Source organism: Hordeum vulgare, chromosome 2H (genome assembly GCF_904849725.1).
Source record: "Hordeum vulgare subsp. vulgare chromosome 2H, MorexV3_pseudomolecules_assembly, whole genome shotgun sequence".
Taxonomy (NCBI): domain Eukaryota; kingdom Viridiplantae; phylum Streptophyta; class Magnoliopsida; order Poales; family Poaceae; genus Hordeum; species Hordeum vulgare.
The window spans coordinates 11,746,068-11,817,614 of NC_058519.1; the positions used below are offsets into that span (position 1 = coordinate 11,746,068).

General features: G+C 46.5%; 4 protein-coding genes, 1 long non-coding RNA gene and 1 pseudogene across 6 annotated transcripts in view; 4 read left to right on the forward strand and 2 right to left on the reverse strand.

Annotated features, from left to right (window-relative positions):
* Positions 1-19,704: 19,704 nt before the first annotated feature.
* On the reverse strand, positions 19,705-20,607 carry LOC123429154 (plasmodesmata-located protein 3-like). The gene has a single exon (XM_045113214.1). It carries the CDS (start codon positions 20,605-20,607, stop codon positions 19,840-19,842), a length of 768 nt encoding a protein of 255 aa, XP_044969149.1. The 3' UTR covers positions 19,705-19,839.
* A 2,146-nt stretch (positions 20,608-22,753) lies between these two features.
* Positions 22,754-23,292, forward strand: LOC123429155. The gene is made up of 3 exons (XR_006622625.1): positions 22,754-22,771; positions 22,847-23,013; positions 23,224-23,292. It is a non-coding gene; the product is annotated as an uncharacterized LOC123429155 (long non-coding RNA).
* A 2,723-nt stretch (positions 23,293-26,015) lies between these two features.
* On the forward strand, positions 26,016-26,731 carry LOC123429156. Its single transcript, XM_045113216.1, has one exon. It carries the CDS (start codon positions 26,042-26,044, stop codon positions 26,471-26,473), a length of 432 nt encoding a protein of 143 aa, XP_044969151.1. The 5' UTR covers positions 26,016-26,041; the 3' UTR covers positions 26,474-26,731.
* Positions 26,732-48,310: 21,579 nt separating this feature from the next.
* LOC123429157 lies at positions 48,311-49,297 on the forward strand. Its single transcript, XM_045113217.1, has 2 exons — positions 48,311-48,587; positions 48,798-49,297. The coding sequence occupies exons 1-2, from the start codon at positions 48,428-48,430 to the stop codon at positions 49,070-49,072; spliced, it is 435 nt and encodes a 144-aa protein (XP_044969152.1). The 5' UTR covers positions 48,311-48,427; the 3' UTR covers positions 49,073-49,297.
* A 1,165-nt stretch (positions 49,298-50,462) lies between these two features.
* On the forward strand, positions 50,463-50,546 carry LOC123433773 (annotated as a pseudogene).
* A 15,573-nt stretch (positions 50,547-66,119) lies between these two features.
* Positions 66,120-71,547, reverse strand: part of LOC123424420 (probable histone acetyltransferase HAC-like 3) — an 8,225-nt gene continuing 2,797 nt past the window's right edge. For both annotated transcript variants that reach the window (XM_045108031.1, XM_045108030.1), the window contains exons 6-17: positions 71,000-71,547; positions 70,465-70,737; positions 70,106-70,381; positions 69,468-69,596; positions 69,153-69,353; positions 68,925-69,067; positions 68,552-68,837; positions 68,333-68,472; positions 67,924-68,002; positions 67,456-67,800; positions 66,813-67,030; positions 66,120-66,688 (exon numbers count right to left, since the gene is read on the reverse strand). The exon at positions 71,000-71,547 is cut by the window's right edge and continues 210 nt beyond it. In XM_045108031.1, coding sequence (XP_044963966.1) covers positions 66,622-66,688; positions 66,813-67,030; positions 67,456-67,800; positions 67,924-68,002; positions 68,333-68,472; positions 68,552-68,837; positions 68,925-69,067; positions 69,153-69,353; positions 69,468-69,596; positions 70,106-70,381; positions 70,465-70,737; positions 71,000-71,547 — 2,705 coding nt within the window. In that variant the 3' untranslated portion in view covers positions 66,120-66,621. The remainder of the gene's footprint in view (positions 66,689-66,812; positions 67,031-67,455; positions 67,801-67,923; positions 68,003-68,332; positions 68,473-68,551; positions 68,838-68,924; positions 69,068-69,152; positions 69,354-69,467; positions 69,597-70,105; positions 70,382-70,464; positions 70,738-70,999) is intronic.

Genomic DNA, 71,547 nt, shown 5'->3' on the forward strand with positions numbered 1-71,547 from the left:
GGAGGAGGAGAAGGGAGGGAGCAATCAACTTTGCATAGCAGCGCTCCTTTCCGAGGCCATCACGGGAGTAGCGTGTTAATTACCATCTTTTCATAACAGACAGAGGCGTGTTGTCTTGGCTCGGCTGGAAATCTCTGACGTCCAAGTACATAGGGATGCTATGTCATGTTTCTAATGACTTCTAGTCCAAGGAAGCTTGGGTGGAGCGCTTCAAACTAAGCTGATACATCTACTTCTTTCATTCATAAATACTTATTGTTAAAGAAAACTAGACTAGTTTTTTTCAACAAGAAATATTATGATACAGAGGAAATACAATATTTTTGTATATCCAACCATGCAGAGCTCAAACGGACGGTGGCGCTACGGTCAACGGATGCACGTCATTACTAGGATGAAATCGCGAGTAAACCGACGCTTCTAGCCACAGTTAGTCCATTCATATACAATAATCTTAGGGCATCTATAACCGGATCCCTCGTATCCGTCTCAAGCCCAGGATCGACCATTCAGTGACTAGTTACAAAAATGTGATTCAATCGGATCCTTTATATCCATTTCAAACATCCGGATTGATCGATGCACCTTAATTTAATTTAAATATGAAGGCTCACGAAAGCGCCTGGAAACGCCCAATCATTTCACCGCGTACGTAGGACACGACCCCATCTCAAATCATTATTTTTCTTTATTCATTCTTTTCTTTCACTTTTTTCTTCTTCATCAATCACATCCAAATTATTATACATATGAAAAAGAATATAAAAAATGCGGCTGCATGGACAAAAATAAAAGGCTCAAAACGAACATGTGTAATTAACCAAACGCGTCAAGAGCGGCGAATTTGCCATGTCCGATTATAGACGCTTTTATACTAGTAGAATCTACTGTTAGGTTAATCTCTTCCGTGTGGGCCCAACGGCACACCAGGCCCTTGATCCATGCGCCCTGATCGGGGGCGCCCAACCCGTTATGGTTGGTGGGCCCCTGTGACCTGCGCTATAAATAAAGTGGTGGGGGCCGGGGCGCAAGGTACGAGGTTCACCGCGCCGCCAGACTCCCCACCGAAATCCCCTTCCGATCTAGGGTTTAGCGCAGTGCTCACGGGAAGCACCACCTTCGTCTACATCCTTCTCTCGCGTCACCGACGACTCCACCGCACCGATGGCCAGCACTGGGAGTTCATCAGGCTCGGGACTAGGTAAGTCCAAGATTGACCTGGATACATCTATGCCTAGTAGATCCACGGCTTCAACATTGGTATCATGAGCCACTAGGCAAAGATTCATTCGGTTGAAAGACACAAAGCAAACCCCTTCCCCATGAACCCAAAAGGGTAAAAGCTTCACCGGAGCCCTCTCTGGCAAAGAGCGCCGCTTCGGCCGCGCCTGTTCCTCTCGATCCCCACACGCATCGGCAAGCCGAGGTGTGGGGAAGAAGAACTTACCTCTTCGGAGGCAAAGATCGGATCTCATCAGATCCAAAAGACAAACAAAAGGCAAAAGAAAGATGAAAATGAGATCGGATCTCATCAGATCCAAAAAGACAAACAAAAGGCAAAGGGCACCACCACCGAACCGTTTGACGACGGCGCATTCACCCTAGAGGTGCTCGCGCGGCCGGCAAAGGGGACAGAGGTGGCGCCGTAGAGTCACCCATCCTTCCTTCTCGGTTGTGGTGGTAAAGGGTAAGCAAAAAAATCGGCCACAGAGAACCACCGCGAGGCGTGGGACCCTTCGGTCATCACCGCCAGCGGCAAGAACCTCCACGGGAAGGGGGAAAAGCAACGCGAGACATGCGACACGGGGCTCAGGGACCTCCTCGGCGGGGCATACCACCGACGCGAGGGAATGCCACGGGCGCCGCAGAGCGCAAAGGGAAGGGAACGGCTGCAGGCCACGAAGAGGAGCGGCACCAGCTGCTCCCCTCCAAAGCACCTCGCGGAGGTAGGATAGAGGGTGCGCTCGGCAGGAGAGATGGACCTCACCGCCGGTGGCCGGCTCCATTCCTGGCCACGGGATGCTTGGGAGTGAAGGGGCCGGCGCCGAGAGGAGAGCCGCCGCTCGAAAGAAACGAGAGGGAAGGGAGAGCTGCGGCACTGGGGGGAATGATTAGGGTTTCCTCCGCCCACTCGGCTGGCACCCCTTTTTGGCTCACCGAGGAGCGCGGTGGACCGCTCGATCACGATGGGCGGCTGGGATCGCCCCAGGTCGAAACCCTAGCGCCAGGAGGGGCGGCTGGGCCTAACAGGCCGCCAGCTGCGCCAGGCCAAGGCCCACCCAAGGCCGAGGCAATGCCTCTAGCCAGCGGGAGCACGCCGACCCAACACCAGGCCGGCCCAAGCAGACTTTCTGATAAAGAGGGTTTTTTTAAGTTTTCTGTCCTTTAAGGCAGATTCAAAAGTTCTTTCTATGCATTTTTCTTACAAGAATATGTTTAGAAAAATAGAAATTAAAAATGTTCAAAGTTTCTGTAATTTTATACAGAACTGTTATATTATTTTTCTGTAAAGAAAAGTAAAAGGTTTTTTGAGAATAAAATAGCTTTCTCACAAAAGGAAAACTTCATGAATTTTATAAAAGCATTAATAAAGTTCATGAATTTTATTTTAAATGTCAGAATTATTTTCTGAAAAGTTAAGAGGCATATGAAATTTCATTTCACGTTTTCCGCTGCTAAACGAAATATGGAATATGGTCATGTTATTATTGTGACCAACGTTGTTTAGTAACATGATCATGTTGCATATTGCAAAAATGATGCATTTATTTCTATCATTTGCCCAACGGTAATGTAGATTAATATGCATAGACAATTGTATGATTATTTTAACCAACGTTATTTAATGCATATGATTGTCGTACTGACTTCGCTTATTTGGTGATTTGAGGAGGTTTCCATCTGATGAGCTGCCTCAAGGAAATTCCGACACTCAGAGGGGACAACTACTCTGAGTGGAGGAAAAATGTGGACATGGCTCTCTGCATTGCAGAGGTGGACTGGGTTCTGGAGGAACTACAGCCAGCTGCACATGCAGAACCAGTCAGAGAGGCTGATGAGGATGATGAGAGCTAGGACAAAAAGCAATCAAATTATGAAAAAGAGGTGATGTCCCACTCCATCCGCAACAGGCTAGCTATGGTTAAATGCCAACAAGAAATGTTTGGCGTTTATAAAGAACACCATTGAGACCACCATCGTGGGCTCAATTGCTGAATGCCCTACGGCACAAGAAATGCTTAACAAGATAAAGAGTCAGCTTACTGGCTCTTCTAAGACGTATGCCACCCAGTTGAGCAAACAACTGGTGACACAGAGCTACCATGGTGGTGGCCATGGCATAAGGGAGCACATCCTTCGGATGAGCCACACGGCAGCTAAGCTTAAACCTATGGGTGCGGATCTGGAGATCAAACCAGCTCTCCTTGTCCACCTAGTCATGGCTTCGTTGCCTAAGGAGTTCGAGACCTTTGTAGTCAACTACAACATGCAGCCCGAGACTTGGGATATTGAAAAGGTCATCGCAATGTGCTCACAAGAGGAGGAGAGGATTAAGGCTTCACATGGTGGGTCTCTTAACTATGTGAAGGAAAAGAAGAAGGGCTTTCCGCCCAACAAAGGTTCTCCCTCCAAGCCACAGGGCAATGGCAATGGCAATGGTAAAGCTCCTATCCATTATCAGCATAAGCCCATTCCAGTAGACAGGGAAACTTGCGTATACTGTAAGGAGAAAGGGCACTACAAAAAGGATTGCCCTGTTTTTCTAAAGACCTTCATGGCTAAGAGAGGTAAAGATATAGTTTCTTTTGTTAATGAATCCTTGTATACAAAGTTTACGAAATCTACTTGGTGGACTGACTCAGGAGCAACTGTTCATGTTGCAAATTCTTTACAGGGATTTAGTTCGATGATAACTATGCCAAGAAATTCAAGAAGAATTGAAGTCGCGAACGGTGTCCAAGCCGAAGTTGAAGCTGTAGGTGACGTCTCCTTGGAGCTAGCCGGTGGTTTCAAACTTCTGGTTAGGGATGTGCTTTTCGTACCTTCATGTAATAGGAACTTAATAAGTGTTTCGTGTTTAGACAAAGACGATTATCAATGTTTCTTTGGACATGGCAAATGTGCCATTTGGTCTCATAATGATTATGTTGGGAATGCATTTCTCCATGACGAGCTTTATCTATTATCACTATGTGAAAAAGCGCCCTATGTATTGAATGTGAATGAACAAAGTACTTCGTCGAACAACGATCAAAAGAAAAGAAAGAGAACTCACGACTCCTCGAAACTATGGAGCTGTCGATTAGGCCATATTTCCAGGGGGAGAATAGAAAGATTAATCAAAAACGAGATTCTTCCAAAGTTGGAGTTCTCTGACTTAGAACAATGCGTGGATTGCATTAAAGGAAAATATGTAAAACAGATAAAGAAAGGAGCAAACCGAAGCACAGGAACACTGGAAATATCCACACTGATATTTGTGGACCGTTTCCAGTGAAAAGTGTGGATGGTTATGATTCATTCATAACGTTCACAGATGATTACTCCCGCTTCGGTTACATTTATCCAATCAAAGACCGACATGAAGCATTGGATAAATTCAAAATATTCAAAGCTGAAGTTGAAAATCAGCTTGATAAAAAGATTAAGATAGTGAGGTCTGACTGTGGGGGGAGTACTACGGTCGACACACTCCATATGGCCAAGTCCCTGGACCTTTTGCAAAATTCTTGCAAGAGACTGGCATTGTTGCCCAGTAATCGATGTTGGGCGAGCCTCAGCAAAATGGAGTAGCTGAAAGGCGTAACCGTACTCTCATGGATATGGTACGCAGCATGATGAGCTACTCAGACCTACCATTGGGATTGTGGATGGAGGCGCTTAAAACCGCCATTCACATTCTCAACAAAGTTCCAAGCAAGTCGGTGCCCAAAACACCGCACGAGCTCTGGACAGGAAGAGTGCCATCCCTACAACACTTAAGAGTGTGGGGGTGCCCTGCTGAGGCCAAAATGTTTAATCCAAATCTTGGAAAGTTAGACCCGAAGACAGTGAGTTGCCATTTCATTGGCTACCCTGATAGGTCAAAAGGTTTTCGTTTCTACTGTCCAGACAGATACACAAAGTTTGTGGAAACGAGGCATGCTGTCTTCTTAGAGGACGAGATGATGAGGGGGAGCCTGGTAGCTCGGAAAATTGATCTTGAGGAGAAAAGGGTGTATGCACCCATTCCGATGATTCAAGAGCCATTTTTCTCACTACCCGCTGTAACTCCAACCATGACAACTGCGGGAGAAGACCCGGAACCTGTCCTTCAGGAGCCGACTGAACCCGTTGTTGATCATGAATTGGAAGTAAAGCAAGAAATAGTAGAAAGTGTGCCTGACAATGAGGCACTTAGAAGGTCTAATAGAACAAGAAGACCTGCTTCTACTGATTATAAAGTATACAACACGGAAATGGCTCATATGGAAGGTGATCTCACCACATATGAGGAGGCCATTAAAAGCCCTCACTCATCAAAATGGATAGAGGCAATGGAAGATGAGATGAAATCGATGAGTTCCAATCATGTTTGGGACTTAGAGATTATTCCTAAAGGAGCAAAGACAGTAGGTTGCAAATGGGCTACAAAACAAAGTATGACTCTAATGGGAATGTAGATAAGTACAAAGCCCGACTTGTGGCAAAAGGATTTACACAAAGAGAAGGGATAGATTACGATGAGACCTTTTCTCCGGTCTCTTGTAAGGATTCCTTCAGAATCATAATGGCACTAGTTGCTGATTTTGATTTAGAGATGCATCAAATGGATGTAAAGACGGTGTTTCTAAACGGTGATTTGGATGTCTACATGAAACAACCCAAGGGTTTCATCATGGAAGGCAAGGAAGATCTAGGTTGTCGTCTAAAGAAATCCATTTATGGCTAGGGCAAGCCTCTAGATAGTGGTACATCAAGTTCAATGATACCATTAAAAGATTTGGATTCCAAGAAAATGTTGAGGATAATTGCATTTATGCTAAGTTTAAACATGGGAAATATATTTTCCTAATCTTGTATGTGGATGATATCTTGCTTGCAAGCAATGGTATTGGTCTACTACAAGAAACAAAGAAGTTTTTATATTCACACTTTGACATGAAAGACCTTGGTGATGCTTCATATGTTTTGGGCATTGAAATTCACCGAGACAGGAAAAATGGAGTCTTAGGACTCTCACAGAAAGCATATTTAGAGAAAGTTTTCCAAAAGTATAATATGCATAAGAGCAAAGCCACACCTGCTCCCATAGTCAAGGTCGATAGTTTTGGGAAATATCAATGTCCCAAGAATTAGTACGAGCTCAATGAAATGAAAACAGTACCGTATACTTCGGCTGTTGGAAGTTTACAGTATGCACAAGTGTGCACACGCCCTGACTTAGCTTTTATCACCGGGGTACTCGGTAGATACCAAGCAAATCCAGGCCAAGAGCACTGGAAGATGGCAAAGAAAGCTTTGCGTTATGTGCAAGGCACAAAGGAAATCATACTAACATACAGGCGATCTGATTCCCTAGAGATAAAAGGGTACTCAGGCGCCGATTTTGCGGGATATGGAGATGATAGAAAATCCACGTCTGGGTACGTGTTCACTCTCGCAGGGGGGGCTATTTCATGGAAAAGCTCTAATCAGACCATAGTTGCATCGTCTACGATGCAAGCAGAGTTCATAGCATGTTTTGAAGACACCGGGCAGGTGATATGGGTAAAGAAATTTATACCTGACTTGAAAGTGGTAGATTGTATCCACAAGCCACTAAAGATATACTGCGACAACCAGCCCGCAGTATTCTATGCTCACAACAACAAGTCCAGCAATGCTGCTAAGACAATAGATATAAAGTATTATGTTGTGAAAGATAAAATCCAGGATCAAACTATAAGTCTCGAGCATATAAGTACGAAGTATATGCTTGCGGATCCGCTAACGAAAGGCTTACCACCCAGTGTGTTCAAGGAACACTTAGCCGGCATGGGTTTGATGGAAAGCCTATGATTCCTGGATAATAAGAGGCCCAGAAGTAAATGAATTTGTTTCAAAACAAAAGGTGTGTTGTAGATGTATGATTCTATCGGCAATTAAGCTGTGACGATGAGACATGCTCTACACGCCTATATGTGATGGAACAAATAAAAGGTATAAAGTCAAAGTGAAAGTTGAGATTAAGGAGGAGAATGTTAGGTTGATCTCTTCCGTGTGGGCCCAACGGCCCACCGGGCCCTTGATCCATGCGCCCTGATCGGGGGCGCCCAACCCGTTATGGTTGGTGGGCCCGTGTGACCTGCGCTATAAATAAAGTGGTGGGGGTCGGAGCGCACGGTACGAGGTTCACCGCGCCGCCAGACTCATCACTGAAATCCCCTTCCGATCTAGGGCTTAGCACAGTGCTCACGGGAAGCACCACCTTCGTCTACATCCTTCTCTCGCGTCACCGACGACTCCACCGCACCGATGGCCAGCGCTGGGAGTTCATCAGGCTCGGGACTAGGTAAGTCCAAGATTGAACCGGATACATCTATGCCTAGTAGATCCATGGCTTCAACATCTACACCTCAGTTTTTTAGGTGCATGTCACTACCTACGTACGTACTCCAGCTTTCCCAGCTCAGCCCGGAGTGAGTTGTAGGCAAAATTGACAAAAATGACCCTTGGGGGGAAAGAACTCACGGAGTGACCCCTCGGGGGAAATATTTCATCGGCCTGACCCTTTTGTGTGGCGCCGGACACCTAGGCGCCACACTACACTGTGTGACACCTAGCCGTTCGGCGCCACACCCCCCGACCACCTGGCAGGGAGGGCCGACCCCCCAAGGCCGTGTGACGCCTAAGCCTCAGGCGTCACACATTGTAATGTGTGGCGCCGAACGCTTAGGCGCCACACATTGACTTAACTGGCCACAGGCCAGCCCCCCACCCCACCCCCTCCTCATTCCCCTCCCCCAACCCCCTCTCCCAGCCACTGCCCCCTCCCTCAAATCCTTCTCTAAATCACCAAATCTGAAGGTTTGGACCGGGCATTTGTTGTCCAATCACTCCCGTAAGGTAATCCCCACCTCTCCCCTCATTCTCATCCAAAGGAAAATCTTTTGTGTTCTTTTTTCCGCAAATTTGAGGAAACCCTAGTTTTTCATGAAATGTGGGATGTATATGATATTGTTTTATTTGTTTGTATGTTAGGATAAGGGGTATGATGGGGTTAGGATTAGGGTTGTTTGGATGTGTGCATTATGGTTGTTTTAGGGTTAGGCTAGGGTTAGGCTATGGTTAGGCTAGGGTAAGGGATGTTTGGTTGTGTTAGGGTTATGATGGGGTTAGGGTTATTTGGAAGTTAGGCTAGGGTTATTGTAATTGTATGATTGCTTATAAAAAAGGTTCTATGTTTTGTTGTTTAGGTATGGGAAGAACATGTGTTTATGTTCATCACGTGGACAAGGATGCCTTTTTAAAAGGCAATATTGATCCGGACCCGGATGAGCTTGACATGGTGTTCGATTTGTGTCCTAGCTATGGTGAATTGTTGGAACAAGTCCGAAAGGATTTGAATTGGATGGACCCTAGTGATGTAGTTGAGTTTGATGGTAGGCATAATGTGGGATACGGAATGCACATTCGTTGGAAGACCATGCGTGTCAACTCCGAGCAACGTTGGCTTGCATACAAGGATACGGTGGCTAAATCACTAGACAAGGCTCTAGAGTTATTTGCCATCAAAACAAATGTTCCTAACTTGTTGGATTTGAACCGGGTTGCCTCTTTGATTGTTGAAGCTATTCCTGCACCCATCAACGAAGAGGCCAACATTGAACCTCTTTCTTTTGTCGATGAGGCCAACGAAGAGGTCAACATTGAACATGAACCATTGGTAGAGGCTAATGATGAGCACGATGATGATGAGAATGACGGTAATGTTCTTCATGACAACAATCTTGGTGATTTGGAAAAATATAATTTGCAAGAGACAATGGACCATTCCATTCCGTACTCACGTGGCTATGCCTCTGAGTCTGACGATGAGGGTCCCGATGAAGAAGTGGATGAGGAAGGGTTCACGGCAAAGGAGGCTGAATCTTTCACGAAGGTATTAAAGCGTGATCACCGAACACCATTGTTCGAGGATCTTAGCCTTGCGGATGAAGCCGTGGTTGACGGAGGCGAAGGCATATTGTTTGGAGTTAGGCCACCTTCTCATCGGGACACACATGGGAAGAATATTATTTTGCCGGGGTCAAAGTTCGAAACATTCTTTGAACTGAAGATGTGGTTGGATGAAAATTCTTTTACGCATTATAGGCCACACAAAGTTGTTCATTCAAACATGAAGCTACGTTACACGGTTGCATGTGAGGATAGAGGGTGTCCTTGGATTGTCCGTGCAAGACCATGGAAAGGAGGGTGAGGATGGAACATTGTAAGTTGTATGCCTCACATGTGTCGAGGCAAGAGGATTGATGGTGCCCTTTCGTCGCAAAGCCATAGACAACTCACCTCCGAGTTCATCGCTTATAGGCTTTCCAACTCCATCTCCTCTCTTCCTACAATGAGCATAAAAAGCGTACAAGACCTTGTGAAAGCCCTCTTTCACTACGAGGTGAAATATGGTAAGGCATGGAAAGCAAAGCAAGCCGCATTCAAGATGTTGTATGGTGATTGGGAGGAAGCATACAACCGCATACCTAGGTTGTTGGGAGCTATTGCCCACACTAACCCGGGCATGGTTCATGTGGTCGAGCCGTATGGGGAGAAAACAAGGATTCTCAATGGAAATAGGGTCCGCGTATTTGGCCGTGCATTTTGGGCATTTGAGCAATGTGTGAGGGCTTTCCAGCACTGTCGTCCTGTCATCTCCATTGATGGCACGTTTTTGACCGGACAATTCAAGGGCACTTTGTTGGTTGCAATACCAAGTGATGCCAATAACCGGTTGATGCCTTTGGCTTTTGCTTTGGTTGAGGCAGAGAACAATGTTAACTGGGAATGGTTCTTGCATATTTTTAGAACCAAAGTATTACCGTTTGAGAGGGAAATATGTGTGATATCGGATCGCCATCAAGGCATACTTAACGCGGTTGACATTGTCATTCCCGGCCATGCTCCTTTGCATCATCGATGGTGCATGAGGCATTTCTGTGCAAACTTCTACCGGGCATGTGGTAGCAAGGAGTTGGCGGATGATCTTCAAGATTGTTGTCAAGCATTTTCGGACAAACGATTTGCAAGATTGTACAATGCTTTGCTTGTAAACAAAAAACTTGATGCAGGTGGGCTTGAGTTTCTTAACAGGCACACTGAACTTCGGGCCAAGTGGGCACGAGCTTATGACGAAGATGGCCGAACATATGGTCAAATGACAAGTAACATGGCAGAATGCTTCAACCGGGTGTTGAAGGGTGTCCGTGCGTTGCCGGTGACGGCAATAGTTCAATACACATTCGACAAGTTGAGAGCATACTTTCTAAAGTACTCGCAAGAAACAGATGATCAGATTGCGGGAGAGAACAAGAAAAAGTATAAGTACTAGTTTCCACCAAAGGTTGACAAATGGATGGTATTTCAATCACGGAAGGCTGACTCCCAAACGCCTACCCTGTACAACAACGAGGATTGGACATACGAAGTGAATGAGCCCGGAGGAACGACAAACGATGGCCAGCAACACGGAAACAGGGCGTTCAAGGTATCTTTATCCTTGTGTGATTGCTCTTGTGGGAGGCCAAGGTTGCTTCATCTCGCATGCTCGCATTTGTACACGGCAGCTCGCAGTAGGAATGTGGACGTCAACCATCCACTAACCGTGAGGGAGTCCGAGTTCTCGATCATGACCACGAAGCATACATGGGCTCCTAGATTTGAACCATACTTTGACCAATCACAATGGTCGGAGTATCATGGAGTACAACTATGGCCTGACCCAGAGTGGAAGGTTGTGAAACTGGGAAGACGAAAGACAAAGCGTTTTAGAGGAGACATGGATGGATGGGGCCATGGTGGTGCCAGAGAAATGGGGAACAACCAATTCCAAGAGCCTACTGAGAGATCACGTTGTGCAGATTGCGGTGTAACAGGGCACAACACAAGAAGGTGTACGACGCGAAAGAAGAAGTCCAAAAACAATGATTCCAGGTCAAGCCAACCAAGTCCTAGCCAACCAAGTTCAAGCCAACAAGGGACGGGTCAAGCAAGCACAACCCAACAAGTTCCTACTCAACATGTTCCTAGCCGACTTGGGCTTACTAGAGGACGTGGTGCTAGAGGAAGTGGTGGTGATAGAGGCAGGGGTGCTGCTAGAGGCAGGGGTGGGATAGGTCGTGGTGGTGCTAGAGGCAGGGGTGGGATAGGTGGTGGTGCTGCTAGAGGCAGTGGTGGGATAGGTGGTGGACTTACTAGGATTGGTATGCGTGGATACCTACGAGGACCATTTCCGTATGTCACTGGCTTCACTTATCTTTATCATGTTGTTTTTCATGCTCCTTTGTGTGTTATTTTACTAACTATGAGCTTTGATGCCTGTTTTGTAGGTATGGCCGCTTCTCAACCCAACAAGGCAAAAGCGGAGTGGGGGGAGGAGAAGGATGCAGCCAGTGAGGAGCAGCGGTTGATGGAGAGGGCTGCAAAGAAGTTGAGAGAGGAGGATGCAGCGGAAGCGCGAAAGAAGAAGGATGAGGAGCATAAGGCAAAGATGGATGAGGAGTGGCAAATGTTCCTTGAGCATAAGCGATATGAGGCTAGGATAAAGGAGAATGACAGGAAGACGCTAGAGAAACGTAAAAAAGAATATGAAGCTAACTTTAAGAAGATGTGGGCAGAGGCCGCAGCAAAGAGAGAGCGGGAGCATCAACGCTTCACGGAGAGGGTTAAGGAAGAGGCTTCAAAAATGCGCAAAAGGGAAGAGGAAGAGGAAGAAGAGAGGAAGAAGAAGAAGGGAAAGGGGCCTTGCTCGACCCAATAGAGTCGGATTCTTCTATTCTATGTGTTGTTGAACCCTATGTGTTGTTGAACCCTATGTGTTGTTGAAACTTGTTCGCTTCCGCGCTTTCTTACTATGAAACTCCACTATGTATGCACTTTTGGACGTATGTTACTTCAAGAACCCTATGTATGTTTGAACTCCACCCTCTTTGTGTTGTATGTTTTAACGTATGTATTATTGTGTTGTATATTTTAACGTATGTATTATTGTGTTGTATATTTGTGCATATTTGTGATGTATATTTGAACTCCTCCACCACTATGTGCTGCAGTTTTCAGCATGACAGAATGTGTGGCGCCTAAGCCTTGGGCGTTGCACATGTGTGGCGCCTAAGGCTTAGGCGCCACACATGTGAAATAGAGTAACAGAAAGTGTACATTTGGGATGCCAGTAGGTTTTCAATTGTGTGGCGCCTAAGGCTTAGGCGCCACACAATTGAAAACCTACTGGCATCCCAAATGTAGACTTTCTGTTACTCTATTTCATATGTGTGGCACATGTGAAACAGAGTAACTTGGCTACTCTTTTGATGAGTAATGCTCATCCTTGATCCTTATCCTTTTGTTGGTCTTAGTTTCACTATGTTCCCATTTTGTTCTCATTTTGGTCTTAGTTTCACTATGTTGGTCTTAGTTTCACTTTGTTCTCATTTTGGTCTTAGTTTCACTTTGTTCTCTGTTTCATCAAGACTATGTTTCTCATTTCATCAAGACTCTGTTGATCCTTATCCTTATCTTAGTCTTCTCAAGTGTTGCTACAACTTGCTGATACAACTTGCTGAAATTAAGATACAACTTGCTCATACAACTTCGTGAAATCTACTGAGTCCAACATGGATATTTTCCTTTTCCATCACTGGCTTCTTCTGCTGCCTTGGCCGCACGAGCCCTTTCTCTCTTTCTCTCCCTCTCAGCTTCACAGGCTTGTTCCCGCTGTCTGTAAACCTCCTCCAGCCGTAGTTTCTCTTCTTGGTTTTTCCTTATCATCTCATCAAGAAAAGCCCTCTGCTCCACACAGTACTCTTCCCACTCTTTCTTCTGCGCTGCTTTCTCCTCTGCTTCAGCCTTCTCGCGGCGCTCTTCCAAGTCCCAGCTAGCCCATGCACGGTGACCTCTTTCACGAATCTCGGTCACCGCCCAGTCCGGCATTTCCGTGTCAATCCAACGATAGTACATGCAGAGAGGAGGAGGAGACTACCAGGAGGATCAGATTCAAGTAAACAATAATATCAAGTAAACAATAATCTGGATGACTTGAGCATACCGGAGGCCTGATGTACGCAGAAATACATTCGGGTGGATCAGATTCATAATTGGCGCACATGAAACACTTCATGCCCAACCAATCTGAAAAATCCTCCACCTCCTTCACCTTGCAGAGATCACCGCACCAACATCGAACTGCTTCCACACCCCGAGGTAAACTCGCACTCTTCATTTTCTTAGGCCTGATGCTTTGATCCGAGCAAGGCAAACTCATATTGACTAAAGCGGTGGTAGTGTTCTCAAGTGAGGCTGGATGACGGAGGAAGGCAGTCCAATGCCTCCTTTTATAGACCGGAGGAGGGAAAGGTGGCGGGAACGGAGGAGGGAAAGGTGGCGGGAAAGGAAACGTGGAAATTTAGGCGGGAACGGAGGAGGGAAAGGTGGCGGGAAAGAAGACGTGGAAATTTTGGCGGGAACGGAGGAGGGAAAGGTGGCGGGAAATAGTGTGCTTTGAGATTCCAGCAGGTTTTCACATGTGTGGCGCCTAAACCTTGGGCGTTGCACATGTGTGGCGCCTAAGGTTTAGGCGTTGCACATGTGTGGCGCCTAAGCCTTGGGCGCCACACATGTGAAAACCTGCTGGAAGCTTAATTTTGACAGCAATACAGCATTTTTGACAACAACTAAATGGTTCACAACAAGTGCAACAGCATCATCATATATTTAGACAACATTTTTGACAGCATCATCATCATATATTTAGACAGCAACTAAATGGTTCACAACAAGTGCAACAGCAACTAAATGGTTCACAACTCGAAATAGTTCACAACAAAAGTAAATAGTCCACAACAAAAGTAAATGGTTCACAACACAAGTGCAACACCAACTCCAAATGGCTCTGGTTCACATCTTGGGGCCTCGTCCCCTCTTAGAAACTAGCTTCTTTCTTCTGGCAACCACAAATTGCTCCGTGTCATCCGACTCATCGTCATCGTCATCCTCATCCTCATCGTCCATGTTTCTCATCCTTGACAAGCGAGAGCCCCCGGCGACCGGGTTCTTTCCTTTCGCATAATCATCCGGTGAGTACCGCCTAAATTCCTTCCTAGGCTTCAACATGTAAGCGGAGCGTTGGAAAGCCTTCAACGTCATCCCATCCGCAACCTAATACATATGAAGGTTCAAAGTTCAAAGTTGAAGGTTGAAAGTTGAAGGTTGAAAGTGCAAAATGTTTTATGGCTATGTCATACCTCAGTAGTGTCAACATCATCCTCTACAGTATTTCTTTGGGTATTAGCTGCCGAGGTAATGTCACCATCGTCCATACGAGCGCCCGAAGAAGCTGAATCGTCTAGAGTATTTCTTTCGGATGAACCGGATCTCGAAGGTGAAACATATTCAGGGTCACGGCAACCTAAAATGTTGGATAGGCGCCGTAACTTCTAGCCCTGTTCCTGTTAGATTCAAATATAAATGACATATATTAGGTAACCTATAATGTTGCATTCGTGGGCAAAATAATAATAATGACACAACACCTTTATGAATAGACGAAGTGCAGATTCTCCCTTTTTTTCCTCCAGGTGTGTTATCTAGAATATCTTCGGACTCATCAGCTTGTTTCATGACCTCTTTGCGCTATGATCACAAGACAATGACATGCAAGTGAATAGGTGCACTAGAATTCATATGATACATAGGTGAGCACACTTACCACAAAGTTCAGGACAAGGGCGAAGGAAGTTTGGTACCCTTCGCGAATTAACTTGTTGTAACGGCTTTGGGCAAGTGCATCGTACTCAGTGGGTTCTTCCAATATGTCCTCCTCGTAAGCCGGCGGACAAATCTCGACATGAGTACTCGCCTGAAACCATCTTAAGTAGTTGCTGAACGCAAGCGGACAATGCTGGCGGTACTGGGTTCGTCGTATGCTCGAAGCTGCCTGCACACTTTGCTCGAACATAACGACATAGCTCTTATGATGCTTCTGCCAATCCTTGATCTTTCGCTGCCTCCTCCTATCCAACCTGCTTTCAACAAAACACATCAGTAGCTCGCTCAACACTAAGAACAAAACTAATCAGTACTTCTTTTTTGTTACCTGTGAAGCTGTGTGTCCGTGTCCACCCACTCCGGCGGGTGTGGCTGAAAGTACCCAAATTGACGCATCACACGATGCGGGAGATGAAACTCAACCGCCTAATTGCATATAAGGGGACAACGCATTAGCCAAAGATGTCTTTCCTGCACGCATAGTGGATTGAGATCGAACGTGTGTGCATCACCCAAGTTTGGCCCGACACCATATGGCTCCCATTCAACCTACAACACAAAATGAAAGGCACAATTCATTTTACTCACAACATAGAAGCTGGAAGTCAACTCTGAAACCATCTTACCTGCTCGGGGGTAAGCGAATCCATCTCGTTGGTGTATTGCTTGTACAATAGGTTCACTTCGCTTGCCACCTCCGATACCAAGTCCGACTTGTAAGCCCATGTAGGTTGTCGTACAGGGTTGCCGTGCTCATCCCAGGTATTCCACTGTGAGCTTTTAGGGCGTCCAACAGGTAGGTGTTCCCAGCTCCATACTGAAAGTAGGAGCATACAACCACCAACTCCACCGTCCTTTGTCGTCCTGCGAAAAGCATCGTCCAACTACAAATAACAACAAACATGCATCAGTTTAGCATACAAATAACAACTACTTAATACTAGCAATTTATTACCTGCCGATACAAGTAAGCCAGTGCGGCCGAGCCCCAGCTGAACTTGTTGTCGAAAACAGTCAACGCCTTCAGCCACATCCATGGAGCATTCTTGCCTATGCCGTCAGCAAAGATAGTCCTAGAGATGACGTACCACATGTACACGCGAGCATACCTCTGGATCACCTCGTCATCTGCGTCCTCAGGACAATGAGCAAAGTTCGCGGCAATCCAAGTGAAAGGAGCGTCGGCCGGGACTCTATCTTTCTTCCCTCCATCTTCTACCTCCGGCTCCTGCGGCGACATACCAATAAGAGCCTCCATTTGTTGCCGCCATCCCTCAGAATCAGTGCTAGTAAAAGAGGCTTCCCCTCGATCGGAAGTGCGGTGATCATGGAAACATCTTGAAGAGTAACTGTCATCTCTCCGGTCCGGAGGTGAAAACTATGTGTCTCCGGCCTCCAACGATCAATAAGTGTTGTGACTGCCGCAGCGTTCAGATTGGGAGTTGACCGACTCACAAGCTGCACGAATGGAAGGAGTCCTGTCATCTCGATGTACGGGGTGTACCGCTCATCGTACTGCATTACAGAGGATGCCCCATGAGACCGGATCTTCAAGGTCGTAAGCTCCTGCAAACATATAGGAGAAGAAGATATCAAGTGCTTATTACATTTTCAAAAAATTACTCATCTACTAATCATTTTCTACTTACCATCTTCTTCTCCGACATGAAATAGGCCCGGTGTTCAACGTCATAAACATTATTCAGAAGCCACACCATCCTAAAAATCACAAAAAAAATTACTCATCTACTCATATACTAACTAATATTCAAAAAATTACTCATCTACTCATATACTAACTAATATTCAAAAAATTACACCATCCTACAATCCTAAGAACTCAAATCCTAACTACTCAAATCCTAAGAACTCAAATTACTCATCTACTCATATACTAACTCATATTCACCATATCCTAACTACTCAAATCCTAAGAACTCATATGAACTACTACTACTCATATACTCATATACTAACTACAAATATGAACTACTACTACTAATATACTAACATACTAACTACTACTACTAACTACTAATACTAACTATTAATACTAACTACAAATATGAACTACTACTACTAATATACTCATATACTAACTACTAATACTAACTACAAATATGAACTACTACTACTCATCTACTCATATACTAACTCATATCCTAACTAGTCAAATCCTAAGAACCTACTCAAATCAATCTACTCAACAAAAACCTAATACACTTGGATAGAAGGATGGGAAACGGAAGGGATGGGGGAGGAGATTACCTTGGGGGGTCAATCCAAGGAAGAAATCACCAGATCTGAAGGAGATGGGGGAGGGGATTAGGGAGGGGGTGAGAGCCAGCCGCCGTTGCAGTTTCTGTTTGAATGAGGGAGGGGGTGGGGAGGGGGGCTGGCCCGTGGCCAGTTAAGTCAATGTGTGGCGCCTAAACGTTCGGCGCCACACATTACAATGTGTGATTCCTGAGGCTTAGGCGTCACACGGCCTTGGGGGGTGGGCCCTCCCTGCCAGGTGGTCGGGGGTGTGGCGCCGAACGGCTAGGCGTCACACAGTGTAGTGTGGCGCCTAGGTGTCGGGCGCCACACAAAAGGGTCAGGCCGATGAAATATTTCCCCCGAGGGGTCACTCCGTGAGTTCTTTCCCCCAGGGGTTATTTTTGTCAATTTTGCCTGAGTTGTATTCATGCTACTGACTTAACCGCGTCGCTACAAATCGCCACCCATGGACACATATGTGACAATAGTAAATTCATTATTTGACCTGGCACTTGTATTTCTATATGTTTTGTTACCAAGATGGAAGGTTCTAGTACACGTCATCCCAACCATGTAGAGCTCAAACAGACGGCAGTGCTGCGGTGAGCGCATGCACGTCATCTGTACTATAAAAAGCACGAGAGGGCAGATCCAACTCACCATCTCAGCCGTCTAATCACGCAATCAAGGGCTTAAAATCTCTGTTAACGAATCTAACAGCACTTACGAAACGCTAATCCCTTCCCGCACGGCCCTGTAAAAAAAAGAACCTCTGTATTATAAAAAGCACGAGAGGACAGATTCAACTCACCATCTCAGCCGTCTAATCACGCAATCAAGGGCTTAAAATCTCTGTTAACGAATCTAACCGCACTTACGAAATGCTAATCCCTTCCCGCACGGCCCCGTAGAAAAAAGAACCTCTCTATTATAAAAAGCACGAGAGGGCAGATCCAACTCACCATCTCAGCCGTCTAATCACGCAATCAAGGGCTTAAAATCTCTGTTAACGAATCTAACCGCACTTACGAAACGCTAATCCCTTCCCGCACGGCCCCGTAGAAAAAAGAACCTCTGTATTATAAAAAGCACGAGAGGGCAGATCCAACTCACCATCTCAGCCGTCTAATCACGCAATCAAGGGCTTAAAATCTCTGTTAACAAATCTAACAGCACTTACGAAACGCTAATCCATTCCCGCGCGGCCCTGTAGAAAAAAGAACATCTGTATTATAAAAAGCACGAGAGGGCAGATTCAACTCACCATCTCAGTCGTCTAATCACGCAATCAAGGGCTTAAAATCTCTGTTAACGAATCTAACCGCACTTACGAAATGCTAATCCCTTCCCGCACGGCCCCGTAGAAAAAAGAACCTCTGTATTATAAAAAGCACGAGAGGGCAGATCCAACTCACCATCTCAGTCGTCTAATCACGCAATCAAGGGCTTAAAATCTCTGTTAACGAATCTAACCGCACTTACGAAACGCTAATCCCTTCCCGCACGGCCCCGTAGAAAAAAGAACCTCTGTATTATAAAAAGCATGAGAGGGCAGATCCAACTCACCATCTCAGCCGTCTAATCACGCAATCAAGGGCTTAAAATCTCTCTTAACGAATCTAACCGCACTTACGAAACGCTAATCCCTTCCCGCACGGCCCCGTAGAAAAAAGAACCTCTGTATTATAAAAAGCACGAGAGGGCAAATCCAACTCACCATCTCAGCCGTCTAATCACGCAATTAAGGGCTAAAATCTTTGTTAACGAATCTAACCGCACTTACGAAACGCTAATCCCTTTCCGCACGGCCCCGTAGAAAAAAGAAGCACGTAAGAAAGGAGAGAATAGCCAGAATATCACTAGTGGAAACCATAAGTGCCAAAATACCACTATGAAAAACCGAAGTGCCAAAATAGCACTCAAGTTCAGTTTTTTCATACCTAAATAGCATTGCCTTCTATTGTGAAACATATTCTGTTAGTCAATGATGGATGGAGCTATCAATTTTTTCTACCTTGCCAAAAATACCCTTCATCTTTTCTCTGAGCATGTGTGTTGCTGCCCGTTGACATGAGGCTAGCTTGTACCGGTCAAAGTGGTTGGTGATTGTTTCGCCAACCCAAGCTTTAGTCACGGCTGTTGTACGCTGCAAGCCAGCCGCTCCACCATTGTATTCGTGTCGTTTCCAGCGACATGGAGACACCGCTCTGCAGCAGCTGTGTGTCGCCATGCCCACCCAGCTCCTCCCTGCATTCAACCCATCGCCGCCCCAACCTTTATGTGGAGCACGGCCCCGTTCATGTCGCCTCCCATCCTCCAGAACCACATGGGGAGCATGGCCCATTTGTGTGTTGCTTGTTGTTGCTTACCATAATACTGTAGCTAGCACCTGCTACTGCACCATGTGGCTGCACGACGCCGTCGCCGCTTGCTAGTTGCTGATGGTGTGAGGCACAACGGCCAACATGGCTGAGGCAGCGCAATAGCGGTCGTGGCGGCTGACTGAGCTAGAGGTGGATGGTTGCGCTGACCCCTTTCCCTTGTCCAGCGGCGAGCATACAGTAAAGGGCAAAGTAGTATTTTTACTCATCGGCTAGTCTCATTTAGCTCATAATGATATCTTGGCATGAATTTTTTTAAGTGAATGCTATTTTGGCATATTGGCTTTTCATAATGGTATTTTGGCACTTGTGGTTTTTCATACGCGAGCCCACGACTAGACACGCCCGTCCCCCGCCCTCGCTCCTCCCTAATTCGATCTCCCACCCAGCCCAAACCACCGCAAGGCTCTGCCGCCCGGAGGAGCCTTGTTGCCGGTGAAGCAGAGCACTCGGGGCGGGCGCGCCGAGGCGGAGAGGTCCGGGCATGGCCCGGGCGCGTCTCGAAGTCCGTGGCGGCGCCGGAGCCGCAGGTCTTGAAGAGCATCTGGACGCCGGAGACCTGGGGTAAGCCGGAGATCTCGTAGAGCGCGAGGCAGCCGTTGAGCTGGACCCGCGCGGCGACGGCGGTGCCGCAGAGGTCGCGCCAGGAGGACATGGCCCGGGCGACGCAGGAGGAGCAGTCCGGGCCGGACAGGTCGTCGCGGCACTGGAAGAGGCCGAAGACGGAGGCGGAGGACGAGGAGGCGGAGGACGAGGAGGTCTTGTAGAACTTGGCGGAGGCCGACTGCGCGGCGAGCGCCGAGGAGAGCGCCGCGACGGTGGGCGGCGGGCTTCCCGCCGGGAAGGTCTGGTTGGCGCGGCCCTTGTAGACCACCGCGTACAGGTCGGCGCACGACGCCGGGCGCGGCGCCGTGGACAGGATGAGCGCGAGCACGGCGGCGGCGGCGAGGAGGAGGAGGCCGCCGGCGCCCATCTGGCCGGCCGCGCTCTGGGTGTTGCGCCGGAGGCAGAGCTCCTCCGCTGCTCACTATCAATCACTGTCCCCTATAACAATTCGTGATACATGGGCTGTAGGGCAGCAGTTGTATGCGTTTGGGACAGATGTTTTGCCTCTGCTCCACGTATTTTGAAGCTGGTTCGGTGCGGCGAGGTAAATAGGAGAGGTAGTGCTAGATGAAAAGTGTTGACTTGACAAGACGATACTTTGTTTATGCAGTACATGCCCGATTCTAAACAGTATATGCACGTTGTGGCCTGACAAAGGAGTACTGGTAGCTTCATCTCTCCCTAATAATAAAGCAAATACGGTTTCTGGTCGTCCGTCGCGGCATTTTTGCAAAAACACTCCTCTATTTTCGGTATTCAACCCGCGGTACGTTTTTAAGTGATACAAAGAGAAAAACGTTTCGTTTTTGTACAAACGCCCCTGTAGAAAAGAAAAAAACCTACCTTCCACAGATCCCGATCCACATCCCCCGCACCCAACTTGCCACCCGCCCACCGCCCCGCGTCAGCCGACCGCTCGCCGTCGGCACCGTCTCCATGCTCCATCAATGAAGCTCCGCCCCCAACCGCCTTCATCTCCCGCACCCACGAGCAGCCCCTGATCCGCTCCCCGCGCCGCCGCCCCGATCCACGCCGGATACCGCCGCCGGCGAGCTGCCGAAGCTGTCGCCCCCAGCCATGCCTCCTCCGGAGCTCTGCCCAGATCCGGAGCGCCGCCCTCGCGAGCAGTCGCGCCGCCCTGCCTCCTGCGCCTCCCCGCTCTCCCTGCCTTTCCTTGCGCCGCAGCCTCGCGCCGCCGCAGCTACATAGGATAAAAAATAAAAAGCGGCCCTCCGATTACATTTTCCTGGAAAATGGAAATACTCTGCATGATGTGTTGAGGGCGTGCACAGATGCTACGGTAGACACACTGGAATTTGTAATACTGGGAGCAACAGGCCCAGTGCCTACGAAGAAGACATCGAAATGCCAGGACTGCAAAAGTGAGCCCCGCCCCCCTCCACATCGCTCATCCACGCCAACCTTTGTTTCATTTGATGCTATAATTTGGCCAATGTTTTGCCTTTTAGGTTCGTTCAAAACTTCCCGTGCTGGAAAATTTGCTTCGTTGTGTGATACATGCCTGGAGTCTAAGGTTGCTCAGAATATGACGAGGTAATGTCTGTTATATAAAGTTTGTTGGCCATGTGATCATTCTAGCTTGTGTTTTTCTTCTTCTCTCATAGAGAATTGTTTCTGTTGTTGGTATTTAGGCCGAGAATCGGACGGCCACCTAAGAATCTCTCCCCGGGGACGAAACCACTACTGCAGCAAGCCCAACTTCATCATATGGTAGGGCACCTAAAAATTTCTACCCAGTTGGAAAGACTGCAAGTGTACCAAGTCCAACTTCATCTCGCATGGTATCTAAGAATTTCTCTCCAGGAGGGAAGACCACATGTGCAGGAAGCCCAACTTCATACGGCAGGGTGCCTAGGAATTTCTACCCAGTAGCAAAGACTCCAAGTGTAGCAAGTCCAACCTCATCTGGCACGGTGTCTAAGAATTTCTCCCCAGGATCGAAGCCTACAAGTGCAGGAAGAATTACAAGAAAGTAGGCTCTCCTGCTTATTAAACTTTAGCTCTGTTTCTCTGACGGGTTCATCTCATCTTATTGCTCTATCTGTATATGTTGTTGCTGCAGGGACAATGGCTTGCACAAGTTGGGTTTCATGAGTGGCATTCTGCCAGAGGGCACAGATGTCGGCTATTATGTCGGGGGAAAGGTTTTACTTCTTGGCTTCCTGCTCTTTGTTTATGCAGCTTCTTTCTTCAGCCAGTCCGAATGAATATTGTTGTTATTAATACTGTTATTGACTAACATTCTAGAGGTTGCTGGATGGCTTCATAAGGAACTTGGAATCTATTGTAATTGCTGCAATACAGTGGTAAAAAATTACCGTCCCGTCCTTCCATTAGCTTTGATACATAAGAAAACTCAGTCGAGTAGTCAGCCTGGACTTTTAGTTACTATATACATGTTAGCGCCATATATTACTACTGAACCTGATCAGAAAGGTCCTTATGCTGGATGAACAGGTTAGCCCTTCACAGTTTGAAGGTCATGCTGGCCAAGCTGCTCGGCGCAAACCGTGAGTTTATATTCTTGTAATGTATTTCGTTGGGCCTTGTTCAAACTCTCGTTCCCTGTGCTAACACTACTGCAGTTACCACAACATATACATGTCCAATGGCGTTTCACTACACGAGTTGTCGGTTTCTCTTTCAAAAGGCAGAAAACCTTCAGAAAGGCAGAACGATGACTTATGCAGCATCTGTTCAGATGGCGGGGAGCTTCTTCTTTGTGACTCCTGTCCGAGAGCTTTTCACAGAGGTAATATTATTATGCACCTATGCCTACTTGCCTAGCCAGTAGGGGTTGTTTCCCAATTAAGCCAACTTCCATTCTTCTTGGGTATTCGGGCATGCGACCATCCTGATATTTGTTTGATGGTTGAATCACTGTCTTTACCATGTAGTTACATAATGTTTTAGAGTGTCAAAAGACCCCTCACTGCTGGTTGTCTATGATTATTTATTGCAGAATGTGTTGGCTTGTCTTCTGTACCAAAAGGAGCTTGGTGTTGCCGGTATTGTGAAAGCAGGCAACAGAGAGAATGTTGTTTGGCATACAACAACAACGCAATAGCTGCTGGGAGGGTTGATGGAGTTGATTCCATTGGACAAATATTTACACGGTCGATACGTATTGCTACAGCGCCTCAGGGTGCATTTGGTGGATGTGCATTGTGCAAGTAAGTGTTCCTCAGGGTGAAATGCATGTTGTAGATCTGTTGATTTTAAGTTTAGAATATTGATATATGTTCAGATGAGGACTGAAGTTAGTGGCTAGAAAGCCAGCAGACAGTACCAAAGTTTGTTGGTTTTACTCAACTTGGTGTTGCTCTTCATCGATACTCAATCAAGATGAGGGTGACCATGATAGCTGGTGTTGAGTATAGGTATATGCACTGAATTTTCCGTTGTGCGAAAACAACAAATGGGAGTCTTTCTATTTTGTGCTACCATATTTCAATGTAAGAACATGATGATGCAAATGAACCTCATTATGTAGCCATATGTAATGTCAGTTTTTTACTATGTAAACTGTGATAGGAGTAGGCCCACATAAATGTGTATCCATTTTGCCTTCTATTGATCCATGACAAAAGGGATGTGATAGACTGAGTGGCCGTTGCTATTGAAACAAAGGAGTGGAACTGGTAATATTTGAATCAATAGAGGTTATCTTTCATATGGATTTTTATTATTAGATACTTGCATATGTGTGTCACTTCCTTAGGTCATGATTGATTCATATAACCATCAATTATATTTATGCCACTGGCAGTCCCTGTACATTCTTTTTTATCTACTGTAAAAAATATTTCGGTTATAAGCATCATACATTTCAGTCTATAAGTAAGATTATGAGTTTATCCAGTGCCGAAAACAAATCTGTTGAACATGTTTGTTCTAGCAGTTTTATACAATAATTAATGTGCATATGAAGTTCCATTCCATGTGAAGTGAAAGATTGATTTCTTATGGAATTCTTCAGGTTTGATTGGTGAACCTACATTGAGCAAAGAAGATATGCTTATTTATGTTGAATATTTTGTAGGTAATATCCATCCAGCCATACATAACACTGATATTCCCATTCTTTATCAATGTGTACTTGGCCTCTACTCTGTCGTGCATTGACAATAGGCTGGGACATCTATTGTTGTTTGAATAATCTTACACTGTAAAATAATTTATGGTAGGAAACATATTAACCAGGGCACAAATTTTGTTTAATTAAATAATTTTAGAAGTACTATCAACTTTTTGGCTGATTTCCCGAACTAAATAATGGCTAATTTTTTTGAACCAATTATTTGTGAGCTACGGAGTAGAACAATTATTATTCACAGTATATTGTAATTAAGAAACAAGAGTGATTTAATGCTAGAAAATTACAAGATAAGTATTGCACCACTACAATATCTATGTCACCAAGCCTGATGTCCGTACCTTTTATTCTCCCGTTGCAACACACGGGCATTTTTACTAGTAATTAATTCATTCGTGGACCCAAAACCCGGTCTATCTTGTGCAGACTACAGACTTCGTGTACCATCCATATGGTTCTGTTATGTGCTTAAGTATAATCAAAAAAGAATAGTGTTGTAAACGACCAAATGCCTTGGATAGAAGGGGAAAAAAAGTCAATTCCTAATTGTTGGTCAATGTTCAGTAGTATTGATTGGCTATTCTTAAGTCATATACTCCTCGAGTTTCAAAATAATTAAAGTTGTCAGTTTATCTTAAGCATAATTTTATTAAGTTTGATCAAGTCTATAAAAATATATGAATAACTACACTATCAAATTGGCTTCATTAGATATATTATGAAAAATATATTTTCATATTGCCTATATTGGATATTGTAGTTCATAGCAAAACTATAGACTGGCTCAAACTTTTTAAACTTATTACTACTCCCTCCGATTTCTAAATGTAAGACCTTTTAGAGATTTCAATATAGATTACATACGGAGTAAAATAAGTGAATGTACACTCTAAAATATGTCTATATACATCTGTATGTAGTCCATATTGAAATCTTTAAAAGGTCTTATATTTAGGAACGGATGAAGTATTTTAGAACTTCAATTATTATGAAACGATTGAAATATGCTTTTTGATGTAAATTAAATCTTATTGGTAATAAGCTCTCTTCCTGGGAAAGCACATTTGGCAAGTTGAACGTCAGCTAATGGGCCACGTTACACGGACCGGACAGGACACTGATCTTGTGGCTAATGGTTCTACCATGTGATTAAATATTAGTGAGAAATGTTACTAGCATAGTAATCGAGCGAAAAGTCTTTGTTTGAAATGTATGCTAACTTTGCGTGCTAATATATGATTAGTATTTAACAGCGAGCGCATGAAAAATTCCATATCAGGTTGGGAAAATCTGCTTGTGCATATCTTGGTCTGTATTAAGCATTAATTAAATTGTTATACAAAATGCGCTTAATATTTAAGTTGGCTGGTTGACGTATATGTAGTGGCCTCAAACTATATTGCTGTCCCAAAAGGCCCAAACTATATAACGGAGATCACATGCAGGTAGAGTTCCAAACTGCCTGGTAGTACTGCACCTGGCGCATGGCAAGATTCTGTAACTGATTCCTACTTAAGCCTGCCGCGATACAAGGGGAAAGAGGAAGGATACAGGGGGCAGGGTCCGGGAATACCGGGACAACACAGATCCCGAGCGACTTTGAACAGCCAAGATGCCGTGCACTGAGGTGCTCGGTCACTAAAACAAATTTTCGGTCTGTGAAGAGGTGTCTTGCGGCAGAACAATGGAGGTACTTGGCAAATCTGTGATTGCTGAGCCCAACAATGTGATTTTCTTGTCCACTATTCTTAACACAGAAGGGCAAATCCCCAGTCACAAGTGTGACAAGAGGTGCCAGAATGAGCACATCTTTGGAAACATGTACCGCTGCAAACTGACTGGATTGACACACATCTGTGACAAAAACTGTAACCAGAGGATCCTCTATGACAACCACAACTCGCTCTGCCGAGTGAGTGGGCAGTTGTTCCCGTTCTCGCCACTGGAGCTGCAGGCCGTGAGGGGGATTCGGAGGAAGCATGAAGCTGACAGCCATGAAGGGTGCTCCTTTAAGCGCAGGCGTGGTGCACAACTTCATCCTTCTCCTTTTGAGAGCTCCTACTCCGCCGTGTCTCCGATACCGAGCCAACTTGGAGATGGCATGGACCTGAGCTAGAGCTAACGAGACTTCCATCTTTTCTTTCCCCGGCTACCTTATGCGGATCTCTACTCCATTTCCCCTTCTTTGACAGGATGGAAACTATAAGAGCTTCCTTCTTTGTAGACTTATGAAGGGATATGAGACTCCTTTAGAGGCACTAAATAATGTCTATGTAGTATAAATTCAGTTTCATGGGACCTTGTTGTAATCGTAACTTCGATTGAACAGCCTATTCTGAATTACTTAGTGTTAATCATTTGCTATTACCGTTTAGATATTTCCATATAGCGTGGTGCTCTTGCTTGCTCTAACTTTTCATTACTCTAGCTCCTTTCTTTCTTATGCTTTCTTGAGGTTCATTATCCGATGTGTTTCAGTGCAGTCAAGCTGTGCAAATTTGCTTGACATAGTCGGTGATGTAAATCTGTTGCAGATTACTTGTTCCTGTTTCTTGGGGGAGTGAACTTACTAACTAAATTTCCTTCTTAATTAGTGCTTTTCATGGCAGGTTGGTGATCAAGTCCGAGTTATTTATGGTTTGCTCTCATATAGTGTATTTATTTCAGTTAAATGTTTTCTTCTTTGCAGGTTATGTTTCTAACATCTATATAAAATATATTGCTTCCTCCCGTTTTGTTTTGCCCACCTTCTTTCCTTTACTCCTTTCTGTTTTGCAGGGTGAACCAGGTGCTAACTTTTTTGAAAATATTTTGGTCTATATGTAATGTTCCCTTTGTTAAGTTGATTTTGCTTGTTCTGAGTGTTACCTTGTTTTTTATGCTTGTGCAGGTGAATTGGTGTTCTTTCGCTCTTCTCGGTCCATGGGAGGCAGGAGCCATGGAAGATCATTGAAATCCTTTGCAGCAGTGGGATAGCAAGGTACCATCAAAGTCTTCGGCCGCAGAATGCAGCGACAACCACCATTGTTCGTGATCTATTCAAAGATACATTATTAGCAGTGCAACATCTCTACTGATTCAATCAAATAGTTTGGTTCTTACTAATATTTAAGCCAGCTTCATTTTTAGCCTGCTCGGTTTTTGGGTGCATGTCTTTAATAGAACAACAAATTGATTTTAGGTGCTAAAATAAACATTGAAGGCTACTTCTTCATGGGAATTATTTGTAGACAGCAATCCCGATGGAGATCCCGACTATCGATGTGAAGCCAGGGTGGAAGAAGGGCATGGATATCACCTTCCTAAAAGGAAGGATCTGATTTTTCCGATGCAGTTATGTGTTTCAAAAATTTATTGGGATGCTATTTTTATATTAACTCTATCGTCTATGAAGTTATATTTACAGATATTTCATTTTTTGCATAAGAAGACACACCTTTTTTTGTTTTAAAATATTTTCTGGAGTAATTTTTTTGATTAAACTGCATGATGTTTCATGTGTGTGAATTGCATTTTAGCTAAAAAAATAGATAACAAGGTGGAGAGGATATGAATGGTTGTGACTTCAAGAGTCGTACGGGGAGCCGACTTGATGAGATTGAGGGGAAGTTTTTTGAGGAAAGGGTCGCCCTTGAAGCCAAGTACCAGAAGCTGTATGTCGTGGGTATAAGTCTAACAGTAGATGTGTAGGGTACGAAAGGATGGGCAGAGCCTTAGCTATGGCGAGGCTGTATGAGTTCAGGCCCCTCTACGGTGGAGGTAAAAGCCCTACGTCTCAGTGCTCTTGGGAGCTTGATGTCGAGTGGAATATGGGTTACAGTGAAAAGCCGACCCCTGCACCAATGGGGGAGGGCGGCTTATATAGAGTGCGCTGCCCTTCACAACGGTTTGGTGCACAGGGGTGGAGCAGTGGCGAATAAATGCCTACGTTACAGGTAACGTATGTCTTAAATGCTAATAAACGGCACATGAAAACGTATGACTAAGGGGGGGTTACGATATACAGAGTGGAATCCAGTCGGTAAGTTTGATACGCTCCGAATGCTCATGTCCGACTGGATGATGGAGGAATCGTCACCGACTGGATGATGGGAAGTCCTTAATTCAGTCGGAACTGACTAAGGGCCTTGTCCCTTATGAAGGGTAGTCCTTGGGTAGGACCTATAGGGCAGGCCTAAGACCCTACCCTGGGACTATAACCCCATCATTAGTCCCCGAATGGATCGGGGTTGGAACGACGAAGCGACGCTTGGAGTACGGATCCGACTGGTATGGATGCGACTTTGGCGTTGTTTGCCTCGATCCATTTTATCCTCTTGACCAATGATCCTAGTGGATATATCTATGAAACGAACCGTCAGAGATCGAGTGCTTCCGCGGAATCTTTCGACGTGACCGGTCAACTGACAGCGGCGGATTTTCCGGGATCCTCAAATTTCGGTTGCCGCGCGCTCAGCGGGGATGACGGCATCATCATCGAGTAGTTTCTGCCGCCTCGATTACCGCGCCTTCATCTCCTCCACTAATATCGCAGCAGCCGGTCGGGGGATAAGATTTCGGGGCCACCTGTTAGTGACCCTGTCGGAAGCTTATTTAAACCTCCCCAGCAAGGGTTTCTCGTTGTGCTCTCCTGATTACTCGCACTCGCCCCGCTCCTCCTGTAGCTCCCTGCGCACTCCACGCCTCCTCCTTCCTCTCCTCCCCTGCGGATCTGCAGCCTCCACCATGATGAAGGGCATACGAGCAAGCTCGAGTCGCAGAAGAAGAAGAAGAAGGCGGCTCCTGCTCAGCGGCGACAGCGTGCTCTGCCGGCGGGTTGGATCCAGGGGGATTTCCTCCCCTCCACGGTGACGAAGGATGACCTGCTGGAGCTGGTGGAGCAAGGTATGATCGAAAATAAGTCGTGGAGGCTGCCGGCGGAGGGCGAGACGGAGCCGGCGCCCCGGGAGGGGGAGCGTGTCTTGCTGCTCGGTCATGTGTACCGAGGCTTCTCTCTGCCTCCTCATCCCTTCTTCAGAGGTATCATGAATCACTTCCGGGCGCAGCTCCACCATTTCCCCCCAACGCAATAGCTCATCTTTCTGCCTTCGTCATGCTTTGCGAGTGCTTTATCGGTTGTCCTCCCCATTGGGGGCTCTTTAAGTACATCTTCTCCGCTAGATCTCAGACTGTCAAAAAGCTTAGCCAGTCGGATAATAAAACCCATCTCCTCCAGCTCTGCGGGGGCTTAGGCTTCCAAAAGAAAACGAAGAGTAGCTACCCCCCTCTCCAGTTGTCCGAGTCAGTTAGGAACTGGTAGTCGACCTGGTTCTACTGCCAGGACATAGCTTGTCTGAATGCTGCGATTGGGTTGCCGCCCTTTAGTCTAGACCGACCGGCTCCGCCCAGGCAGCTTGCGCTCACGAAGATGGAAAAGATCCAGATCCAACCTCTGATCGAAGCGTTGATAGATGTCGTCCGCAAGGGAGTCACCGGCATGGATCTGCTGGAGACTTTTCTGGGTCGGCGCATCCAGACTCTGCAAGCTCGACACCACGCCATGTGGCACTACACGGGGCCTGGGGACTCCACTCGGACTCATCCCGAATGCGTGACCGGGGAGGTTGTGACGGCGTGGGTCTGCGGCATCACAGGCGCCTGCGATAACCCCAGAGGAGCCTGGCGAGTGAAGCCCTTCCGCGCTGACAACCCTCCTCCGAATGAGGTGAGCATATCTTGCCGAGTGCTTACAATTCCCTTAGATTTGCCGCTTTTTCTTGCATCACCGACTGACGTCTGATGTTGTCAACTGTATCTTGTGCACGCGTGGACCAACTGGTATTCTCCCGTCTCGAACGGGAATCTCGCTGAGGAAGAGGAAGGCAGCCAGGAGGGCAGCATGGACAGCGTCGAGTACGTCTCCGACAGTGGGGAGACGGAGGAGGAGACCGAAGAGGAGGAGGGGGGAGTTGGGGAGCAGAGCTTGCCACCCCCACCACCAGAGCCTAGAACCAAGCGCCATCACGAACCCGTGACTCCGTCGGCTCCTCGAGCGGCCCCGAGTGCCTCGCCAGCTCCTCCCGTGGTTCCGAGTGCCTTGCCAGCTACTCCCGTGGCTCTGAGTGCTCGGAGCACAAAGAGGACCAGGGACGCTGCCGCCGAACCCACGGACCAACCTTCCAAGGTGGCCAAACCGAGCGGATCCAAGCCTCAGAAAGCTTTGCCTCAGATGAGGATCGTTGTTCCCGTTGCCTCAGCGTAAGTGTCTTGTTCTCCTATCTTCTTTCAGTATTTGACTGAACTCATGCTTATCGGTCGAGTGGATTTTACTCGACAGAGCTGCTACCTCCGCCACCTCACTGCCATGCCAGGAAGACGATCCCATGGATACGGATAACGTTGCCACATCCCAGCAAGGTACGTCGTGAAGACTCCGAGAGTTTGCATTATTGTTTCGCGAATTCTGTCTTTGATCTTGCCCTTTTTTCTGTGGTCTCACGTCGTTCAGTCGGGCTTCCTTCAGAGGTGATTCATCTGGAGGAGGACGACCAGAGGAGGTCCGAGCAAGCTTCGGTGCCTGTCCTTGAGGTTGTTCCATCTGCTACCGCTCCCGCCATGGACGCGCCGCCAACTGAGACGATGCCGTCGATTGAAACGGTGCTCATCGCGGCTAAACCGACTAGAGCGGGACTTGGGGTGCCCGAGGAGTCTCTTGTCGCGCCAGGTCCGTCGACCGTCTAGTACGACGCCCGACGCCTCCCGAAAGATCAAGTGGGAGCTGCCAAGGAGGCCATGGTGCAGGTGGACTTGATGGCGGGTGATGCCAAGAGTGCGTACGACTCCATCGCATCTTTGTACAAGCGAAGCTTGGAACTCCGGGACGATATCCGAGTAAGTGCGCTAGTAAGTATTTGCTTTCCTCTTGTAACCCAGTGGGTGTTTTAAGCGATATACTCGGATACAGTAGGATTATTTTGCAGTGGGTTCACTCTGAGTGAACCCAGTGGGTGTAGTCCCCGAGACTTCTGTCGAGTGCTTGCACCGACAGTTGTCTTTATATACATTTTCTTTAACTTGATCGGATCAAAACTAATCTGTCCGAATGGTACCGGTGGAAGCACTCCGAGTGCACCTTTTCGAAGTAGTCTCCGAGAGTAATTTTACTCAGGTCGGGTAGTAGTAGCCTCGTAGGCTTGTTTTTTGTTATGTAGCTCAATAGGGCAGACCTGTTCGAGCTTCATGCCAGTGGGGTCACTCTTAGTGAACCCACTGGGTGTAGTCCCCGAGACCGCTGTCGACTGCTTGCGTCGGCAGGGGTCTGAAGAACTTTGAGCTTTTATTGTTTTCCTTGTTGAATGTGTCTGATCTTCTCTTCGCGCTGATTTGCAGAAGACTTGCGAGATGGGATCAGCGTACAATGCTCTGAAGGCTGAAAAGATTCAGCTTGTTGCGGAACTGGAGGCAGTTGTGCATGACTTAGCTGGTGTGAAGGGTGCTCTTGCTGAACGAGAGAAGTCCTTGGAGGAGTACCGTGAGGCAAACAAGGCATTGGTGGCCGAAATTGAGAAAATGGGGAAGCAAAGAACTGAGCTGATGGGTCAGATGAAGGTGATGAACAGTCGGTGCATATCGCAGGAGAAGTACGTCAGTGACTGGGCTAGGAAGATGATTGTGCTGCTCGGTGGTAAGTTTATTTCGAGTGCTTGTCGACTTTGTATTTCATTGTGCGCTTACTTTCTGCTCGTCTTGTCTTTGCAGATTTTTGTATGAACGCTGAGGCTGAAGCAACTGACGTTGAGCGGTCGGTTATTCCGAACGTTCCACTCGGCGACGAAGCCAAATGAGACATGCTCCGAGCGCACATTCGCCTTGGCAAAGTGGGACCTTTCATCGGTCGCCTGAGAGAGGTCGTCGGCCGAATCGACAAGGAGCTGTGGCCCGAAGACGAGTCCCGACGGGAGATAGAAGGGTTGCTGACTCGGCTGGAGGACGTCCCGAACCGAGTGCACGCGTGGAAGAAGTCTGCTGCTCGCTGTGGTGCGTACGTGGCGCTGTCGCTGGTCTGAGTGCACTACAAGGAAGCTCGTGAAGAGAAGCTGAAGGCGTTGCAAGTCGCCAACACCAAGAAGCTTCGATTCGAAGATTTCATGGAGACCTTCCTTGAGAGCGCCACTCGCATCGCAGACGGGATCGACCTCGACACTTTCGTGGAGCCTGCCAGTCCCAGTGCCAGTCCTGACGACGCTTGAAAAACTTAACCTCGGTATGCCGAGTGGTATCTGTATCAAACTTGGGCCACTGTTGTTGGCCGTCACATTCGTGGTTCGGTGTGGGTAAGCTTGATCCACACCGAGCCGACTATCGTAGATCCAACGTTGAATTCGAATCGAATATTTTGCTGTTCTTTCGCCAAGTTTATTTTCTGACACGATTTGAGCCCGTGGTTTTTGTTTGGCGTTTTCTCACACCAATAAGTTTTTTACTTAGGCGATTCTGGATCGCGGCTAAGTCCACGAGTGCGGCATCTCGTGCGCACTCGGAGCGAGTTGATACTCATGTAGTTGTCAGTTGTCTTGACATCCACATGAGTCTCAATGAGGGCCTGCTAAGCCTCCGAGTGGATCTCGAGGATACACTTGAAGGAATCTTTTTACTTAGGCGATTCTGGATCGCAGCTAAGTCTCCGAGTGCGGCATCTCGTGCGCACTCGTAGCGAGTTGATACTCATGTAGTTGTCAGTTGTCTTGACATCCACATGAGTCTCGATGAGGGTCTGCTAAGCCTCCGAGTGGATCTCGAGGATACACTCGAAGGAAGCTTTTTACTTAGGCGATTCTGGATCGCAGCTAAATTCCCGAGTGCAGCATCTTGTGCGCACTCGGAGCGAGTTGATACTCATGTAGTTGTCAGTTGTCTTGACATCCACATGAGCCTCGATGAGGGCCTGCTAAGCCTCCGAGTGGATCTCGAGGATACACTTGAAGGAAGCTTTTTACTTAGGTGATTCTGGATCGCAGCTAAGTCTCCGAGTGCGGCATCTCATGCACACTCGGAGAGAGTTGATACTCATGTAGTTGTCAGTTATCTTGACATCCACATGAGCCTCGATGAGGGTCTGCTAAGCCTCCGAGTGGATCTCGAGGATACACTTGAAGGAAGCTTTTTACTTAGGCGATTCTGGGTCACAGCTAAGTCCCCGAATGCGGCATCTCGTGCGCACTCGTAGCGAGTTGATACTCATGTAGTTGTCAGTTGTCTTGACATCCACATGAGTCTCGATGAGGGTCTGCTAAGCCTCCGAGTGGATCTCGAGGATACACTCGAAGGAAGCTTTTTACTTAGGCGATTCTGGATCGCAGCTAAGTCCCCGAGTGCGGCATCTCGTGCGCACTCAAAGCGAGTTGATACTCATGTAGTTGTCAGTTGTCTTGACATCCACATGAGCCTCGATGAGGGTCTGCTAAGCCTCCGATGGATCTCGAGGATACACTCGAAGGAAGCTTTTTACTTAGGCGATTCTGGGTCGCAGCTAAGTCCCCGACTGCGGCATCTCGTGCGCACTCGGAGCAAGTTGATAGTTAGGCGATTCTGGATCGCAGCTAAGTCCCCGAGTGCGACTTTTAGTGCACACTTGGAGAGAGTTTGTACTTAGGCGATTCTGGATCGCAGCTAAGTCCCCGAGTGTGACGTTTAGTGCACACTCGGAGAAAGTTTGTACTTAGGCGATTCTGGATCGCAGCTAAGTCCCCGAGTGTGACGTTTAGTGCACACTCGGAGAAAGTTTGTACTTAGGCGATTCTGGATCGCAGCTAAGTCCCCGAGTGTGACGTTTAGTGCACACTCGGAGAAAGTTTGTACTTCGGCGATTCTGGATCGCAGCTAAGTCCCCGAGTGTGACGTTTAGTGCATAGTCGGAGAAAGTTTGTACTTAGGCAATTCTGGATCGCAGCTAAGTCCCCGAGTATGACGTTTAGTGCACACTCGGAGAAAGTTTGTACTTAGGCGATTCTGGATCGCAGCTAAGTTTTTTTTTTAGACCGGAGTCTGCCAACGCGGAAGAATCTTGAATCTACAAAAGATCAATCTGCTTTGTATTACTTCAATGATACTTGTTCTTCACATTGCTCCATTCGGCGGTCACATGTAGAAGCGCTTCAGGAGATCTCCATTCCATGCTCGCGGCTCATCCGTTTCCCTGTCGAGGTTGTAGAGTCGATATGCTCCGTTGTTCAGCACCTTGGAGATGATGAAGGGTCCTTACCAAGCGGGAGCCAACTTGTGAGGTCTCTGCTGATCCACTCGGAGCACCAGGTCGCCTGCTTGGAATGTACGACTCCTGACGTGCCGCGCGTGAAATCGTCATAGATCTTGTTGATAAATGGTTGAGCGAGTCAATGCCATCTCGCGCTCCTCTTCTAGAAGATCCACTCTGTCTTGTCTGGCTTGCTCTGCTTCGGCTTCGGAGAAGAGTTCGACTCGTGGAGCGTTGTGAAGCAAGTCACTCGGAAGGACTGCCTCTGCTCCGTAAACGAGGAAGAACGGGGATCGCCCTGTAGATCTATTTGGAGTTGTGCGGAGGCCCCACAATACCGAAGGAAGCTCGGTGACCCATGCACCGGCAGCATGTCCAACTTCCCGCAGGAGTCGAGGCTTCAACCCTTGAAGAATAGGTCCATTCGCCCGCTTTGCTTGCCCGTTTGTTTGGGGATGCGCCACAGATGCAAAATCCACTCGGATACCTTGGCCTGTACAGAAACCTTTGAATCTGTCCGAGTCAAAGTTTGTGCCATTGTCAGTGATTATGTTCTGCGGTACCTCGAATCTGGAGATGATGTCCCTGACAAACTTGATGGCCGTAAGGGCGTCAAGTTTCTTGATGGGCTTGGCTTCAATCCACTTGGTGAACTTGTCGACTGCCACCAACAGATGTGTGAATCCACCTTTGCCTGTCCTGAATGGACCGACTATATCTAATCCCCACACTGCAAACGGTCAAACAAGGGGGATTGTCTTCAGCGCAGACGTTGGCTTGTGAGACTTGTTCGAGTAGAACTGACAGCCTTCGCATCGGTCGACCATCTCATTCGCCTGCAACCAGAAGAAACCAGCTCTGAATGCTTTGTCGACGATTGCTCTTGAGGAGGCATGATGACCACAAGTTCCCGAGTGAATTTCTTCCAGGATTAACTGCCCCTCCTCAGGGGAGATGCATCGTTGAAGGACGCCTGAAACACTTTCTTTGTACAACTGGCCATCAATGACGGTGAACGACTTCGACCTGCGGACGATCTGTCTGGCTTGGACCTCATCTTCTGGTAATTCTCGCCTTAGGATGTACGCAATGAACGGCACAGTCCAATCGGGGATGATAGCAAGAATCTCCATGATCAGATCAACCACAGCGGGGACCTCGACTTCAGTCGGATCTGTCGAGCTCTTTGGTCGTACTGGTTCCTCTGTGAAGGGATCTTCTTTAACTGAGGGAAGGTGTAGGTGCTCGAGGCAGACATCACTCGGGACTGGTCTCCGAGTGGATCCATGTTTCGCCAACTCATCAGCTGCTTGGTTTTTCAGTCGCGGAACATGGTGGAGTTCCAGACCTTCAAACTTTTTCTCGAGCTTCCTCACTGCGTTGCAGTATGTAGTCATGGTGGGGTTCCTTATGTCCCACTCCTTCATCACTTGATTAACCACCAAATCTGAATCGCCATAGACCATCAGGCGACGGACGTCGAGTGTAATGGCCATGCTCAATCCATAAAGGAGAGCTTCATACTCTGCCTCGTTGTTGGAGGAATCGAAATGTATCTGCAACACATACTTGAGATTGTCACCCTTTGGCGATATGATCACAACGCCAGCGCCTGAGCCATTCAACATCTTGGACCCATCGAAGAACATTGTCCAATGAGCCGAGTAGATGTGAGTCGGTTGCTGTTGTTCTACCCATTCTGCTATGAAGTCAGCCAGAGCTTGAGACTTTATAGCTTTCTTGGCCTCGAACTTGATGTCGCAGTATAACATCTCCATTGCCCACTTCGCCACTCGGCCTGGTGCGTCCCGATTATGGAGGATTTCCGACAATGGAGCATCAGAAACGACAGACACCGAGTGGTCTTGGAAATAATGAGCCACCTTCTTCATAGTCATGTAAATCCCGTAAATAAGTTTTTGATAGTGGGGATACCTCTGCTTGGAAGGAGTCGGGACTTCGGAGACATAATACACTGGCCGCTGAACCTTGTATGCTTTGCCTTCTTCTTCGCGTTCGACTCTGAGAACAGTGCTGACGACATGATTTGTAGCCGCGATGTACAGAAGAAGGGGTTCTTTACTGAGCGGAGCAGTAAGAACCGGCTGGGTGGAAAGTAGGACTTTGAGGTCGTCGAATGCGATTTCGGCTTCGTCTGTCCACTCGAAAGTATCTGATTTCTTCATGAGTCGGTACAAAGGTAGTGCCTTCTCGCCGAGTCGACTGATAAACCTGCTCAAAGCCGCTAGGCAACCTGTGAGCCTTTGAACATCGTGTATTCTAACCGGCCACTCCATTCGGACGATGGTCCCGATCTTTTCCGGGTTGACATCGATCCCTCGTTCGGAAACGAAGAAACCGAGTAACTTTCCGCTGGGAACACCGAATGAACACTTGGCTGGGTTGAGCTTGATATCGTACCTACGAAGGTTGGCGAATGTTTCTGCCAAGTCAGTCAGCAGGTCGGAACCTTTGCGTGACTTGACTACGATATCATCCATATACGCCTCCACATTTCGACCTATCTGGTCAAGGAGGCATTTTTGGATCATGCGCATAAAAGTTGCTCCTGCATTCTTCAAACCGAATGGCATAGTGATGTAGCAGAAGCACCCGAATGGGGTGATGAAGGCTGTTTTTAATTCATCGGGGCCATACAGACGGATCTAATGATAGCCCGAGTAGGCATCAAGAAATGACAAACGCTCGCCACCCGCAGTCGAATCGACAATTTGATCAATGCGGGGGAGCGGGAAATGGTCTTTCGGGCAGACCTTATTGAGATGCTTGAAGTCGATGCACATTCGGACAGACTTGTCCTTCTTGGGCACCATGACAACATTGGCGAGCCACTCGGAGTGGTGTACCTCGCGAATGAAGTTGGCTGCCAAAATCTTAGCCGCCTCTTCTCCGATTGCCTTCCTCTTGTGCGCGGCGGACCGTGCAGGCGTTCTCGGACAGGCCGAGCAGCAGGATCCACATGCAGTCGGTGCTCAGCCAACTCCCTGGGTACACCTGGCATGTCCGCGGGCTTCCATGCGAAAATGTCCCAGTTCTCATGGAGGAATTGGATGAGCTCGGCTTCCTATTTTGGATCGAGGGTGGTGGAGATGTTCGTCGGGGTAGCGGTGTCGTCCGTCGGGTGGATGCTGACCTTCTTCGTTTCTCCCGCCGACTGGAATGCGGACTCCAAAGCTGGCTTCTTCGAACGCATCAAGTCAGCGGGGTCGGCTGTCTTCTTGTACTCGTCGAGCTCGAGGACAGCCATCTGCTGATCGGCGATCCTCGAACCCTGCTGCAGACACTCTTCGGCCCGCTGCCGATTGCCTGTGACAGTGATCACACCTTTGGGACCTGGCATCTTCAGCTTCAGGTATATGTAACATGGACGGGCCATGAAACGCCCGTGCCCGTGCCGAGCCGTCAAGCATCAGGGGGAGATGTTTCATGGCGACCTGGTCATCTCCACCACCGATCTGGACTGCCACTCGGTAGTCGTCCAACCACTTTTCTGGCTTGGATTCTCCTGTAAACTTGCTGATCCCCGTCGCCAATCGGAAGTTGGGAGGGATGTCAGCTGAATGGATGGCCCGACTGAAACACTCGGGACCAGAGACGATGGTCCTGCTTCCACTCGGACGGTCTCTATCGTGACCATCACGGTGGGCTCAGCTCCTGTCGACCTTCCTCTGGGCGATGTATCCTCTTGCGTCAGGCCTTGGATCATAAGTGCCACCGATCGAACGCCGATCATCATGATGTTGGGGCCCGTAGGGCCCACCCCGCGGAGGGGTGCGTGAACGGCGACGATCTTCGAGATTCATGGAACGGATGCCTCCTCTGTGTCATTGATGAGAATCGGGGCTGAAGACTAACCGATGCGTGTTCGCGTGAACAGAACCGTTGTGGATCCTATTGTGCGACTGGGAGACCGCCGAATTCTGCTGCTGCGCCGTGTGCAACACGGCACGAATCTGCTCGATCCCTCTGCCAGCCTCTGAATCAGTTGGCTGGAGGGAATCGGCTATCTTGGCGGCGGCAGCCAAGTTGAGGACGGGTGTGCGGAACACCTCCACGTTGCTCTGACGAGTGCGTCGACTGGCAGAATGGCGGGGCTGACGGTGAGCACCGGATGTCTCGCCGACCTCGTGCTCGTTCCGACCGGCTTGGCGGGGACTTTCATGGGAATTGGCCATGTGCACTTCGGCTGCAGGCCCGCGACCCACGTACTCGGAAGGCAACTCAGTCGGAACTGAGTCCGAGTGCTGGGACGGCGGCGCAACTACAACCGACTCGAGGACCGCCACTTGAGAAGAAGCGTTCGGGCACGCCTGGGCGTGTTGCACCCATCGCTGGAGCCGCGGACGGCGAGACCGCTTGTTGCGACGTGTGACGGGGGCGAAGATCAACACCGGAGCCGACTGCTGGAGAAGAAGGATGCCGCGGGCTCCTGCACGGAAGTGCGTAGCCCCGCGACTGGGGAGCGCCTCGACGTCGAGAGGGGCATCCCGAAGCCATGCCGAATCGTCGACGATGAAGGAGAGTGCGCCGAAGAGGATCTCATGACCCAAGCACAAATCTCCACCGGATGACATGATTAAAGGATGTAGTTGCAAACTCGCCGGAAGTCGCTTAGACGCCTGCCCCACGAAGGGCGCCAACTGTCGTGGGTATAAGTCTGACAGTAGATGTGTAGGGTACGAAAGGATGGGCAGAGCCTTAGCTACGGCGAGGCTGTATGAGTTCAGGCCCCTCTACGGTGGAGGTAAAACCCCTACGTCTCAGTGCTCTTGGGAGCTTGATGTCGAGTGGAATATGGATTACAGTGAAAAGCCAACCCCTGCACCAGTGGGGGAGGGGACTTATATAGAGTGCGCTGCCCTTCACAACGGTTTGGTGCACAGGGGTGGAGTAGTGGCGAATAAATGCCTACGTTACAGGTAACGTATGTCTTAAATGCTAATAACGGCACATGAAAACGTATGACCGTTTCCCTCCAGGGGGATTACGATATACAGAGTGGAATCCAGTCGGTAAGTTTGATACGCTCCGAATGCTCATGTCCGACTGGATGATGGAGGAATCGTCACCGACTGGATGATGGGAAGTCCTTAATTCAGTCGGAACTGACTAAGGGCCTTGTCCCTTATGAAGGGTAGTCCTTGGGTAGGACCTATAGGGAAGGCCTAAGACCCTACCCTGGGACTATAACCCCATCACTGTATGAATCATTGTACGCTAAGGTACGCTTACTCCGTGTTTATAATGTTTCAGGTGAATATATGAAAAGATATAACTTCTGTCCATTTCCTTATGTGCAAATTGTTCCATTGTTTTGCATGGTTTCAGAGGTACACCATTGTAAATGGAGTTGTGGAGGTTGATGGCGTTGCTCAAGAACCTACGAGTGAAAATGCTGCATAGGGGCGAGATTCAGATGGTATGAAATCAAAGTTTTTACTGCCTCTTAGAGATCACCATTCTCATGTTCTGTTAACCTTTTTTCAGCTAAAGGAATACCAGATTTCTGGCTCACCGTTCCCTATTACTTTACAATCATCCTCGTCTTTTGATTTAATCCCTAGAGTATCTCATTTTTGTTTGTGTAGATTCTTATTTATCTATGCCTATATGGTGTTGTATGAAAATCCAATAAATCTGCAAGGCGCTGGTGCTTGGATCTGGGGTGCGCCGGTGAGCCATCACTTCTCTCCGCCATATCCTCTTCACTGTTGGGGAACGTCGCATGGGAAACAAAAATTTTCCTACGCGCACGAAGACCTATCATGGTGATGTCCATCTACGAGAGGGGATGTGTGATCTACGTACCCTTGTAGACCGTACAGCAGAAGCGTTAGTGAACGCGGTTGATGTTGTGGAACGTCCTCACGTCCCTCGATCCGCCCCGCGAACCGTCCCGCGATCAGTCCCACGATCTAGTGCCGAACGGACGGCACCTCCGCGTTCAGCACACGTACAGCTCGACGATGATCTCGGCCTTCTTGATCCAGCAAGAGAGACGAAGAGGTAGAAGAGTTCTCCAGCAGCGTGACAGCGCTCCGGAGGTTGGTGATGATCTTGTCTCAGCAGGGCTCCGCCCGAGCTCCGCAGAAACGCGATCTAGAGGAAAACCCGTGAAGGTATGTGGTCGGGCTGCCGTGGAAAAGTCATCTCAAATCAGCTCTAAAACCTCCGTATATATAGGGGGAAGAGGGGGAGCCTTGCCTTGGGGTCCAAGGACCCCTAAGGGTTTCGGCCGAGCCAAGGGGGGAAGGTCTCCCCCCCAAACCGAGTCCAACTTGGTTTGGAAGGTGGAGTCCTTCTCCCTTTTCCCACCTCCTCTTTTTTTTCTCTTTGTTTTTTCTTCCTATGGCGCATAGGGCTCTTTTGGGCTGTCCCACCAGCCCACTAAGGGCTGGTGTGCCACCCCCAAGGCCTATGGGCTTCCCGGGGTGGGTTGCCCCCCCCCCCCCCCCCCGGTGAACTCCCGGAACCCATTCGTCATTCCCGGTACATTCCCGGTAACTCCGAAAACCTTCCGGTAATCAAATGAGGTCGTCCTATATATCAATCTTCGTTTCCGGACCATTCCGGAAACCCTCGTGACGTCCGTGATCTCATCCGGGACTCCGAACAACATTCAGTAACCAACCATATAACTCAAATACGCATAAAACAACGTCGAACCTTAAGTGTGCAGACCCTGCGGGTTCGAGAACTATGTAGACATGACCCGAGAGACTCCTCAGTCAATATCCAATAGCGGGACCTGGATGCCCATATTAGATCCTACATATTCTACGAAGATCTTATCGTTTGAACCTGAGTGCCAAGGATTCATATAATCTCGTATGTCATTCCCTTTGTCCTTCGGTATGTTACTTGCCCGAGATTTGATCGTCAGTATCCGCATACCTATTTCAATCTCGTTTACCGGCAAGTCTCTTTACTCGTTCCGTAATACAAGATCCCGCAACTTACACTAAGTCACATTGCTTGCAAGGCTTGTGTGTGATGTTGTATTACCGAGTGGGCCCCGAGATACCTCTCCGTCACACGGAGTGACAAATCCCAGTCTTGATCCATACTAACTCAACGAACACCTTCGGAGATACCTGTAGAGCATCTTTATAGTCACCCACTTATGTTGCAACGTTTGATACACACAAAGTATTCCTCCGGTGTTAGTGAGTTATAATATCTCATGGTCATAGGAACAAATACTTGACACGCAGAAAACAGTAGCAACAAAATGACACGATCAACATGCTACGTCTATTAGTTTGGGTCTAGTCCATCACATGATTCTCCTAATGACATGATCCAGTTATCAAGCAACAACACCTTGTTCATAATCAGAAGACACTGACTATCTTTGATCAACTGGCTAGCCAACTAGAGGCTTACTAGGGACAGTGTTTTGTCTATGTATCCACACATGTAAATGAGTCTTCATTCAATACAGTTATAGCATGGATAATAAACGATTATCTTGATACAGGAATTATAATAATAACTATATTTATTATTGCCTCTAGGGCATAATTCCAACATTCACAGCTATGGCCAATTGAGCTCGGAGGTACTCAGTGAACTCACATACTTATGAAACCAAGCTGGATGTCATATGTTATATAACTCATCATCTGGTGTGCATTTGGATTTAGTAAGTGTGTTATTGTTCAGTTTGTTCTCTGAGTCAACCGTGATGTTCACGAGTCACATCAAAATTTAAGTTGTCAGACTTAAACAACAACTCAATTGTGTCTCTTTCCCCTAACTGAAGAATCTTGAATATTTATCCAGCTAATGAATCTGCACATCTATATGATTTCTCTTTCCCCCAATTGAAGAATCCTATACTTTTATCCAGCTTGGGATCTTACTTTTGTTCAGATAAATTGCTTGGCAGTTAGATCCTCGCATATTTCATGAAGTTCAAGTGAGTATGTTTTTGCACCCATGAAGTTCCTAGCATATTCTCACTAACACTCACTTATGTTATTGATTCTTCACATGGATCGTAAAAATATGTTTGATGTGGCATAAATCTTTGTCTTGTCACTTTTAACTTAAAGAGCTTGAGAAGATTGGTTCTAGAAAAGGGACTGATCAACCAGTATGTAAGTAAACTGCCCAGAGGTTGATCTTATTTGTATTTTTTTTATATAATGTGATCTGCCAAAATATATATCCTAATTTAGGACAGTAAAATTGAGCCTAATTCCTGTCCTCTCACGCCATGAGACGCCTGGACCGTTAATTTTTTTGATCAGACCATTTCTGGCCGGTCGATATGATCTGTGTGCTTTCGTGGGCTGGCTGGCCTAATGGGAGGCTATTCCCGTGGCCGAAACGCAGTATGCTGGTTGATTAGGCCCAAGCGACCGGCCCATTAAGCACCGAGGGATGACGAGCGTTTGTGCGACACCGGTGCAGGTGCGAAGGCGACGGTTCGAGAGCGATTCCCCTGTTCTCCCCCATCTACAGCGACGGTGGCACCAACAATCGGAACCCCGCGGCGACTCCCTTCGCCCCAACCTCCTCATGCAGCAGCATGGACGATTGGGATGGAGCTGCCGCCACCGTTCCTGGGCCACTTTGTAAGTTCGCGGATTTCCTGCTCTACTCCTCACCTGATCTTTCTCGGTTTTGAATTCTAGGTGTTGTGTTTGTACTCTCCTAAATGATTTTGTGGATGGACCTCACGTACTCGAAAAAGTTGATCTGGCTATACTTTCCACAATTATGTTCATCTCATCCGTAAGATAGAAAGAGATCAATTGATAGCATATATTTCAGTAAAAGGTAAATTACAGCCTTTGTTGAACCATTGATTTGCACGTATCTAAGATCAAGACTGGCCTACTAAATGAGGAACCAACATCGCTTAGATTCAACATTCAGGAATGTATCACATACGGAAAATCCTCTAAAACCAACTAGACTGTTAGAATTGTTTTTGATAGTCTTTTGTTTGAATTTTGAAGTGTGAATAAGCAGGAAACCTTCGAGAGACATCAGTGCAACATTTCTTATACAACTGCTATTAACTTTTTTCTGAACGGATGGTCTTTATTTTAACTATTAACTTGGCTGCCATCCAGGAGTTAAGTTTTTGTAATCTAGAATATCTTCCTATAGTTTTTAAATTGTTTGCATAGCGTGAAAGTGTTTATTTTAATAAGGCACAAATATGTACTCCCTCCGTCCCAAAATAAGTTACTCGACTTTGTACTAACTTTAGCACAAAGCCGAGTCGCTTATTTTGGAACGGATGGAGTAGCACATAAAGGAGATGCATGCTGTTCTAAATGGATACTTTTCTCTTTGTTGTTTAGCTTCGGGAACCAATAATTCTTATAGCCACTAATCTGCTCACGTCATTCCTTATTGTACAATTTGCCATCCTACAATAGTAGTACACTTTCTCCGGTGCTAATATGTTGATACCATGGTGACATCTTTAGCTCATGTTTAATCTTGCCAGAACTAAGCTGGTTTATAAAATATTAAATTCCCTCTGTATTTTCTTATATTTTCTTATTATGAATCTAATGCTTTATTGATTTGTTTTTGGCTTCGACATGTTCTACAACTATATACGTAGTAGGAATCTTTCTGAACCGTAGTTCTACTTTAGGATAAGCCGCAAGGAAGTGAGTGGGGCAAAACTGTCGCCATTATCGATATACTCTTCCAGCTCGTAGGTGGTGCCCGCTGTAACTCCCATGGGTGGCCTTACCGCCATCATCAGTTCTTCAACTTGCGAAGATGAAAAGCAGCATGAATCGAAGAAGAAACTAATTAATTTTTTCCAAGACTGATTTGTTTTTTGTATCTTCGCTCCAAGTTTGTATCTCCACCATGTTCACTTGGACAATGTTTATATGTACCTTCCAAGATCACCTAAGAAAATTAGACATTCTGAAATCTTCATCGGATGTTTGATTTCATATTTACTATAAAATAGACTAAATAGGCTATGACATTATCTTCTCTATGAAGAAGTTGTTCATTCAGTCGATTGTCCTTCATCTCTAACATGTACCTATATAATTGTGATTTCTACTTGTTGTGCTCGAACTTCACATGACATCCATAAAAGATAATTGATAGGTTAATTTGTAGTCCCCCTTCTCTCTTTTCTTTAGAGATAATAAGGCGATCATCGAATAATATGATTTCAAATTTTTATACTCACTTGAACTTCATGTTTGTGGACACGTGCGTTGCACGTGCACTGTTACTAGTTACTAGAAAGAAACCACGAGTTTGTAGCCACAATTAGTCGTCTATGAACAAATAATCTTTGACTTTTATAACTATCAAATGTTCGGATTTTAGCAATAGGCAAAAACAATTCTTACTTCACTCTAATTACATACATGCATGCATTAAAGTGATTAATTTTTCTTTTAGCTGTACTCCTTCCAATAATTATATGCATATATACACTAGAGAACGAAAAGTTGATGTCATCCTAGATTTTTTTTTCAAACTTTAAAATGGTTTGTAGCACAAACCGTCGCTCCGATTGAAAAAACGTCTTTAAACCAAATCATTTCGACGAGATCTTCGAAACTAGATAACATATTGATATGTTCTCATGACTTATTTTTGGACCAAACGTTAACACATCTGGGCTATGTAAGTTATCACATCTGTCATACATAAGTTACCGTGTCATTTACACAAAATTACCAGGGTATGTTTTCATCAAAATTTTATCCCACGGTCAAAAGGTGATTATGATGTTTGCAGTGAGTTACCAGCTTTGTTGTGTATATTACCATGTTGCACAAAAATATCAGGGCACATTTTTTAACAATTGTCCTCCCGGATCAAAAGTTACCACGGTGTTTTTACATGGGTTATCAGCTTTGCGGTACATATATTATCATACTATCTACACATAAGTTATCATGTGGTATGTTTTCAACAACTTTTTTCTCCGGTCAAAAGTTACAATAGTATCTGTCTGTAAGTTATCAGGGCTGTATTGTTATATTACCACGTCATTTACAAATAAGTTATTGGGTATGTTTTCACCCAAAAAGAAACCCGAGACAAAAGTTACCATGGTGTTTTATGTAGGTTATCAGGTCGTGTAGTGTTTATATAACCACGCTATTACACAAAATAACTTATTGGATATATTTATGTTGGCACGTACTAGATTGTAGGTATATTCATTGATTTGCACCTTGTCGAATCACTAAGAACGATTGCAGTTCAATAGCAATTAATCACGGTCAACAAATGTCCAGCACAAAGTTCTAGATTGGTATGGCATATGTTGTAGAGAAGAAAAAGTTTAATCCGGTGTACGAATAATGAAATAAATAACAACGCATCAACTTTCACAAATTGTAGTCTAGGCTAGGTTATCCTTGACTCCCTTGTATAACTTGAGGTTTTGAGTTCAAGTCTCGTCTTTGATGAATTTTTTTGTCAAAAAAAGGAGTTGCATGAGGAGGGGAAAAAATCATCCATGGAGAAAAATCTGCTCACGAGCAGCTTGACGTGGGAGAAACTGGTTGTTTGGATCTATACCTAAGATCCGAAAGTTTGAAAATTACAAATTTTGTACTCCCTCCGTCTTAAAATAAATGTCGCGAATTTATTACTAACTTAGTACAAATTTAATATTAGAGGAGCGATATTTATTTTGAGACGGAGGGGGTATAATCTTATAGGAGTATGAGTAGAATCTACACTCCACTTTTTAAAGAGTGGATGTCACTACCTAGCTCCAGTAACTACGTACTCCAGCTTTACCAGCTCCGCCCGGAGTGAGTTGCATTCATGCCACGGACTTAATCGCGTTGCTACAAATCGCAACCGGTCGACGTACATGACGATAATAAATTCATTATTTGACCTGGCACTTGCAACCCTTTTTATACTCATCAAGATGGGAAGGTTCTAGTACACATCATCCCAAGCATTTTTCGACATGGCCGGGTTGCTACCGGCAGCGGTTGGGGATTTTCTTATTCAAGGAACCGATCGAAGGCCATTCCGAGGCTTTTACAGAGAAAAAAGAATACAAACTTCATCACATGCATCGCTTGTGGTTGTGGAGATGGCCGGAAGTTGACCTCATCCACTAGCAACTACAGTACAGAATCACGCTAGCTAGTGTCATCATACCGAGATCTGATATGATCCCTTCTTCTCGCCAGCCTTGCCTCACGAACCCATTTTTTTTTAAAAAGGAGAATGACCCCCGGCGTCTGCATCTGGGAGATGCATGCGGTCATTTTATTGATTATTCTCGAGGACCTTACAAAGCAGTACAACAATATGCCTGAATCCACCATCTTGGCAACATCTGCTGCTACTTCTATCCATATGATGAAGGGGTGCAAGCTGGACCAAATACCCAGACCTCTCACCTAAGCCTAACATTTAAAGCCGGAGACCCTGACCGAGCCACATACCGGGTCCGGGGTAAAACCGGTCCGACGCACTCACATGTGTCGTCGCCGTCATCTTCCACTGGTCCATCTTCAGATCAGATTGAGGTACCAGCCTTGGCAGGTGCCTCCGGCATCGACGCCATCATGACGCCAAACGACGACCTCCACCTACGCGAGTCCATCTCCAAGCAGGACGGAGATCCATGCTAGGATAGGGTCGCACCACCGCCGTCGCCCACCACCCACAAGCGCCACCCAGCCCCAAGGTTCCAAAGCAGCGCCTTCAAAAAGGGAACGGCGCCGTGAGCGCCGCCGCCGCCCAACAAAGTTAAGGCTTTCGCCCGGAAGACCTAGGGGAAGGGGAAGTGAGGGGATCAGTCCATACCGACGCCTCCAAGGAGGGGAACGGCGCCCTCAGGCGTCGCCGTCGACGCGGCCGACCATGGCCGACCAGGGATTTCGCCCGAACTAGATCCCCACCACTAGCAACACCTCCTGTACAAAACCGACAATCCAAGGAAGCGCGGCCCGACCAGGCTGACCCGCACGCCGAACGGGGAAGGAGGGGAGGCACTAGATCGCGCGCACCGGCCACTGCAAAAGCCGTCGCCGGACGCCAGCGACCACCGGATCACGCCGCCCGCGCGGCCGAGACGCCGGATCCACCTCCCTCACGGCTGCTAACCTGCCGTGCCTCGCCAATGGAGCCGCCGCTCCAGATCCGGGACTCCGCATGCAGAGGCAGGGCAGCCTAGGCCCCACCGCCACCATCCTTGGCGCCCCGGGCTTGCCCGGCGGCTGCCTCAGGCGGCGGCGAGGAAGGGAGGGGGAGGGGGAGGCGGCTAGGGTTGGGAGGGAGGGAGGGAGGGAGACGTGCGTCTCGGCCTCGGTGACCTGGACGGAGAATTTGGGAGGCAGACGAACCCACTTAGGTAGTGTCTGTCTCTCTCTTTCTCTCACACACATAAGTTTTGGCTCAACACCAGCACTACTAGAATCACCATTTTTGCCGAGTTCCAAAGAAACCCGACAAAGGCCATATTAAACCCGGCGAAACCTTCACCGGATATCAATCTCGACGCAACGCACTCGGCTAGACAGACCCCAGCAATAATTAATACTGCCGAGTTATTTCTATCGCCAACTTTGTTTGGAGTGGAAAACAAAGGGAACCCAAATTCTAGTAGTACTGCAGTTTGGAGTGGAGAACGAAGGGAACCACCAAAGAGGAACCACGTGTTTTTGTTTTCTGGAAAGGGCAGAGAGAGAGAAGACCTTGTGTTATTAATCAATGGACTGAGGCCCCAACAGCCAAATTATTTGGTAGTACGTACTCTCATCCTAACTTGCATCACGCCAATGATAATTGATCTAATTGAACAGCGGTGATCGATGGCGCGCTCCAGCATGTACCATGTTATGTAGTGTCCATACCATACTGTGTCTCCTCCCTCTCTTCACTTGCTCTGTGTGCGCCGGCCGCCTCAACCTCGATCGAGCTCCTCCTCTCCTCTCCAGCAGCGGCGACCTCATGGATCACCACACGACGTACGTCGATCTCCACCATGCAAACGGTTATCTCCCAATCTCTCTGTTTTGTAACCCAAACGAAAATCTCTGCTCCATGGCCTTGCACTTGCAGTGTGACCCATGGCTTTGCAGGGACTGTGCCTCCTACCGTGGTCGATCGCCATTGATGAGTGGAGCGAGCATCGACCATGATTACGGAAAAAAGCTTGTCGCTGGTTACATTAATTCTTACCTGCGTATTGACTGTTTTGCAGGCTCCGGCCAGTGGGATGCATTTGCCGAAGGTACTCCGGTGTGGGATGTTGATCCGGTCGCTGGTGGGCTGGCTGTTGGTTTGAATGGAGACATGTACTACGTACCACCGGGTGATGCTCTGGTCGACGCTTCTGGCGTCATGGCAGAGGCGCCGAAGACGCTGGGTTACATCTTGGGGGAGGAAATCTGGAGTTTTCTCATGGGGTGGGATGAACAAGATCCAGTCGCCGATATTATCTCGATCCCGTCGTCACCAGCGCTGGATCTCCGGTGAACTCCGCGGTCATTAGGAAGGTGGTGGAAGATGAAGTTCTAGGTCCAGAATCCAGATTATGAAATGTATCCGACCTCTTATCTCTATTCATTTGAAATACGGCCGGTGGTTATGAGCAAAGTTTCAGGTTTGCACTGAATGGTGGGTTTCACCTGCTACGCTACCATGTGAATTTCTTTTAACATGGTATAGACGACAAGCTCTCGTATATACGCGCATATATATTTTTTATGAACGCATACATACACAATCTATTTCTATGAGCACCTCTGAAAGACTGAGCCAGCATATCATCTTAAAATTTACGAAGTTACAGTAGACGCCTCGCCGTCGACAGAAACGCCTTTCACTAAATGTGCATCGTCGAAAATCCTAAAAAAAAATCAGAAATAATTCCAAGCACCAAGATTTGAACCCTGATGGATTTAGAATACCATAGTCCCACTAACCATTCAACCACAGGTTCGTTCAAATTATGATATGTGTTACTCCATGCATCCCTTTTTGACGGTGGTTTGAGTATACTTCAGGCTGAAATGTACCTAATTTGGATTGAAATGCCCCTAGCTACAATTTTGCCTGCTTTGCAGCGGCGGTGACTCCTACAGTCCGTCACGAGCACCGGATCTCCCGTGAGTGTTAGACATTGTAATTATCTTAGGGGTGCGTGTGTTTAACTTAGAGGTAGAATATTAGGATTGATCTTGTAGATAGATCTTGTATAGATAAAGATCAATCCTAACAACTTCCTATCTCATGTAATCTTTGTATTCGGTTGGCTTTACGCCCTATATAACACGCATACGTCCCTGCTGGTAAAGCATACGTTTCTACCCTATCAATTCTCACATGGTATAGAGCCTTTTCTCTTTCTATGTCCAACGCATCTTCTTCCTCAGCCGTCGCCATGTCTTCCTCCATCTCCCTAGCCGCACTAGGTCATACCATCACCGAGAAATTATCCAGAGACAATTTTTTGGTGTGGAAGGCACAGGTTCTTCCTCACATCAGGGTTGCCGGCCTTATGGGGTACCTCGATGGTTCCTCTCCGGCGCCCCCTGCCACTCTGGTCGTGGAGACATATGTCTCCGGGAAGAAGGAATCCATCACCACCCCCAATCCTGCCTACACCACTTGGTATAGCCAGGACCAGTATGTCCTCACCTTCCTGCTGGCATCTCTCTCGCGGGATGTCCTCCTCCAAGTCCACGACGTCGCTACTTCCTCCGGCGTGTGGCAGATGATTCTGTTGCTTTTTGCCTCCCAATCTCGGGCGCGCAAAATTCAATTGCGTGGTCAACTCTCCACTACGAAGAAAGGTGATCTTTCTGCCGCCTCTTACTACACCAAGATGAAGGGTTTTGCAGATGAACTTGCAGCGGCTGGCACGCCCGTTGATGAAGATGAAGTCGTCTCCCACATCCTGCACGGTCTTGACCCCGATTACAACTCGTTTGTTTCGGCAATCTCGACCCGTGCGGCGGCTAACAACCCAATCGGTGTTGGTGAGATCTTCTCTCTGCTACTCTCTGCCGAGACTCGGATCGAGGCACAGAATAGCAGTGCTGCCCACTCCCTCAACCTTGCCTCCAAGGGGAGTGGTTGTGGCAACACGGCTCGTTTTTCCCCTGGCGGCGGTGCCTCCTACACCAATAAATATGGCACCGTCACTTCATCACCAACAGGGGGAAATCCGCCTCCTCAGGGCCCGCTCATCTGTCAGATCTGCAAGGCTGGTGGACATGACACATGGTCTTGCAAGAAACGCTTTGACAAATCCTTCAACAACAATCCCAAACGTCAAGGCAATCCTCCCAAAGCTGCCAATGTCGTGGCTGCCTCATACGGTGTCGATACCAACTGGTATCTCGACACCGGTGCTACTGATCATGTGACGGGTGAACTGGAGAAACTCCAGGTCCGAGATAGGTACACAGGACCGGAGCAGATTCACAATGCCAGTGGGCAAGGTATGCAAATTGCACATATCGGTCATGCACTTCTTCCTACTCCCCATGAATCTCTTCAATTGAACAATATCTTGCATATGTTCCTACCGCCTCTAAGAGTCTTCTTTCTGGCCATCAACTTACTAAAGATAATGATGCTTACCTCATTGTTTACCCGGAGTTCTTTTCTGCGAATGATCAGGAAACGGGGAGAACCATCCTTCACGGTCCAAGTAGAGATGGACTGTACCCTGTTGATGGCAAACCGGCTGCTTCTGGACGGCAAATCCTTGGTGCTGTCAAACCATCTACCTCTAGGTGGCATCGGCGCCTCGGTCATCCATCCCTCCCAGTTGTGCAACAGATTCTTCGCCACCATAATCTTCCAGTGTCCAATAAAACAGATCATCATCTTGTCTGTGATGTGTGTCAGATGGTCAAAAGCCATCAATTACCATACCCTCGTTCCACTAGTGTGTCAACAGCTCCTTTAGAGCTTATTTTTTCGGATGTATGGGCCCTGGCCCTCTCTCTGTTGGTAGACAAAAGTATTATGTCAGCTTCATAGATGATTTTAGCAAGTTCAATTGGATTTACCTCATCAAACATAAATCTGATGTGTTTCAAAAATTTCATATCTTTCAAGCACTTGTTGAACGCTTGTTTGATCGCAAGATCATTGCCATGCAAACAGATTGGGGTAGCGAGTACCAAAAGTTAAATCAGTTTTTTGAACGCATCGGTATTACACATCATGTCTCATGTCCTCACGCCCACCAGCAAAATGGTTCCGCTGAGCGCAAACACCGTCATATCGTAGAAGTCGGTCTCTCTCTATTAGCTCATGCCTCCATGCCTCTTAAATTTTGGGATGAGGCTTTTCTCACCGATGTTCATCTTATCAACAGAGTTCCTAGCCGCGTCATCAACAACCAAACACCTCTCGAACGACTTTTTCATACCACCCCAGAGTACTCTTCACTTCGCATTTTTGGATGTGCAGTATGGTCCAACCTCCGCCCGTTCAACAAACACAAGCTAGAATATCGTTCCAAGCAATGTGTTTTCATCGGCTATAGCTCTCTCCACAAAGGCTATAAGTGCCTTGATGTCTCCACGGGTCGTGTATATGTCTCCCGTGATGTTATATTCGATGAGCATATTGTTGGGGAACGTCGCATGGGAAACAAAAAATTTCCTACGCGCACGAAGACCTATCATGGTGATGTCCATCTACGAGAGGGGATGACTGATCTACGTACCCTTGTAGATCGTACAGCAGAAGCGTTAGAGAACGCGGTTGATGTAGTGGAACGTCCTCACGTCCCTCGATCCGCCCCGCGAACAATCCCGCGATCAGTCCCACGATCTAGTACCGAACGGACGGCACCTCCGCGTTCAGCACACGTACAGCTCGACGATGATCTCGGCCTTCTTGATCCAGCAAGAGAGACGGAGAGGTAGAAGAGTTCTCCGGCAGCGTGACGGCGCTCCGGAGGTTGGTGATGACCTTGTCTCAGCAGGGCTCCGCCCGAGCTCCGCAGAAACGCGATCTAGAGGAAAAACCGTGGAGGTATGTGGTCGGGCTGCCGTGGGAAAGTCGTCTCAAATCAGCCCTAAAACCTCCGTATATATAGGTGGGAGGGAGGGGGCCTTGCCTTGGGGCTCAAGGAGCCCCAAGGGGGTCGGCCGAGTCCAAGGGGGAGGAATCTCCCCCCCCCCCCAAACCGAGTTGGACTAGGTTTGGTGGGAGGGAGTCCCCCTTCCTTCCCACCTCCTCCTTTTTTTTTCTTTCTCTCTTGATTTTCTTCTCCTTGGCGCATAGGGCACTTGTGGGCTGTCCCACCAGCCCACTAAGGGCTGGTGTGTCTCCCCCAAGGCCTATGGGCTTCCCCGGGGTGGGTTGCCCCCCCCCCCCCCGGTGAACTCCCGGAACCCATTCGTCATTCCCGGTACATTCCCGGTAACTCCGAAAACCTTCCGGTAATCAAATGAGGTCATCCTATATATCAATCTTCGTTTCCGGACTATTCCGGAAACCCTCATGACGTCCGTGATCTCATCCGGGACTCCGAACAACATTCGGTAACCAACCATATAACTCAAATACGCATAAAACAACGACGAACCTTAAGTGTGCAGACCCTGCGGGTTCGAGAACTATGTAGACATGACCCGAGAGACTCCTCGGTCAATATCCAACAGCGGGATCTGGATGCCCATATTGGATCCTACATATTCTACGAAGATCTTATCGTTTGAACCTCAGTGCCAAGGATTCGTATAATCCCGTATGTCATTCCCTTTGTCCTTCGGTATGTTACTTGCCCGAGATTTGATCGTCAGTATCCGTATACCTATTTCAATCTCGTTTACCGGCAAGTCTCTTTACTCGTTCCGTAATACAAGATCCCGCAACTTACACTAAGTCACATTGCTTGCAAGGCTTGTGTGTGATGTTGTATTACCGAGTGGGCCCCGAGATACCTCTCCGCCACACGGCGTGACAAATCCCGGTCTTGATCCATACTAACTCAACTAACACCTTCGGAGATACCTGTAGAGCATCTTTATAGTCACCCAGTTACGTTACGACGTTTGATACACACAAAGCATTCCTCCGGTGTCAGTGAGTTATATGATCTCATGGTCATAGGAATAAATACTTGACACGCGGAAAACAGTAGCAATAAAATGACACGATCAACATGCTACGTCTATTAGTTTGGGTCTAGTCCATCACGTGATTCTCCTAATGACGTGATCCAGTTATCAAGCAACAACACCTTGTTCATAATCAGAAGACACTGACTATCTTTGATCAACTGGCTAGCCAACTAGAGGCTTGCTAGGGACGGTGTTTTGTCTATGTATCCACACATGTAAATGAGTCTTCATTCAATACAATTATAGCATGGATAATAAACGATTATCTTGATACAGGAATTATAATAATAACTATATATTTATTATTGCCTCTAGGGCATAATTCCAACAGTCTCCCACTTGCACTAGAGTCAATAATCTAGCCCCCACATCACCATGTGAATTACATTGTAATAAATCTAACACCCATACAGTTCTGGTGTTGATCATGCTTTGGCCGTGGAAGAGGTTTAGTCAGCGGGTCTGCTACATTCAGATCCGTGTGCACTTTGCATATATTCACGTCCTCTCCCTCGACATAGTCGCGGATGAGGTTGAAGCGTCGTTTGATGTGTCTAGTCTTCTTGTGAAACCGTGGTTCCTTTGCTAAGGCAATGGCACCAGTGTTATCACAGAACAAGGTTATTGGATTCAGTGCGCTTGGCACCACTCCAAGATCCGTCATGAACTGCTTCATCTAGACACCCTCCTTAGCCGCCTCCGAGGCAGCCATGTACTCTGCTTCACATATAGAATCTGCTACGATGCTTTGCTTGGAACTGCACCAGCTTACTGCACCCCTATTAAGAATAAATACGTATGCGGTTTGCGACTTAGAGTCGTCCGGATCTGTGTTAAAGCTTGCATCGACGTAACCTTTTACGGCGAGCTCTTCGTCACCTCCATACACGAGAAACATCTCCTTAGTCCTTTTCAGGTACTTCAGGATATTCTTGACCGTTGTCCAGTGATCCACTCCTGGATTACTCTAGAACCTACCTGCCATACTTATGGCCAGGCTAACATCCGGTCTAGTGCACAGCATTGCATACATGATAGAACCTATGGCTGAAGCATAGGGGACGGAGCGCATATGCTCTCTATCTTCATCAGTTACTGGGCACTGAGTCTTACTCAATCTCGTACCTTGTAGAACTGGCAAGAACCCTTTCTTGGACTGTTCCATTTTGAACCTCTTCAAAACTTTATCAAGGTATGTGCTTTGTGAAAGTCCTATCAGGCATTTTGATCTATCCCTATAGATCTTAATGCCTAGAATGTAAGCAGCTTCTCCTAGGTCCTTCATAGAGAAACTTTTATTCAAGTAATCTTTTATGCTCTCTAAAAACTCCACGTTGTTTCCAATCAGCAATATGTCATCCACATATAATATTAGAAACGCCACAGAGCTCCCACTCACTTTCTTGTAAATACAAGATTCTCCAACCACTTGTATAAACCCAAATGCTTTGATCACCTCATCAAAGCGTTTGTTCCAACTCTGAGATGCTTGCACCAGTCCATAAATGGATCGCTGGAGCTTGCACACCTTGTTAGCATTCTTAGGATCGACAAAACCTTCGGGTTGCATCATATACAACTCTTCCTTAAGGAAACCGTTAAGGAACGCCGTTTTGACATCCATCTGCCAGATTTCATAATCGAAAAATGCAGCTATTGCTAACATGATTCTGACGGACTTAAGCATCGCTACGGGTGAGAAAGTCTCATCGTAGTCAACTCCTTGAACTTCTGAAAAACCCTTTGCCACAAGTCGAGCTTTATAAACGGTCACATTACCGTCAGCATCCGTCTTCCTCTTAAAGATCCATTTGTTCTAAATAGCCTTGCGGCCCTCAGGTAGTACCTCCAAAGTCCACACTTTGTTCTCATACATGGATCCTATCTCGGACTTCATGGCTTCTAGCCATTTGTTGGAATCTGGGCCCACCATTGCTTCTTCATAATTTGCAGGCTCATTGTTGTCTAACAACATGATTGATAAGACGGGATTCCCGTACCACTCTGGAGCAGCACGTGGTCTCGTCGACCTGCGTGGTTCGACAGAAACTTGAACCGGAGTTTCATGATCATCATCATTAACTTCCTCCTCAACCGGCGTCGCAATGACAGAGGTTTCCCCTTGCCCTGCGCCACCATCCAGAGGGATGAGAGGTTCGACAACCTCGTCAAGTTCTATCTTCCTCCCACTCAATTCTCTCGAGAGAAACTCCTTCTCGAGAAAAGCTCTGTTTTTAGCAACAAACACTTTGCCCTCGGATTTGAGATAGAAGGTGTACCCAACTGCCTCTTTTGGGTAACCTATGAAGACGCACTTTTCCGCTTTGGGTTTCAGCTTTTCAGGCTGAAGCTTTTTGACATAAGCATCACATCCCCAAACTTTAAGAAACGACAACTTTGGCCTTTTTCCACACCAAAGTTCGTATGGTGTCGTCTCAACGGATTTTGATGGTGCCCTATTTAAAGTGAATGCAGTTGTTTCTAATGCATAGCCCCAAAACGATAACGGCAAATCAGTAAGAGACATCATAGATCGCACCATCTCTAACAGAGTACGATTACGACGTTCGGACACACCGTTACGCTGTGGTGTTCCAGGCGGTGTTAACTGTGAAACAATTCCACATTGTCTTAAGTGAGTACCAAACTCGAAACTCAGATACTCACCCCCACGATCAGACCGTAGGAACTTGATCTTCTTGTTACGATGATTTTCCACTTCACTCCGAAATTGCTTAAACTTTTCAAATGTTTCAGACTTGTGCTTCATCAAGTAGACATAACCATATCTACTCAAATCGTCAGTGAAGGTGAGAAAATAACGATATCCGCCGCGTGCCTCCACGCTCATCGGACCACACACATCGGTATGTATGATTTCCAACAAGTCACTTGCATGCTCCATTGTTCCGGAGAACGGAGTCTTAGTCATCTTGCCCATGAGGCATGGTTCGCACGTGTCAAGTGAATCAAAGTCAAGTGACTCCAAAAGTCCATCAGCATGGAGTTTCTTCATGCGCTTTACACCAATATGACCTAAGCGGCAGTGCCACAAAAATATGGCGCTATCATTGTTAACTCTAACTCTTTTGGTCTCAATGTTATGTATATGCGTATCGCTATCAAGATTCAATATGAACAATCCTCTCACATTAGGTGCATGACCATAAAAGATGTTACTCATAGAAATAGAACAACCATTATTCTCTGACTTAAAAGAGTAACCGTCTCGCAATAAACAAGATCCAGATATAATGTTCATGCTTAATGCAGGCACTAAATAACAATGATTTAAGTTCATCACTAATCCTGACGGTAACTGAAGTGACACTGTGCCGACGGCGATTGCATCAACCTTGGAACCATTTCCTACGCGCATCGTCACTTCATTTTTCGCCAGCCTTCGCCTATTCCGCAGTTCCTGTTTCGAGTTGCAAATATGAGCAACAGAACCGGTATCGAATACCCAGGCACTACTACGAGAGCCGGTTAAGTACACATCAATAACATGTATATCAAATATACCTGATTTTTCTTTGCCCGCCTTCTTATCTGCCACATACTTGGGGCAATTGCGCTTCGAGTGACCCATACCGTTGCAATAGAAACACTCCGTTTCAGGCTTAGGTCCAGCTTTGGGTTTCTTCGTCGGATTGGCAACAGGCTTGCCGCTCTTCTTCGAATTGCCCTTCTTGCCTTTGCCGTTTCTCTTGAAACTAGTGGTCTTGCTCACCATCAACACTTGATGCTCTTTACGGAGTTCAGACTCTGCGACTTTCAGCATCGCAAACAACTCGCCGGGAGACTTGTTCATCCCTTGCATGTTGTAGTTCAACACAAAGCCTTTATAGCTTGGCGGCAGTGTTTGAAGGATTCTGTTAGTGATAGCCTCTTGCGGGAGTTCAATCCCCAGCTCAGCTAGACGGTTTGAGTACCCAGACATTTTGAGCACATGTTCACTGACAGACGAGTTTTCCTCCATCTTGCAAGCATAGAATTTATCGGAGGTCTCATACCTCTCGATCCGGGCGTTCTTCTGAAAGATAAACTTCAACTCCTGGAACATCTCAAATGCTCCATGACGCTCAAAGCGACGTTGAAGTCCCGGTTCTAAGCCATACAAGACTGCACATTGAACTATTGAGTAGTCCTCCTTACGCGCTAACCAAGCGTTCTTAACATCCTGATCAGCCGTAGCGGGTGGTTCATCTCCTAACGCAGCATTAAGGACATAATCCTTCTTCCCAGCTTGTAAGATCAGCTTAAGATTACGAGCCCAGTCTACAAAGTTGCTTCCATCATCTTTCAACTTAGCTTTCTCTAGGAACGTATTAAAATTCAGGATGACAGTCGCGTGAGCCATGATCTACAATACAAATATATTCAAAATGGACTTAGACTATGTTCAAGATAATTAGAGTTTAACTTAATCAAATTATTCGCTAAACTCCCACTCAAAAAGTACATCTCTCTAGTCATTTGAGTGGTTCATGATCCACTTACACTAGCTCAAGTCCGATCATCACGTGAGTTGAGTATAGTTTCAGTGGTAAGCATCCCTATGCTAATCATATCATCTATATGATTCATGATCGACCTTTCGGTCTCATGTGTTCCGAGGCCATGTCTGCACATGCTAGGCTCGTCAAGCTTAACCCGAGTGTTCCGCGTGCGCAACTGTTTTGCACCCGTTGTATGTGAACGTTGAGTCTATCACACCCGATCATCACGTGGTGTCTCGAAACGACGAACTGTAGCAACGGTGCACAGTCAGGGAGAACACAATTTCGTCTTGAAATTTTGGTGAGAGATCACCTCATAATGCTACCGTCGTTCTAAGCAAAATAAGGTGCATAAAAGGATTAACATCACATGCAATTCATAAGTGACATGATATGGCCATCATCACGTGCTTCTTGATCTCCATCACCAAAGCACCGGCACGATCTTCTTGTCACCGGCGCTACGCCATGATCTCCATCAACGTGTTGCCATCGGGGTTGTCATGCTACTCATGCTATTACTACTAAAGCTACATCCTAGCAAAATAGTAAACGCATCTGCAAGCACAAACGTTAGTATAAAGACAACCCTATGGCTCCTGCCGGTTGCCGTACCATCGACGTGCAAGTCGATATTTCTATTACAACATGATCATCTCATACATCCAATATATCACATCACATCATTGGCCATATCACATCACAAGCATACCCTGCAAAAACAAGTTAGACGTCCTCTAATTTTGTTGTTGCATGTTTTACGTGGTGACCATGGGTATCTAGTAGGATCGCATCTTACTTACGCAAACACCACAACGGAGATATATGAGTTGCTATTTAACCTCATCCAAGGACCTCCTCGGTCAAATCCGATTCAACTAAAGTTGGAGAAACTGGCACTTGCCAGTCATCTTTGAGCAACGGAGTTACTCGTAACGATGAAACCAGTCTCTCGTAAGTGTACGAGTAATGTCGGTCCAAGCCGCTTCAATCCAACAATACCGCGGAATCAAGAAAAGAACAAGGAGGGCAGCAAAACGCACATCACCGCCCACAAAACCTTTTGTGTTCTACTCGAGAAGACATCTACGCATGAACCTAGCTCATGATGCCACTGTTGGGGAACGTCGCATGGGAAACAAAAAATTTCCTACGCGCACGAAGACCTATCATGGTGATGTCCATCTACGAGAGGCGATGAGTGATCTACGTACCCTTGTAGATCGTACAGCAGAAGCGTTAGAGAACGCGGTTGATGTAGTGGAACGTCCTCACATCCCTCGATCCGCCCCGCGAACAATCCCGCGATCAGTCCCACGATCTAGTACCGAACGGACGGCACCTCCGCGTTCAGCACACGTACAGCTCGACGATGATCTCGGCCTTCTTGATCCAGCAAGAGAGACGGAGAGGTAGAAGAGTTCTCCGGCAGCATGACGGCGCTCCGGAGGTTGGTGATGATCTTGTCTCAGCAGGGCTCCGCCCGAGCTCCGCAGAAACGCGATCTAGAGGAAAAACCGTGGAGGTATGTGGTCGGGCTGCCGTGGGAAAGTCGTGTAAAATCAGCCCTAAAACCTCCGTATATATAGGTGGGAGGGAGGGGGCCTTGCCTTGGGGATCAAGGAGCCCCAAGGGGGTCGGCCGAGTCCAAGGGGGAGGACTCTCCCCCCCCCCCAAACCGAGTTGGACTAGGTTTGGTGGGAGGGAGTCCCCCTTCCTTCCCACCTCCTCCTTTTTTTTTCTTTCTCTCTTGATTTTCTTCTCCTTGGCGCATAGGGCACTTGTGGGCTGTCCCACCAGCCCACTAAGGGCTGGTGTGTCTCCCCCAAGGCCTATGGGCTTCCCCGGGGTGGGTTGCCCCCCCCCCCCCCCCCCCGGTGAACTCCCGGAACCCATTCGTCATTCCCGGTACATTCCCGGTAACTCCAAAAACCTTCCGGTAATCAAATGAGGTCATCCTATATATCAATCTTCGTTTCCGGACTATTCCAGAAACCCTCGTGACGTCCGTGATCTCATCCGGGACTCCGAACAACATTCGGTAACCAACCATATAACTCAAATACGCATAAAACAACGACGAACCTTAAGTGTGCAGACCCTGCGGGTTCGAGAACTATGTAGACATGACCCGAGAGACTCCTCGGTCAATATCCAACAGCGGGACCTGGATGCCCATATTGGATCCTACATATTCTACGAAGATCTTATCGTTTGAACCTCGGTGCCAAGGATTCGTATAATCCCGTATGTCATTCCCTTTGTCCTTCGGTATGTTACTTGCCCGAGATTCGATCGTCAGTATCCGTATACCTATTTCAATCTCGTTTACCGGCAAGTCTCTTTACTCGTTCCGTAATACAAGATCCCGCAACTTACACTAAGTCACATTGCTTGCAAGGCTTGTGTGTGATGTTGTATTACCGAGTGGGCCCCGAGATACCTCTCCGCCACACGGCGTGACAAATCCCGGTCTTGATCCATACTAACTCAACTAACACCTTCGGAGATACCTGTAGAGCATCTTTATAGTCACCCAGTTACGTTACGACGTTTGATACACACAAAGCATTCCTCCGGTGTCAGTGAGTTATATGATCTCATGGTCATAGGAATAAATACTTGACACGCGGAAAACAGTAGCAATAAAATGACACGATCAACATGCTACGTCTATTAGTTTGGGTCTAGTCCATCACGTGATTCTCCTAATGACGTGATCCAGTTATCAAGCAACAACACCTTGTTCATAATCAGAAGACACTGACTATCTTTGATCAACTGGCTAGCCAACTAGAGGCTTGCTAGGGACGGTGTTTTGTCTATGTATCCACACATGTAAATGAGTCTTCATTCAATACAATTATAGCATGGATAATAAACGATTATCTTGATACAGGAATTATAATAATAACTATATATTTATTATTGCCTCTAGGGCATAATTCCAACACATATTTTTCCCTTTGCCGCTTTACACCCCAATGCAGGTGCACAACTTCGCGCGGAGCTTGTTCTTCTGTCTCTTTTCTCCTTAATTCCCCACCTCCTACTCCTCCGGAACAAGTGTGTACCGATATTGTGTCAATTGCTACTGAATATTTTGCCTAACACTGATGAAATTCCTGCAGCAGATAGTCATGATTTTATGCAGATACAACTTGATGCAGCGTCCGCAGCCACAGAAAATCTGGGCGGCGCAAACACCGGGGCAGATTTGCCTCCCAGATCCACCTCGGGATCGCGGGCAGATTCCCCTGCCAGCTACACCTCAGGATCCTCCGCGTCAAGTGCGCCCGCGTCGCTGCACCAACCACGGTCGCGGGTCCCACCTACCCGGGGGCCGGCTGTCGCCCCACTTGTGCGGCACCCTGGCTTCGTCTCGGGCCTGGAGCCGCTACCCGACAGCACCCGCGTCGCTTCTCCTGATACGGTGCGCCCTGTTGCGCCTGACTCCGACCGTGTCCTGCGCCACCCTCGGGAGAGCGACCCGCAGGTGGTTACCTCGTCGCCTCGGGACTTGGAGCCGTAGGTGGCCACCTCGTCACCGACACCATTTACAACTGGCCACCTGTCGGCCTCTGATTCGCTGCAAGCCGCTCCTGCCGACATCGAGCCCCCTGCCTCTCCATCGGTCTCCTCCGACACCCCTGCTGCATGACATCTTCATCAGCATATGCTTCCGCCACCGCCACCGCCCCTTCCATCTCGTACTCATACATGATCACGCAGTGGTATTCTCAAACCCAAACAATATAATGATGGATGTATTCGTTGGGTTGCTTTTTGTGCCACAGGTGAACCACAGAATCTCCAGGAGGCCCTTGCCCATCCAACCTGGAAAGCTGCCATGGATGAAGAATGTCGTGCTCTCATGGATAATCGTACGTGGCATCTTGTGCCGCCCACAAAAGGTATCAATATCATTGACTGCAAATGGGTTTATAAGGTCAAACGCAAATCTGATGGTAGTATTGATCGGTTTAAAGCACACCTGGTAGCCAAAGGTTTTAAACAACGCTATGGTCATGACTATGAGGATACCTTCAGTCCAGTTGTTAAAGCTGCAACTATCAGGCTAATTCTCTCTATAGCTGTCTCTAGAAATTGGTGCATGCGACAGTTGGACGTTAAGAACGCATTTTTACATGGTGTTTTGGAAGAGGCTGTCTTCATGAAACAACCACCTGGGTATGTGGATCCTCGATCACCTACACTAGTCTGTAAACTTGACAAAGCACCCTATGGTCTGAAACAGGCACCTCGAGCATGGTACTCTCGCTTATCTGTTAAATTGCAGCCTCTTGGCTTTGTTCCCTCAAAGTGTGATACCTCACTATTCCTCTACTCTTGGGCTGGTGTAACTATCTTTATGCTCATATATGTTGATGACATTATTGTTACTAGCTCATCTCCTCAAGCAGTTGAAGCTCTTCTTACTGATCTTCGCATGGACTTTGCTCTTAAAGATCTTGGTCCTCTCCACTATTTCCTTGGTATTGAGGTAACTCCTACTGGTAATGACATTATTTTATCTCAAGGCAAGTACCTTCTTGAACTGCTTCAACGTGTGGCTATGCCAGGATGCAAACCAGTTAGCACACCTCTGTCCACTTCTGAGAAATTATCATTGTTTGATGGACATCCACTTGGGCCTGAGGATTCTACTCAGTATCGCAGTATTGTTGGTGCTTTGCAATACTTGACACTAACTCGTCCTAATATCTCTTTCCCAGTAAACAAAGTTTGTCAATTTTTGCATGCACCTACTTCTGTACACTGGACTGCTGTCAAACGTATTCTTCGGTACTTGCAAGGCACCTTAACGCATGGGCTTCGTATTCGCAAGTCTAATTCTATGTTGGTAAGTGCTTTCTCTCATGCTGATTATGCAGGCTGCCCTGATGACAAGAAATCTACTGGTGGGTTTGCTGTTTTTGTTGGAAGTAACTTGGTGTCTTGGACTGCTCGCAAACAACCTACTGTCTCACGCTCCAGTACTGAGGCCGAATATAAAGCTCTTGCTAATGCCACTGCTGAGATTATTTGGGTCCAGAATCTCTTGACTGAACTGGGTATTCGTCATCCTCCATCAGCTTTCCGTTGGTGTGATAACTTGGGTGCTACATATCTGTCTGCCAATCCCATTTTTCATGCTCGCACAAAGCACATTGAAATTGAATATCACTTTGTGCGTGAACGTGTTGCTCAGAAGCTACTCAACATTCGATTCATGCCTACTGGTGATCAAGTGGCAGATGGTTTCACTAAACCTTTAACAGCTCGGCAGTTAGAGGAATTTCGTCGCAATCTCAACTTGGATAAGTTGTGATTGAGGGGGAATGTTAGACATTGTAATTATCTTAGGGGTGCGTGTGTTTAACTTAGAGGTAGAATATTAGGATTGATCTTGTAGATAGATCTTGTATAGATAAAGATCAATCCTAACAACTTCCTATCTCATGTAATCTTTGTATTCGGTTGGCTTTACGCCCTATATAACATGCATATATAGTGGGCCTTTGTTGGTTCACCACCACCATTTCATAAAAGGGCGAACTAGACTGTCTTGGACAATAGCAACAGAGAACCCCCTGTAATGATGTGGCTCACCAAGAGTGTAGATGGTTTTGAGTGCCGCCGCCTTGGGGTCATAGTAGCCCAATGACCTCCCCGTGTTGAGAAAAATCCGTTCATCAATTGTGTCGGTGCACATCAACATCGCTTCCCTCGACAAGTATTATGCGGAGAACTTAATTATTGAATTCGGTACGGCACTCCACATACCAAACCCCGTCCATGTCCTTCATCCTCCATACGTCAACGACATTCTTATCCTCGTTCGACCATGCCATGAAGATAGCACTGTAGAGCTCGAGGCTGGACGTACGACCATCGTCGTGGCTGCTCCCTGTAGGACCCTAAATAACATCGAACTCTGTGTTTATGACGTCGAACGAGCTCGCACACCGCAGATTAGACAGTACCAAGGGATCGACGACAGAACATGGTAGAGTGGTAGGGGCAGCGAGTGGGGCGGGCGGTGGCTAGGTTTGGGAGTTGGGGAGAAATGGGTTGCCGATTGGCCACTAGGGTTCTTGGGCAGTTGGGGTGAGGCGCGAGTGTGCGACGTCGTGTGGGATAGTGGGCTGGGACGCTGCCCCGTTGGGCCTCCTTTATGTGTGCACTATGCAGGACGTGCGGGATTTCCTTAGAGGGGCTTATTTTTGAACGCATTCTGCGTTCAATAGCGGTAGCTTCGCACAGGGACGAAGCGACTGGCTGCCGTCGCTAGCGAAGCAACTGGGCCAGCCCAGTTAACCAGCTCGTTTTTTTTTCGCTTTACACGCGTACGTACGTACCTTTCCTTCGTGCAGAAGCTTGGATGTCATGCGCCTCAGCTTCCTTCTTAATTATCTCCTCCTCCTCCCCGAGCAGATTCTTATCTCCTCCACCGCCACACCGGCGAGCTCACCGTACGGCGATCTGCATCATAACCAGAGATTTGCGCAGAGGTTCCTCTCTCCCTCTCCCTCTCCCCTTATATCAGCCAGTGTTCCTCATTTCAGTCGACGTTGTCCACTGCCGCTATGGATGAGCAAACGTCGCCACCGTCTGCCGGATATCCTCCGGCGGAGCCACGCCCATCTGTCGAGGATGAGCCGGAGGAGGAAACCGAGCCTGCTAAACTTGATCTGATTGTTGATCCATCTGGGAAGACTTACATAGTACTAGTAACATAACAGGTGGTTCTTCCCAGCCCTCGTCTTCTAGTTCTGCATTTATTTAAGATGATGAGCGTTGGCACTCAAATTGCTAGACTGGTTAATTATTGCAACGGAAGATGCTCTTTTTAGCTGCAGAAAGTTTGCAGTTTATTGCCTTCCTTGGTCACTTATGTGAACCAAAGTATCATCTATTGCAGACTGTGCCAGCCGTGTGATGAGCACAAGATATATATGTTTGAACCACAGTCCTCACAGGTCATAACTCATAAACCTCAGAATTCATCTGTTTTACCTGCAAGTGAGGGGACCTTCTACACCCCAAAAGCTTCTCTTTGGTTTTCTAAAATTCAGTTTACTGCTATCCTAAACGGTAATTAACCATGCACGGTTATGACAGGGCGTCCAGCATCATGACAAGGCCACAGAAGAAGAAATAATGAGTCAACTTCCGTTTGCGTCATGAAGCCAGATAGAACTCCGTTCCTGGGACTGCACTCGGCCCCTCTAAAGACGAAGGCCTGGGTACATGTAATCGTTTGTGCGCTGCTGCGCAGTTTGTAAATTATAAGGCCTTGAAACATTTGATGCTTCATCTTGTTTGTCTAATCCGTTGAACTGTTTGCACATCCTATCCTGCAGCATTGTGTTTATCATGTTTGCATCGATTCGTCCGTTTCGTACCGTTTTGCTTGCAAGGCAACAGGTAGGTCAGCCAACCATTAACTTCTTCTCTCAATTTCATCAGGTTGAGCAAAAGATTGAGTGAGCTTCTAAGGCAAGGTGGGTTTGTTAGTTTTTTTTTTCAATTTCAGCAGAAGCAGGGTTTTAGTTTAAGGGGTGATTCAAGAACTTGAATTACTACATAATTATTAAAGGGTTCCACTTTCTACTCCCTCCAATCTATATTACTTCTCGCTCAAACGAATGTATATAGCACTGAAATACATCTAGATACAACCGTTTGAGTAACAATAATATGTACCACAGGGAGTACCTTCTTTCTGTCCCTGTTAATACAGGGTAACTAGTAAAGATTTCCAGTGTCTTGCATTTTACATCTTCCTAATTCTTGCATTCAACTAATCCCTTAAAATTATTCAAATATTTGTTACCTTGCTAGTTTTCTTCAAAGAAAATATATTCCGTGAAGATGTTAGTACCACTCAGTTTTTAAATCCCTCTTCTTTAAACCAAGTTCAGATTAAAAAACAAATAACTTCATCACAACCACCTGACGTCTTCAGAATTCTACAGCAGCAATCAGAGTCTCAGGAGCATCAAAGATGGTAACAGGAGAGTTAATATACACATTAACTGAACCTGGATTTTGCCACTGAGCAAAACTGCGGCCTTGTTCAATTCAATGGGGTCAAAAGGGGGGGGCGATAAAATTAAATAAGAAAAATCTTCTATCCTGTCGATCCATCATCTATGGCTTGCAAGAAACCTATGCACAGGTATTGTTCCTACAACACTACATTTGTCAGGCTGTCTCTGTCTATGTAAGCTTCCGCCTTCTTCGCGCAAGTTCCACGAAAACCGGCGAAACAAATAACTCTGCCGCTGCCGCCACCGCCAGGTCGCCGTTTTATTTACTTTGCAACTTGCAATCCTGTGAAGGTGCGAAGGCCAACAACAATTTATTGCATTTTCATCAACGAATCTTCTGCTCGAGAAAAACTAGGAGGCTAATTTCGGATGTGCTAGCACTCTATGGCACAGGGTCCAGCAGCAAGCATTTTGGCCTTGCCCATGAATACCTTTATATCCCTGAAAATGGAATTACAAGAAAAAAAAACATCAGAAACGCCAAGAAAAGGGAAAATATAATGAGTGATGCAACTGTGCATTTGGAGACCGTAGCTGGATAAATGCGGATGGAGCATGAATTTACCAGCATCTGGGAACTGAACAGTCCCCGTGATCACACTGTTTTGAGTGAGTGAGCAGAAGTCTCCACATGAAGACACAATTCCTGCAACCTCCTTGGTTGCGGATATCACATCGTACGCCATGGTAGAACAACTTCTTCATTGTAACACACAGTTTGAAACTGCAATTATGCGGATCATGGAAGCATTTTGATGCATGCACCAAGCTCTCAAGGTAGTCCTGCTTTGCAAACATGAAGTCGTTAGTGTGGAACAGCAGGGGAATATCATTCTAACAAAAGGCAATTAAAGAAATTTATTTTAGAACCACACAAGAATCCAAAATAGGAAAATCTTCACGTTCACAGAACCATACTAAAAGAAGGATCATTATCCAAACAATACAAAAAAAGCTAATCACATAAATCGTACATGAATTAGGTAAGAGAACAAAACATCTGAGAATTAGAATACCCAGTTGCAAATTTAACATCCCTTTGGCATTGTGGTGGATTATGATAATTCAGTTTGTCTAACAAGAATTTGCATATTTTACCGATTGTTGAAATAAACTTTTTCCTAATTCTGTAATTGTTTTTCTACAACACTGCAAAATAAGTCCAGCACAGAACAGTCCAACACAAAACTGAGACTTAAAACGGATACCTGCAGAGTGTAGTTTGGCAATAGCTGCTCATTGTCCGTCTGTTTGAGTTTATGTATGTGCAAATTTTCGCCGTCTTGTTTATAGCATGAATCACAAAATTTGCAGCCAGTGCAAACCAGGCACCGCCACGCAAAGCGTTGATCCATGGCCCGGTGACAAGCAGAGCAAGCTGAATCATGTAGATTATAAAGAATCATCATTGTTGAGTGCTTTGCCCGTCGTAGTGTATCAAACTGGTACTGATTGTCTTGACAATGCTTCAAGAAATCTGTTCTGCTGTCAAAATACTTGCTTTCCATTGTTGGATCTCCATCATCAGTCTCTGGAAGAGGTTCTTCCTCTATCTGTAGAACAATTAGTTACCCTGGTAAGTACAAACTTCATCATACATTTACCAAATAGCAGCGTTCATACTTCGCTTGTTTGGTGTAATTAACTTAAAAGTATAGCAGAGTTTATAGTAATACTCTTTGAAATGCATGCTTTTGTTTTGTTGCAGCTGGATGCCTGTCCTTCTGTGGAGCACTTAGCTCCTCTGCATGGCATCTACAAGGAAGAACAGCAAAAACATCATCAGTAACGGGTGCTATATCAATGCAAATGGGTGATTTTTCGAGGAACAAAAATTGACAAGTTAAAAAACAGGGGTCATGTTAAGTCCATCAATTTGAATGACAGATGATCAATTCAAAAAGAAACTGGAGGCTGATGGTTACAAGGGCCTAGGCGCTGGATGATAATACGTGTGCAGTTGGATTTTCATAAGAAAAGACATTCTCACTGCTGCTGCTTTACCAAGCTTTATGTGGTCATAACTATGATAGCAGATTACGTAAGTATAAGATAAAATAATATTTGATTGGATGAAATACTTACTGGTCACAAAGATGGAAGTTTTTGCAGCAAGTGCACATCCAACTTTTACCAGATAGGATAGGTTGGTGGCAATGCTTGCAAAACTGCTGCAGACAAAGCATAATAAAGTCTTCTTTCATTGTTCGCATCTTTTCTCCAAGCTAACAATAATGAAAAATATGGTGTCAGTGCTGATGTTATACTGAAAGGGGGATTAAAATAAGATTAAAGTGGACTAACTTTGTGTACTAACAAGATATCCTCAGGGTTTCCTTTCCTGTCATCACGTTTGGCAACCCGTAGGACCCTTCCTTCCTGTATCTCTTTCTTCTGCGAGGTGTTGTCGTCTTTGTTCTCGAGGAGTCTCTCTGCTTCCCCAGGCCAGAAATCATTCTCACAATATGGCAAGCATGCTGCTGAAATAACGGCCTTGCATTCACTGGTAGGCTGAAGAAAAAAATCGTACAGAGTATTACGCTCCACAACTACACCCTCCTTAACAGCCTTCTTGATCAAGTTCTGGTACCTAAGAAGATTCATGAGAAAGCACAATGAAGTACCCACAAACAAATAATCAGGATTAAATCATAATTATCATGTTATAAATACTGACCAGCTCCGAAGCTTGTCAGACCTTGGCATTTTTTGTGCCGTGGGATGACAATACAAAACATAATCATCTCGCTTTGTAGATGGGCAAGCCCATATGGAGCAGCTTACAAATCCTTGTTTCTTGCAGTAATCCAAATAGCCAATCTAAAGGAAAAAACATAAGGAAGAATTTGAGCTCAACATGAAATCAAGAAAGTTAATATTAGCTGAGTATTTGCATTTCTCGTACCAAAATTTCATGGTACACAAAGGTACGGAGAGCTTCCCCACTTGCAGATTTGATTTCAGGCCTGAAGTACTTGACAGAATCGATATATGCAAGATAAACGTGCCTTTGATTTGGTGGCGGGCTAGTAGAACCATACTCTTGTACATACATGGCGAAAAGACAAACATCCACGCCTTCATTCTTTTGAAACAAGAGAATGGCCTGTACAGAACAAAAGGTGCCAAAAGTTAGCCCTCATTATGTACTAAATAGCTGAATTATTATTAGCTTAGATAATGATGAAAGAATTTATCAAATAACATATCACCCAATCACCTTTGATTTGTAGGGAAATTCACCAGGGTAGTTTCCTTGTTTAAAAAAATCCCGAAAATGTGGTAGGACTTGAAGTACTCTTGCAGCAGATGAAACCACTCTAACAGTAAGGCCTTCAACTTCAGGTACCTAAAATAAAGGGGTGCAGAAAGGAAATTGCAATAAGTTTACTCCATAGTTAACATCAGACTGCAAAATAATTCCTAGAGACAGGCAAGTAATATTAAGATCAACACAGACAGACTGAGTAAACATCAGCAATTAGAGCTCATTTCATTATAATATGACATGAATCAAATTATCTGTATTTGAATCCAATAAATTCAACCACACAACTTGGCATAGGTTAGAAAAGAAGATCCTGAAATGTAACAAATATTACCCAATTATATATACAGATAATGAATTACTAAGTCGACAGTGGAAGATTGCAAATTTACAATGAAAGAGCTAATGTGTAAGTTTGAACGACATGAATCAAGAAGAGCAAGTAGCTCCTGGAAATACAATAATAAAGTATTAAATCAGGAATGTGATAGGTCTATAGTTAGTTCTATGGTCAAGAATTGCTGATGATTTGGGACTTATTTTATATGTAGTACAAGTCCACAGGATAACCACAAACGTGTCACAAATACCTCTTCAACACATTTTCCTGAAGCACTTGCCCTCTGCATCCGCTCGTGCTCAAGCCGCACTGAAAGTCTCTGCTCGATATGATCGCTCAGTTTAGTTCTTGGTAACTCTAACGCTCCTAGAACAGCAGATGACTCCAGCAAATTTATATCTCCGCTATCCTTCTCCTTCAATAAACATTTTGCACATGTATACTCCACCTCCTCCTCCATAACTTTAGGGTTAAAAAGGGCACATATTTGATGCTGCCATGCTTTGCACTTATCACACTCAACCCACTGAAATGGCACAAGTTGAACAAAAGATGAGAAATTTGTATATAATTAACAATAAGTAGAGAGATATAAGAAAAGCACATTACCCATTCAGGCTCAGCATCTGTTTCTGCATAATTGGATCTCCTTTGATATTTAGCTTTTGCATTACTAACATGGTGATGACATTTGGCACATATTGAAGTCTTATCACTTCCATTTTCCACAGGAACATAATAGGACCCCGTCGAATTTATTATTTTAAGACACAGAGCACAGAATCGTGGAGGAGGTTCAAAAAGTAGCCGCTCCATCCCACATAAGTTGCATGTATTTTGGTCAGGCAAGCCTGACTGGTCCTCTTCTGTAATCACCTTGTTCTGGAAGAAAGAATAATAATTGAGACAATGAATATGACCTACAGCTCAAAATAACTAAATATTATGCACTCCACTATACAGTTAATCCAGTTAACATGATAAAACAAAAATATTTTTGAGCCTGACTAAAATGAAATTACATAATAACTATGGGATTTTGCATATTACTAAGTGGCAATCTGTAGATATTCTAGCACAACTAAGGATCAAGTGATATTACAGTAAAAGAAAACCGATGAGATCCAACGGGCTCTGAACTCACCGGAAAAATATGCTGGCTCAGACTTCTCATGTGATCTCTAAGCTCCTCAGCTTTTAAAGGATAAAGTATTGAACCCCCTCTTTTCTTCCTTGCAGTTACGCTGGCTACTGGTGATTTTTGATCCACTGAGCTAAGCTTAGAGTCCTTCATCTCCATGTCACCATTTTCATGACACAACCCTTCTTCAGCATGCACAGCAGTCTCTTGCAACCTTAAATTCTCCATGTTATTGCTAGCATTGCTGTCCTGCAAGGAACAGCCAGATGGCGACTTCATAGATAATGCTGTGGTTTCAGACTGTACTGTTTCAAAAGATGCATGAGGCCCATTGGGAGCAGGCAGTTGTTCCTTTGGAAACTCTGTTTCATCGGCATGGACAGGACAGGGATAATTAACCTTTAATCGTTTTGCCGGATGATGCTTGCCAGAAGATTCATCTGAAGCAGGAGAATTTGGCTTTGATACAGTGCTATTTGATGTCTGTTCAGCTCTCCCCACTACCTCTCTTACAGTGACACAATTACCAGAGTACAAGTCATGGCCTCCAG

Bases quoted from the DNA above. Each gene is read 5' to 3' on its own strand.
- LOC123429156 (XM_045113216.1), top strand. From the start codon at position 26,042: ATGGAGGTACTTGGCAAATCTGTGATTGCTGAGCCCAACAATGTGATT.
- LOC123429154 (XM_045113214.1), bottom strand. From the start codon at position 20,607: ATGGGCGCCGGCGGCCTCCTCCTCCTCGCCGCCGCCGCCGTGCTCGCG.
- LOC123429157 (XM_045113217.1), top strand. From the start codon at position 48,428: ATGTTATGTAGTGTCCATACCATACTGTGTCTCCTCCCTCTCTTCACT. The intron at 48,588-48,797 runs GTTATCTCCCAA...ACTGTTTTGCAG, and splicing joins CGATCTCCACCATGCAAACG to GCTCCGGCCAGTGGGATGCA.